Raw genomic sequence first — 72,089 nt, forward strand, 5'->3', positions numbered from 1 at the left:
AATGATTTTTTTAGTCTCAAAATGATTTCAACTAACTTTTTAAAACCACAATAAATGATTTTGTGATATGATTTTTAGTTTCAAAAACGTATAACACCTTTATCGATCCCCACCATTTTCCTATATCTCTTATTTTCACCATCACCATTGCCATCGTCACTTGATGTCCTTTACCACCGCAGCTTGATACGCCTGCCCATTGCCACCCCTCAACAACCTCCACCACCCTTACCACTGCCACCATTTTGCACCTCCATCTCCGCCACCTTTTTCCACTCTTTGTCGTCACGTGATACACATCACCACTGCCTTGTACTACATCTCTTTTGTCATGCTACACCTTCCACCACTTTATCACCTTCAGAGATCCTTCATCACTGCCACTACTTGGTGCTGACTACCATCATTTTCGGTACCCTCTGTTACTTCCTTTGGCACCATCCACCACCATTTCCATCCCCATCACTGCCAACTTTATCCTCACCATTTCAAACCTAAGACCCTCAACCATAGCCTCTACCTTTCACCCTCCATCACCACAATTGCGTGCACCATCCATCACCACAATTGGCACTCTTCATCACCGACCTTCCAAATAACATCATCCACCTCTCACTACCACTACCATCACTTGACACTCACCCACCCACCGCTGCTGCTCTTCCACGATTCAACACCCTTCATTACCACTATGGATTGGTTTAGCCCTTCGAAGCTAGGGCTCGCCTAGAAGAGTGCTGGTATCGAGTGAGTCATGTCAAAATGGCCTTGAATAGTTGTGGTGAGTGACGACACCTAATCGAGATAGGAGATACGCATCATCCTTAGTAGTTAGGAATCGCTCTCCATGTCGACGATTCAACTCATGTTGGGCGAGCGACACACCTTTTTAGAGGGGACTCAGTTTATTCCTCAGATGCTCGACTCAATTTGGGCAGAGCACACCGTCCATCACCGCATTTGACACTCTTCGTCACCGACCTTCCACATAACATCATCCACCTCTCACTACCACCACTTGACACTCACCCACCCACCATTGTTGCTCTTCCATGATTCAACACCCTTCATTACCACTATGGACTGGTCGAGCCCCTCAGAGCTAGGACTCGCCTAGAAGAGGGCTGGTATCAAGTGAGTCATGTCAAAATGGCCTTGCATGGTGGTGGTGAGTGAGGACACCTAATCGAACCTAGGACGACCACTCGAAGGTGTTAGGCTAGAGACATATTTCCTTAGTAGTTAGTAATCGCTCTCCGTGCGGACGACTCAACTCATGTTGGGCGAGCGACACACCTTTTTAGAGGGGACCCGGTTTATTCCTGGGATGCTCGACTCAATTTGGGCTGAGGCATTTGTTTAACAATTTTAAAACTGAAAACTAAACCATTCCAAACAGGGGGTATAAGTTATCAATATATTTGAGTAAATAACTTAATTAAACACTTATCTCAATAAGCTCTTATTATATAAACACTTATTCACAAACTTATTTTAAAACTTGTTGAAATAATTTCAAAAGAACTTATAAATTTCTTCACTTTAAGAAAGAAATCGAAATTTTTTGAAGGGTAAAATAAACTCATAACATAATAATACAATAAGCACTTGTTATATAAAAATATGTGGGCATTTGAATTTATGTTAAACTCAACATGTATCCATCTTGAAGTTAATGTGTCAAAATCCAGCTTTTCCGATCCACGTTAAATTCAACGTGGTAAATTCTAATTTCTCTATTGGTGCCTTGACAAGAGTGTGGTAATGAATAGAAGTCTCATAAAAAATGACACTCCTGATAATTGAACTTTCAATTTTTGAGTTTAAACAACTACTTTTAACTACTATGACCGGTTGGGTAAATAACTATAACATTGTCTAAACTTTCTTTGTTGTTTTTAAATACTTTGTGCATGAAAATATTAAAAATATTATAATTCACTTCCTATAAACAAATATTTGAAAATAAGACAAAATTAATAAGTCAACTATTGTTAGATAAACATTAATAAAATCAAACAATATTTCCTGAAAACAACCGCCAGTCCCTAATTAACTAATTGGTCCCTTAAAAAGACTTGGGATTGCCATAGTGATTGCCAACTCGGGATCTTAACATTGGTGCTAAAATAATCTATAGCTTGAATTATTGAATTGAGCCATTCATCTTAAATATATTATTTTGAAGAAGAAATTATGGGAGAAGCTATTATGAATAACTTACAACGGAGAATTGATTTTGAATGGTTTAAAGCAGTTCCAAACAGAATGCAAATTGTGGATCCAAACATGTTATCAAAATTGAACTACTTTTATACATTTAGTGGGGTTGGTGTTAAACTAATTAGTTTCAACACTATGTACACCTTCACCAATAATTGATTATGGTTGAGTTGGGTGAGTGACTAGTGATCAGAACTAGAATCAGAGGCATTCTAGTCGCAAACTCACAAGCCATGGTACCAATTCCACAACTTCAACCACAATGTAATTGGAATAGAAAAAAAAGGACTATATATACTAATTAAACTAGCTAATTCCCCTGTAGCTACGCACCATGCCCTCCGGCTCGAGTGGTGCTATGGTCACAACTGTTTCTAGTAGCACCGGATCCAGAAGGTTTGGTGTGACCACAACAACAGAAAGTTGAGGTTGAGATGATGAGGTAGTAGCCCCAACAATCTTCTCACAAGTCTCAATAAGGCACTGTCTGCACTTGGGGCATGATGAGTGTGAGCTTAGCCACTTGTCAATGCATCTCACATGGAACCCGTGGTTACACTTAGGCAAAATCCTCACCTTTTCACCATTGGTGAACTCTGACAAACATATCACACACTCTGAGTCCAAACTTGGCAAATTCAGTTCAGCAGAGTAACTTACTACAGGGAAAGTCTTGAGAGCTTTCTTCTTGACTCCAGTGTTTGCTGCTCTAGTTGGAGAGTTGGTAACTGAGTCACCTATGACAACTAAATTGGAACATCTTAGTGCACACCTTATGATGGAGTTCAAACCCAGCGAGCAAATAAGAGCACACAACAGGACTGAGAGGACCATAATAACATTTGCATCAAAATTACCATCCCCAAGATATGCTTTTTCTGAATCATGGCTGATTGTTGAAGCTGGGGGGTTTGCTTGAAGGAGCAATCTTCTTGAGTGGAATCCTTCAAGAAGGTCATGTAAGAGTGGTGAAGTGAAGGAAGTAGAAGAATCCATGTTTTGTATTTTGTTTGAGGTTTGTTTGATGAGTTTGTTTTGGGGTTCTGTCTGAGGTTGCCTCTAGTGACTATTTATATTGAGGGAAAGTTCACATGTGGTGTGTGTGTTTGATTGCAATGTGGAATTGTTAATTTATTACAAATTGGTAACTGGTTGCTTGAAATATAGAATATTCATAATAAGGGTTGTGCTCATAATGAGGTATTTAACTATTTTACCTCTATGTTCTTGTTGATATAGATGGACTATTATATGGATACTCCAATGAAACTTTTGTAGTTGCCTTTCTAATCAAAATGGGGTCCACTCAATTTCAATCCCACCTTACACAATGCAAGATGTGCCGCGTGGCAGTTTAGTTTCATGTACTAAGTTTTTTTTAAGTACAAATTAATGTATCATTATTTATTTCATTTTGAAAGTAATCTAATCCCACAATGAAGAGTATATACTTGTTTTTCATGTATGTTATAGTGCTGTTCCCTCAAGGACCCACCAGCACATGAAGGAAAGCTTCCTAATGAAATATGTGCTTTTTGATTAATTTCAAGGCTCATTCATGTCCCATCTTTTGGGTCCCAAAAGGTTGAGCTCTAATATGAGCCAACTGGCCTTATCTATGCTTGCCCACTGGAAAGAGTTTTGCCCAAAGCAATTTCTTTTCCTTCACTTAGTCATGTTATGCAATGAATGAAGGTTCTAGGGTGGAACTCCACTCCTACAATATGGTCATGGGATTATTCACTGCTTCTAAAAAGGAAGTTCCTGGCTATATGATGTTGATTTGCAATTTGATCCTCCTGTCAACTCTAATCAAATTTAGTTGATTGTTTTAGTTTTATGGGAATCTTAGGTGACTCTATTATCTTTGTTTTGTCAAAACCTCATTATATGACAGGTCAAGTTGTGATTGTGATGAGGCAAGTGGCATTTACAATTTGTCCAAACATTTAGAATCAGAACGGCAGAACCCATCACTTAAAGAAATTTGGATGTTGTGGGAATTCTAAATTCACTTAAGTTAAGGGACCTCAATTGTTTTATTTTGATTGGAGGACCGTGGTTTAAATATGTTGATTTTAAATGTATAATAACCTCTATAAATCAGAGTATAAAAATCAGATAACCTTGAGCCTTGACTTCAGTGAATGCAGGAAACTATACTGGGAATTCAGTACTTCACTTATACGGCGTGTTTATATGTTGGCCTAAAATTCAAAACAATAACTCTAAAAGTTACACTTTATATCTTCTTACAAAACTGATTATGGAACTCCCAATCATATAATCAAACACGTTCAGTAGTTAAGTGTATCTGTATGTTAAATTTCATATACTAGTCTTAGTCTATGTGCACCTGTTGACCTCAACTTACATATATCCCATGTATGTATCATTATCAACCCTATTGTATTTGTGCATATTTGGTATATAATATATGATTGCAATATGTTAGTGGTCTATCAGATCAGAATACTATACTTTTATAATATCCAAATTAAAGTGTTGCTGTATATATTCCGTCGGCATATGTAAGACATAGTGTTGAGATTTTCACATCATGGGCAAGTGGTTAGATTCACAATCTCTTGGGATTTTGACTTGTGGCTCCTGAATAAAGCAGGATATGTAGTTTATGCATAAAATTTGATCAAATTGGCTAAATGTAAAAGCCAAATTTGATCTCAATCTGATTCTGTTTGTCTTCACTGAACTTTTTGGCTTTAAAATCGGTTATTCAAGGTGGAAATTAAGTACTTACGTTCTGAATTTGATTTGGATTAGATATTATAAAACTTATCAAGGTACGTGGAGACAAGTTGAGTAGGGGTTGCTTTTCCTTTGCTTTTCTTTTCATTTTTTAGCTGACTCGTCTAGTTTGAATTAAAGTATAACTTTGATGATCATGAAACTATACGAGGAGGAAGTGTATCACAGTCTATATTAATATGTTTAGATGAAAAATTAAAGGTGCTTGATTTGGTACCTTAAGTCAGATTAAGGTGCGGTACAAAAAATGAGTTAGTTCAATAATAAAAACTCATATATCGATTAAAATTTTGATTTTGTTATATCATAGTAATGTTGTGTTCCATTCTTAGGGACGTGAAATATGTGAGTTGCGTTTTCTGAGCTTTGTTCATCCATCAACGATGATCATTTTACGTGCATCTCCATCACCATCATTCGTTTCCACAACTCGTCTATTTTTCATTAAAAAATTAATTTCATGAGATAAAATTAATTGATAAGTGAAGTAAAATCTAAAGATGTAGTATTTACCTTGAATAACATTATAATAGTCTATTAAATTACTTAATACGGGTACCCCACCAAAAAAAAATTCAAGTTACCACATAATTTACTAAAAAAAATTAAAATGTCTTAATTTTAGTTTTACATTGTTCTGAATTGGTAGATATGTTTATGGTTTGATTCTTTAAAATTGTTTTATATTAGTTCATATGTACAAACAAAGTAACATGAGTTATATTTAAAATAATGATAGATTAATTAATCATCAGATAATTCGAATAAAAGACGAAATCCTAAGTAACATTTCTTATAGAAAATAGCTGGTCTGGTGGGTGGTTCATATGACACATCTCTCTAGTCCACTTAAGTAAAGTCCCAAGTTTGAATCACCTAATAAAAGCAATCCACCGAAAGAATTAGCCATGCCACGAAGTAGATGTTCCGGTTTGAATATGATTAACACTTATAGACTATACATGTGTTGTACCATATATATATATATACACCTACTTAATTGTTTTTATTTTCTTCAATTTGATTAGCAAATCAGACTCTTTTTCTCGGTCCCGTTATGTGGACATACGGTCCCCTCGTCATATGGTGACACACGTAAATTGTAATGGTCTTTGAAGAATAACTTAAATAGTAAGAGCTACAGGACATGCGGGTGCATAATTGACCGTGCAAAGGACAACCCTGGAAAAAAAAATTGAGTGATAAAAAATAACTTTAATTGTAACGGTTTTCTAGTTTGTGAAATCTATGTTGTATCATATAAATTGGAGTTCTCAATTTGGAGAGTGAAACTATAATGAAAAGTCTTAACACTTAACATAGACTAATCCATGAACCGAAAATAACATAGACTAATCGAAAAGCTGAATCTCAAGTTTATTGAGAGGACCGTACAACGGCACAAGTATGCTTTTACTATTTTGCTCTTTTTGTTATCCGATTATTGCAACTTGTTACCTGGATGCATATCTATATTATGGTGTGTTGGATCTCACTATGGTCATTGTTGTTGTGGACCCCTGGCCTGCATATTCATGAAAGAGAGAAAGATAAGGGTAAGAGCAAAATTAAAAGATCAGTGGGAAAACAATAATTATATATCTATGTATGAAGATTTAGAGATGAATGGATTATCTCCTTTTGCTGATTTTGTTGTTTGTGAATTGTGATCAATTATAAACAAATGTGATGCACGTGCTTTGTCTTCAATAATCTGGATATGTATCAACACACTTTTTTGCCACACTTGAAAAATATGTTGATCTATGTCGGCTATTTCTCATGATCTGGTTGGTGAGATATACCAATTCTTATTTATGGGGAAATAAGTGTAAAGGTTATGAACGATATCAGAGATAAAAGGACAACTACTGTATAAGATTTTGTGAGAAAAGAGTAGAATCAGAGTGTGAAATTCTGCAGTAATTGACTGTGCTACACGCACATATTTATAGAAGAGGTTTATATGTCATATTTTAAAAGATTCAATGAGTGTGTTTTTGGATATCAGTTGAATGCGTTTTGGATGAACTTTTATCTTAATTTATAAGAAGAATTTCGTTCATTTTTTATTTCGAAGTAAATACTAACGTTTATCCGAATTGATGTCAACAAGTATCTAAACATAGCCTAATTCAATAACAAAAAGAAACAAACTGGATTCGATTAAAGTTAACAGTCAAGTGTTGGTGAATTAACTGATAAATACTTGAACATCTTCCTATATTTGAACTTTGAACTTAAATTTTGGTTATGAACACTGTAGACTTAATTAGAACTGGAATTTGCCTTGAGTCTAGCAATTTGACATGTTGCTGGAATGTGATGAATGTACAATTACTTAGCTATTACCTTTTCCTAAACATAGAACAAGTCAAGCTTAAAATTATTAATTCTATTATGGAGGAGAAGATATGCTCAAAGGAGCATTTATTATGATTATCTTATCACAATAGATGGCCAGAGTACACTGAAATTTTTGTTAAGAGGAAAGTTATCCAATTGCTTTCTTCTACTATCACAATTCACAACTATGCACCTATATTCTACTTCTATGCTTGATTTTCTATGTTCTAACTAACAACTAGTTACTTTTTGGAGGACCAGACAACAAGATTTAACTATTACAGCAGTAACTGAATTAATTGATTGAATACAATCATGTGACACTAATACTATGCTTCTCTTTCTTTTTGGTCAAAATACTATGCTTCTCTTATGATGATTAATCACACAGCAAAAACAAATAACAACCACACTATTTTGTATACCAGGTGACAAAATGATTTTTCTCTCTGAACAATTTTTTTTTGATCCTTACTAATACTTTGAACTTCTCATGTTCTTTTAGATTAATTATTTTTTCTGATGGGGTATTCAACAATAACTTTCCAAGCTTACAAAAGCGAATGCATCTAGGATCAGAAGATAAAATAACATCAAATTAGATACAATAACTACTTGTGCAATTGTGCATGAAAAGGCAGTGACTAGGGTCTCAAAACTCAGTGACAATGCTTTTGAACTATGAACGTTATGCAGATCTTTCATGTTGGGATGCCCAAGTGTAACCATAAGCATTTCATGTATTTTATCCAAGTGTGATGTGCCCCAGAAGGCTTATTATCATTTAGATCAAAACTTAAACAACAAAAAGTAATTTATTCACATGTATTTACAAAAGGAAGAACAGATTCCTGAGGTGGTGACCCAATTTGTCAAATGGAAAAGCTGTACAAGTTTTACTGCTATAACATCTGCATATGCATGTTACACAGCAGAAGCAGTGCACTATATCTGTTGCTTACTGCCGCGCATAAGTAACAAGTTTTTCATCTCTCTGTAACTGTAGAACTCTTCCAATGCATCAGCTGTTGTTTTCCTATTCATTGTCGACATGATGCTCGCTTGATTTAGCCCATCTACAACCTGATTGGGCTCTTGAATGCTGTTATTGCTCAAGGTTTCGGGACGTGTGCCCGGTGACAAGTGTTCAGATGTCGAGAAGTCTTGATGCAGAGGTGCCGCTTTCTTCAACATATGTACAAGTGCACCAACTGCAGCATCTTGGGACTTTCTGATAGGAAGGAATTTTCCAGCTTCAAGCACCTCAGCTATTTGACCATGATCAAAAGATTCCGCTCTGATGCAAGTACAAGAAAGCATATTCAAAATTCTAAATAAAAGGCAAATGCTGGCACATTTTATGACACATATTTCAACAAAACTGAGAAAATATTGCCAGATTCTACAAACAAACTTTTTAAAATCCTGACTCAACTAAAAAGAGATGTAAAAGGATTTCAATTGTAGTCAGCACAAGTATCAAGTAATTAACAGAATGTTAACCCAGCTTGGCCAACCCAATCTTCTAGCATAAGATTACAAACTAATCAAAATAACTATCTTCCTATTTCTGTTTTTCTATTATTATGCAAAACTCAATTCTTAATGGTAGCATAGTAAAAACCAGCTGACAGATTTAAAATAGTCACTAAATTACATGAAATGTCTGAGAAGATACAACACACAATGCATTTTGTCAAGTAAAGTTCTTGTTGTCTTTGATATACCATACCAGCAAGGTAGCAACCAGATCTAAAAACTAATTCCTACTACAAAGTACAAATGAGAAGGCCATACAAATACAAGAGATATATAGCCAGGATCAGGATACTTTTTATATTCTCAACTATATTAAATTATATCTGATAAAGCAATTCCTTCTGGATTATAGAGCAAAACAGCCGATAGCAGCCAAGTGGAGCGGTGATGAAAGTGCCCCTTCTAAGTGACGTTATAATGAGGATTGAAGAATTCCCAGGAGAAAAGGAACCTGCTACTATCAATAAATAGATTATATAAAACATCATACATGACACTATTATTTCCCAGATTTCACACCCCCCCCCAAATAAAATGTGCTGCTAGAAAAGGATATGATGGACCTTCCAGCCAATGGGAGATTTCCTGCACATTAAAGTACTAAACTGAGCAAGAATTCACCACTGATCAGATAGGAATTAGGATGCTTCCTCGTAAGTGGTATTCCATTTGTCAGGGATTCCCTACTTTCAATGATGTGGATGAATGTCAAATTTGTAACCTCCAACCCTCACATAAAGTTAAAAAGTGGTAGTGAGCTCCCATGTCCAAAAGTTCCTATCTACTCCTTACCTGTTCTGGACGATGTTAATGGCCTCGCTCATGTGTTCTACTCATGATTGTTTCAAAGAAGTTTCCATTTCAAATATGCGGAGATACGGCAGCATTGCTGCACTAATTAGTATTTCATATAATTTTTCTTTTTCTTTTTATCTTTTTTCCCTATGCATTTGGAGGGTATTCTATCCTCCCATTAGCTGTACTTCTCCCTCATTTCTATCTAGTAAATTTTCTTATTCAATAAAAACAAATCCACCGTATAGATGGGATTGAAGCCTAACCACAAACAAAACCCATCCCCCCAAAACAACTATATCAACTGGACACTTTATTTTTTCTTGGTTTGAGAAGGTCAAGAGTTTTGAACCACAGACAATTTAAAGACGTTTCTTACTACCAAGAAACCATGTAGTGCCAAATATATAAAAAAATGTTCAAAATCTTCTATTGCTGTAGGAATCATTTAGTTACTCAAATGATGTGCCCTGTTTGACAATGTGGAATTCTGAATCAATGGCATGGCAAGACTGAGGTTGTCGAAAGGACCCCCCCCCCCTCCATCTACTTCAACATTAAATAGTGGACAAATGATGAACATTTTCTTCCTTTATTCAAATCAAATATGAATAAGGATAAACAGAATCATCATGGTGATTCTGTAACACTGTCTATTCAATCCTCTCTAACATCCTTTCTGAAAATAAGTGGCTTTATTACATACAATCAGCCAGAATAGATGAAAATTTTGTGAACCAAAGAATCAGTATAAGAGAGAACAGGATGAGCGCATTAGTACAATATATCTAAGTTGAACTTTTAAGCGATAGGATTACAGTAGTCCATTAAAAAAGAAAAGGGTGAAACCAGCAGACTCAAACTACAAATATACATCAATCTCTTACTTTGAAGAAAATAAATTGCCTTAAATACCAATAATACACTTCAGAGTTCAGAAGATGAGGCAAAATAAAGGATGGTAAGCATAGTGAATCCAGGCCATTTCAATATTATTGCCATCACTGTAAGTAAATCATAAAAATCATTCAGTTTCAAAAAGCAATTGTACAGACAGGTCATCTTTTGAAGAAAAATAATTATAAAAATACGAATAAAAGTCTTCGCTACTAGTTAGATAAAGCCAAATATTTTTGAAAATCAGAATATGGAAGTGTTAAGCAGTAGCTGAATTGGAAGTGAGAAACATAGAGTTGGATCCTCCAAGTGGAGGCAGTAAATCAGCATTCAGCCATAACAAATAAAGAACAACAATTTCCCTTATTTTTTATTTCACTTTGTTTTCTATCTGTTCATCAATTTCCCCTTGGTAAATACCCCCTTTTAAGTTCATAGCCTCACAGGAAAGCAATTAGTAGTTGAAAACAAAAAATTTAGTACTACAAGACAGCCCATACAGCATGAGCAGACCAGAAGGATGTCATGACCTCATCTCACAGTAGGATAGTAGCACTCGTGTTCAACCTGATTCGCCCTCACTGAAGACAATAACAAACAAATGCCTACTAATATATGGTAATTATCTAGCAGTTACATCATACTCATGAGGAATTCTAACAACACAATATGAAGCATCAGCTACTTTTGACAAAGCAGAGATCTAGCGTTCAAGATTAACATGTAATGAAGCATAAATCCCAATGAATTTCAGTTACAAAGTACCTGCTACCAGGATCTGTTATATCATCATCATCCACATCAAAAGGACAAGTAAAATCAGTATCATCAAAATCATCCTGATAAGACCTGCTAGAGCTCCTGGAAAATGAAATCTGCGGTAAGCTGTTAGCTACTATCTTGGCTCCAGAATACTTCTGAGACTCATCTTTTCCAAGAGAAAACAACTACACAAAGCAAAAAGGTACCGGTGAAATATCAATTACTTTGAGTAAAGAAAACATTCACCGCGATTAGTATATGATACAGCATACCTTCTCAGTTGTTGTGCATGTTTGTATCACATTCCTCAAACCTCTACGCGGAGAGGATGGAGGCAAATTACGCCTATCAGTGTATCCAGGGGAATCAGAATCTTTAGTATTAGGTATGCAGACGGGAGCACTTTCAGAGCGTAAAAGTGCTTTTGATGCTAATGATCCCAAATTGTATATGGGAGGTGATGGAGAGGGAGAGGGAGAGAAGCTTGGTGAGGGGTTATAATCGTCGAAATTTGTATTCTTCTTATGAAGCAAGGACATTCCACTAGGATGAGGAGGCAAACTGTTGGGTGGATAGCAATGAAAACTAGCAAGGGAAACAGATGTGTTTGATTCTGAATATGTGGGTGAAGGGGAACAATTATTCGAAGGAGATGATGCTCTACAATGGTCATAACTCCAACTATGCCGCCTTGAAGATGGCAATGACGACGGAGTGCCGGGCAATGGCACTCTTGCCACAGGAAGTGATGGATACCTCCTCAAAGGATCAGCCATTGGACTCCCAACATAATCAGTTATAACTTGCGGGGACATAGGAGTCGAAGGCTCAGAGCTCACATCCGAGACCGAGGGACAATACATAACTGAAAGGCATAGCCTTCCAGAAGAGGTATCCACAGGGGTGAACCCAAACTTGAGCATTTTCGCCTCTTCTTTACTAGTGAAGGGCTCAACAAAAGTGGAAACCCTGTGAGCAAGGGTGAAAGCACAAATCTTCCCATTGGAATTGAGCTCCCTAAAGATCTTATATGCAGGCAAAAGCCTAACAGTAGCATACAAAGACCTCAAAAGTAAAGTTGATTTTTTATACAAAGCATGTAAGGAAGTATTGCTTGACCTTCTACTACCAGAATTAGAATCCCTAGTGGGTTTTCTGCTCTCATACTGCACAACCCATCTCTCTACAACCCTCTCACTCTCTACCCCAACCCCTAATTCTTCCCTATCCATCATAGTGTTCCAGCAAAAGGGGTACCTTTCCTTTAAAGAAGAACTCCTGGGAAGAACCCTTCTGGGAGAAAAACTCAGGGTTTGATCCCTCTGAACCAGAACCACATCCACCACAATTGGGTCCATGTTCCCGTGCCGCCATAGCTCAGTGTTCTCCAGCGCGGCGGGGCAGTCCCTCAGCGCTAGATTGAACCATTTATCCCTCGGCCTCACGCTTGAAGATGATGATGAGGACGAAGAGGGAGATGAAACGGTGCTGAAATTGCGCGATGAAGCGGAGATTGCCCTTGATTCGAGGATTATGTGAAGGCTTTTGGCGAAGAACTCGGTGATGATTTGTTCCAGCTTCGCCGCTTCAGAGTGTGTGGATGACATGTTGCAGGAACAGAACAAGACCTGAATTCACAACAACAACAACATAAGACAGTGGAATGAAGCAACTATCACTGATACTACTAAGGTTGTTGTTGTTGTTTGATGAAAAACAAGAAAACAAAAGCAATGGTGTTGTGGATTATAGAGACAGTGGTGGTTTGAGATAAGAGTAGGAGAGGGTTACCCTGAAATTGTGAAGCAGAAGAGAAGAGAAGAGAGTGGTGATTGATTGAAAATTGTAATCAAATGAATGCAATGAAGAGTGAAGTTGTTAATGTTGGGAATAGTGGGACCAAATTGGAAGTGCCATTGTAGGCTGAAAGCAGGTGCATGTTATTGTTTAGGGGAAGCCGAAGCACCCCATGATCTTTTAGCCACGTAACAAATTTCAAGGGGTGATGAAAGTATGAAACTACTTCGAACATTTGATCGCGAGTTTTTTCGAGTTTAGATATATTCACACTTCATTCTTTTCATATTTTTTATCACATCATTTATTATATCACTTTTTATTTATATTATGCATATCTTATTTAGGGATAAGTGTAATTAATGTGTAGGTCGAATAAGTGATAATTAAATCTATATTTTTTAAAATATTTAATAATATAGTGTGGATATCTATTTTTGTTCAGGGTGAATTTTCTTAAATAAAGTAAAAGCGAAAAATACAAATAAGAAATTAATTTAGTTCACTATTTGTCTTCTTTCTAGTGAACTCTTAAAAAATGAAAAAATCAGGAAATAAAAAATATTTAATAAATACAAAAAATCCTAACAATAACAAAATATAAAAATAGATAAAAAGTTGAAAATACAAAAATAGTTGTAAGTTCCTAATGTGTCCACTAAAAATTGATATTTTGTTTTAAGCATAAATATAAAAAAAATTGATGCACCGAGGGTGTAAAGTTTTTTTACACCGTCAACCAATTAAATTTCTTGAATGTGGGAAATATGAATTTTTTATTTAATTAAAGTGAGCGACATGACAAATCTTTGAAGTAATCTAATTGGTTGATGATGTAAAAAAACTTTAAACCGCCAGTGCATCAAAATTGAACTAAAAAAAGTCAAATAAATGAAAGTAAATAAAAAAGGAAGGTGAGAATTGAATCCAATTGATTAATTGATTTAGATTTAAATAACCTTTTGGTACTTGAAATTATAAAGGGAATCAAATTGAGTCCCTAAAAAAATTCACATCAAATTGAATCCCTAAAATTCTTTTATAATCAAATTAAGTCTTTTTGCTCAATTTTGAACGGTCAACGGTCTAGTGCCAAGCCTAGTCAGCTGAGAATGAACACGTGTACTTTTTCACATCAATTTTAGTCTATTTTAATCAATTTTAGTCTTTGTTCTTCCACCTTCATCTTCTTCCTCTTCCACTTTCTTCCACTTCCTCCATAACTCAAATCCTTAAACCCAGAAATTCAAAATCCTAAAAAAAACTATAGGTGGTGCACTTGCAGGATGTGGTGGTGCATAAGTAGTCTCCTTATTACTACCATTCTCACTCTCCATTTTTGTGAACATATATATATTAAAAGTTTGGGGGAGCCCTAGCTCCTTCCTCTTATAACAAAGGTCCTCCACTGGGTGAAGGTGTTGAAGGGAGTAAATAGAGTGGAGAAAGGAACTGCTCTAGATAAATGAGTCCAAGAAGGGAATGGTGTTAATGAAGTTACAAGGTTGAGGAGTGCAAGGTGTAAAGTGAAAACTTGGGGAAAAATGATGGAAAGAAAAGTGAGGTGAAAATGAATTGTAAGAGATGGTAAAGTATGCACGTCTTACAACTCAATAATATATAATCAAAAGTGAAAGCTTAGGGAGGAAGTAATGCTTTTTGGTCCCCACTAAACATGTATTATGTGTGTGAAATCTTGGGGGGAAAGTAGGGATGACAACGGGTCGGGTCGGGCTCGGGTTTTGCCTATCCCAAACTCTCATATTAAACCCAAACTCAAAACCGTTGTAGCCTCAAATTCACGTCATAACATAATTTGATGTATAGATTTTTTTGCAAAATAAAATGCAACTTGTATTATTTTGTTGTGAAAAAACCTTTTACATCTTTTTGCCAAAATATATGATACCTTTGTTGTTACATGTTGTCATGCATTTTGTCAAAAACAACTGATTGTCGAAGCAGATGTCGTGGCATCTGATTTCGTGAAGCTAGGACATCAGTCCTTTGCTTAAGTTTGATTTTGTGGGCCCTTGAAGATCTCTTGAAGATTTGTTTTAGAGTTACTTGCGGTTCAAGTAGCTATTCCAGAAGGGTTTTATTTGTGGGTTGTTATTTGTTGAAACAATCTTTGTTAAAAGATTTGTTCCTATCTTTACTTTTGAAAAACAAAACAATATCTTGGAGATTCAGTTTTGATTTGTTTTGTTGTTGCAATCTGTTACTTCAACCCAAGCAAACCCTAGTGTCTTTGCTGCTGCTGCTAAAGTATATAAAAAGGGATGAAGACCTAAAGCTTGAAGATCACCGAAGCTAATAGAGAGAGATCAAGTGTTTTAGGGTTGTTCATTGTTCTTTGTCCTTGTTTCTTGTGAACAAACTTTGCTCCCTGATTCTATAAAGCAAAGTTGTGTTCTGTGTTCTTTGATTCTTCAAACTCTGATTGTTGATTGTTTGTTACCAATCACTGTGGCAGTGATTGAGGGAAAGTGAGAGGGGCTCTCATACTTAGGTTAAGATACTAAGTAGAAATACACTGGGTAGATTAGGAAGTGAACTATGAACTGTGGTGTTCATGAGTGTCTGTAATTCCTGAATCTTGAGATAGTGGATTTCCTTTCTTTGGGTGAAAACTCTCCAGACGTAGGTGAAGTTTCACCGAACTGGGTTAACAATTACTGTGTCCTGTTTACTTCTGTTTTTTAAAGTTTATGTTGTTACTGTTAGTCAATTGTCGAACCGGTTGTCCCAGCATCGCGTTCCACATCCGTCATGTGCGAGAACCGTAATTACAACCTTAATGTTCAAATATGATCAAATTGTTAACAAATTAAGTTGTCAATATGATATGTAAGAGTAGCTTTGCAATTTCATATATATTGTTCGGATTCGGGTGCGGGTTTCACCTATATGAAACTCAAACTCAATCATGTCATGGTTTACCTGTAAAATCGGGTTAGAGTTCGGGCATGCCCCCCATGTTCGGGCTCTATTGCCATCCCTAGGAAAAAGTAATGATTTTTGTTGCCCGCCATCTGAACATGTGTTATGTGTGTTACTGTTGAGTGAAATAGGGTTTGTGACTTTGTGTGTCTTGGTTTGGGTGAGTGTGTGTTGGGATTTGGCTTCGTTTTCTTTGTTTCTTTTTTGTGAAAGTGAATGTGTGGGTGCTGTGTGCTGAGAGCTTAAGTTAATTCCTGTTTTTTTGTGTGTTGTCTCTTCTCCCTCTAAGTTAGTTCAATATTATGAAGCCCTGACACGACACGACAATGACACCCTGACACATTTAATCTTCAAAAAGTATGACATTGGGACATCGCTTATATACATAAATGTGCGTGTGTGTGTGCTACGTGCGTGTTGCGTGCGTGTAGATAGATACAGTGGCGGATCCAAGACCCGGGGTCAAGGGGTTCAAATTTTTCAAATGAGCACATCGAATGAAAATCAAGGTCAAGATTGTGCTGTCCTAACAGCACTTACAGTCTTGATGACCTTGCTCTCTTTACTAAAAATTTGTCCATGACCTTCCTAGAATTAAAAACAGATCATAATCAGAATTCTTAATATATCTCATGGCCAATAGTCAACGTCAAGATTGTGCTGTCCTAACAACACTTACATAGCACATAAACAGTTTACTTCAAGCTTATACCAAGGGAGAAAAAAGCAAGTTTTTGAAATCCTAAGTCAAAAAGCAAGGGGATGTCAAATAAGCTCCCAACAGATTTAGTGCCTTTGCCTTCCCAATACCAAGTCCAAGTGGTGTGTTAACAATTCAAGAAATCTCAATACCAATTCCATCAACAATTCAGCATATCTCTTGTACAATACACTTTCTTTTTTTGAAAATTCAAAGATAATTTTATTCCAAAGGTCAAAGACCACCTAATAAGTAAACAAGGAAGAAGTTCCCACAATTGAAACACAGACATTTGAAATTGACCCCCCTTACACAAAATGCCTAGGCAAAAGACAGAACAGGAGAGCATCAATAAATCAATGTTTTGTGTTTTCTTAAATTTGGTAACATGTATCATTGTTCTGTGTTTTCTTAAAATCAATAAATCATACAGACATCTTCATGTAGTTTTTTTTTTAAGGCAAAGAATATGTATTAAAGAGAAGCACTAGGAGTGCAACAATCCAATATAAATAGAACAGCAAAAGAAAGCGATAGAAAATAAGGACAGACAAGAAAAGAAACTAGCTTATAACTCCTACAATTAGAGCAAAACGTTAACCCAATAAATGCTAAATTAGCAATAAGTATTTGCTTTCCAAGCACTCTAGTGTTGATCCCCTACTTAACACTTTCAAAATATGTTAGAGTATACTCCCTCCGTTCCCTATTATAAGTGACATTTTTTGAAAAAAATTTGTTACAAAATATAAGTCACTTTCTAATATCTAGGAAGCATTAAATATTTTTTTCCAAGTTCACCCTCATATTTAATATGAAAGAGATGATAAACTTTAGAAGTATTAACTTGGAGAGAGAAAATCATAGGAAAGTAAATAAGAGTAATCTAGGAAAGTAAATCATTTTTTTTACAAATTTATTACTAGTAACTACTTTTCTTAATTTAAGAGAATTAGTTATTTGTGACTTATATATAGGAACAGAGGGAGTAGTTGGTAACTTCAATATTTTTACAGAGCTAGGGTCCCGGACCAATTCAAAAGGAAATGAGCAAGGAAAACAAGTAACTCAAATGGAATGGACAGATGTCTGAGAGACTGGTGTAATCAGAATATGAACCTTGCAACTTTTCCTATGCACTTAGAACAAAGCAGCCTATGAACTCTGTACATGCTCACAAAAGAAAATTGCACTTCTATATGTTCCTACTTAACACTTTCCAAATCTGCATAATTCATCAGCGCATTGGCAAAAAGCTATGAAACACTGACACAGTGACACGACACTAACAACCTGACATATCTAATCTTCAAAAGGTAGGACATTGGAACACCGCTTATATACATAAATGTGTGTGCGCGCGTGTTACGTGCGTGTAGATAGATATATTGACATTCTCGAAGTCAATATAAGTTAGTCTCTTTACAAAGAAAACATGAAATCAATTTTTGAGCTTCATAAAAATACTTAGATGAACCATTTTACAAGGTTCTTTGACTAAAACAAAAAAGAGCTAATCTATCTAATAGTTTTCACCTCGTTCTTGATCACTAGTGAAAAGTGTAACCTTCAGCTATAGTTCATCAAGTGAAAAATGTGATTTCTTTCATGGTTTGACTTCTAATGTTTTTTTTTTTTTTGAAACTATAAGTGTACAGGTGTTCGAGCTAAGAAGAGGTGTTGGCTCAAGTGTCCGGGCTGCAAAAAAATAATATTTTATTTGAATACTGCAAAGAAGTGTCTGGCACATATCGTGTCGGTGTCATACGAGTGTCAGTATCGTATCGGTGTCCGACACTGGGACACTTCATATCTCATAAGTGTATGTGCTTCATAGATTCAATATAAGCTATATCAAAAATACAAATAAATATTTTGTCAAAAAACCATCGAAAAAAATCATGTTTCAAAAAAAAATCACAAAATTGGCTTCTTCAAACATTAAAAGATATTTTTTTTCAAGCAAATCATGTGAAAACGCAAGAATTGTGTAATCTTAGATGTCTCATCATGAAAAACACGGAGGTCGAGAATTGATTCCGGACTCACTAAATAAAGACCTTCTTTAAGGTTCTGGTTAATCAAGATACAAAATCCTAAAAAAAATACACAAACTATCAAGCCTCCTTTAACGTTTGCTTGATTTAATTTCAATAATTATCCTTCAATGAAAGGAATCATGTTCAAGTCAGAAACATTCAATTAGGGTGAGATTAACTTCCAACCTGACTATTTTTCATTCATAATACACAAATATAAACATAATCTAAGAAGAATTAGACATATGCCACCTGAACAAAACACATGTTGGAAAATGTGACAATTTAATTTGTTAGAAACTTAAATTTCTTGAAATTTTAAAACTGTTCATTCAAACTTAATGTTGACGAGGACATTGTTTTGTTTTAAAAAAATATAAAAAAAACATGAAACATATCTAACTGATTCCTTAGGTTGATAATGTGGGAACATAGCTTTGGTCTTAAAAGATTTAGTTTTAAAACAGAAGGAAAGGCTTGGATTTCCATTTCAGTGTTATGAACCACATAGCATTCAGACAGTCAGACTCGAGCACTATGATTTGTAAAAATCATTTACACATTCCAGTTGTTAGCTCCTTATGTCTAGTAATCTAAGCAAATGGAAACTTTGAAGACCATTTCAGTATTTATCTATCTGATAAATAAGTAACATTTTCAAACTTAAGTCAGTAATCCACCATTCTTGTCATCTTTCTAATTGGGGGGCTTAAGTGACACGGATAGATTCCACTTCCTACAAAATTCAAGCTGTTACTAACAGGAAAAGATAGCAAACCTGCAATTTCATAAAAAGAAAAAGAAAGCCCCTAAGGCTGCTCAAATCACATGGTAAACATAACCAATGTCCCTCAGATTATCGTCACAGTTTCTGAAAGTATGACCTAATGAAAAAATTGGTGCATCTATCTCCTACCGCAACTACTTTTCAAAATCCTTTAGAAATTCAGAGGTTGAAGCATCCCCTATCAATGAACACATGAAAATTTTGCTTTCCTGTCGGATGTTCGTTGAATATGTAATATACTTAACATCTGATGGCAAGTCCAAACACAGCCATCCATGAATTTAGCTACTCTGCATTACCAATTTGCCCATAATCAGATTATAGCCATTAATAAATCTCCAGAAAGATAGAGTAAAGCTACCTAAATATAGATGCTGGAAATCTAAATTCAGCTAGAAGTATGAAAAATATTTGAATTCAGATAAGAATACAATCCTAAAAGGCCTCATTTCTGAGTTATCATTCAGATAGAGCCAATACCATAAAATATTACGAGCACAAGACCAAAGGTTGGTTTCAATGTTTCAACAGATAAATGAGCATAGGACAAATACAATAGTGTTTTTATACCCGAGCCTGTAAGGTGCACAACATCCAATTGTGGCATGCACTATGGGATATTACGCCATTGACCTATACTTATAAATAATATTATACTTCACAGTGTACCTAGAAAACACATAGTTTACACTTTCTATAAAAGGATAAAGAACCTTCTCAAGCCTAAAGACAACAAAGAAATAGAAAATGTATCTACATTTATCTCCAACACTAACTATATATAAAAAGGGTAAAGTTAACCTCCTCTCCTTTACCCTTGTCCCCCACACTTATAGACCCAAAAATCTATCCTCTATAAGCGAATAAGAATATAAAATTAAGGAAGGAGATTAAAAAATAAGGTAGACATGGATTCCCCACGGGTTTCCCCAAATCGATGAAGATGGGAGTTGGGTATCATAGAACGAAGTGGCGAAGCGTGCCCAATTCCTAGATCCTACACACATACACAACCTTAATTAGAGGTTTTAATATATCAATACCCCTTAGAAGACCCACCTTGCACTCGAGGAGGAAGAAGGGAATGATTCCTTAATCTGAGATGCCAGCTCCCAAATGTTCTCCCAATCCAGTAGCTTTTGCCATTTGAAAAGAACTTCATTCTCTCCTTTGATCAGGCAGTTGTATCATGTAAGCAACTTTCCCCACCCTTTATACCACCCGATAGGATCCATAAAAAAAGAAGACTCAAGTTTTATTAGGCTTTCCATTGCAATTTAAAAAAGACCCCATCTCCACATGACTTTAAATCCTCCAGCAGTTCTGCTGCTATGAAATTAAGGGAAGGCTCCCCACAACCTTCTTAATCTTACCCTTTATAGTCCCCCAGGCCCAAACCTTCAATTTGTGGAGGAATCCACAATGCTATGCATAGGAAGTTGCTCAGCTATTGTATCTTCCTCGATTATTCTGCATCCTCCAACCTTAGTTCCTTCTTCTCTGAAAGCATCAATGCTCCTCTAACTCAGAAGAAACTCTCCAACTTCTGAACACACCTAAAAGCATCCTCCCTACTTCAAATATGGAAAATTCAAGTGTTCTCTAGAGTCCAAACAGTGACCCGTTCTCCCTCTGATTAGAGTCTGTCTTCTGCTGTGACTGAATTCCTTCTCGCAGGTTTTCTCACACTGCGACCATGCAAGTGGGTTTTTCCATCATAAGCCTCTCGAATCTTGCATCATGGGTTACCTGATCAGCCCCCATAGTGCTCTCAATAGCTTAAAACCTCCTCCTCCCCCCCCCACCATCTTCTTGCTGACCACATCAGTATCCTTCATGTATCCACAGCTCCTGCTAAGAAGCTCTGATACCAGTTGATAGAACTGGACCACACAAGAATACTAAAACTGGCATTAGTAAGGAATCCCTAAATTCACATAACTGCAGTAGCAGATCTGGCCATGGTAGAAGAATGCTACAGATACTGGTTTTTGAGAGGCCAGTGCTCCCCCCAAAAGTCACAATTACAAATGTAATACCATCCTATTATCCCTCTTCCCCTCTTTTATTCTGTTACAAATCACATCCTTACTAACTACAGCTGTCACTTAGACAGTTATGAGGAAGTTACTATACACTTAGTTATACTATTTCAGAAGCTTTGATCCTCTGCGGCCTTCTTATTCCTGTGTGCATACACCTTAATTGGAGGTCTTAATCTGTCAATCAGATAGATTTCGTTGATGTTCCTCTAAAGAGATTGCTATTTCAGATTTGAAAAGAGTGAGCAGCCTTCATCACTCTTGAATTGTTTTCTTGTTCCTTGTATTTATTTTTTGCTGTTTTGGAGGACATCCTATCCTACCCGTGCTGCAACTTTCTCTTTCTCTCTAATCCTATATGAAAAAAAGATAGAAATATAGATGGGTATATAAAGAATTCTTCTCTATTTGAAATATTTTTTCTATCATGGTAGAGAGAATCCTATTGCGAGGTAGGAAGGGTGTCACAGGAAGTATAAAGGACTGGAAGCAGGCATTTGTAAAACATGAACACAGCTCCTTTATTTACATGTTGACGCTTTTAAATCTCCAACATTTATGAAAGCAAAAGATATATTGTCAAACACTTAATGCAGCAACTGAGTCACCAAACAGGACATCTTCATCATAATCATCAAATTTCTATTCATTTCTTATATAATTCTTTAACTAAAAAATAGATAAATTACCTGTGAACACAGTTTGCATTACAAAACAAAATTCCAATACCAAGTTCAAGATTCCTCTCTGATTTTATGCCTTTTAGATTTTTTTAATTTTTGGACACTTTCCAAGGTTAAAGATTCTCCATCCACAGCATCTTGCTCAAGCATTATTGGTTGTTCCTCACTTCCCCTCTTCTTTGCACTCCTGTACAGATTTTTTAAGACAGCTAATGAAAAACATAGATATTTTTTAAAAACATAGACCTAAAAATACACTTGAAGAGAAAAACCTGTCCGTATGCGAATCATCTTCCAAGTTCTTATCCAACCAATGCATGCTGCCTGTGTTATCAGGAATCAGAGATCCATAAACATGAAGTATCTCTTCATCAAAGCTGCAAAAATTAATAATGTGATCAAATGTTCAGCTCATAACTCTTATAAGTTTAAATTTTATCCAGGATCATTGTAAAACTCTGTATAACAAGAAAGTGCCAAGTCAACGTAATAATCAAAAAATTTAAACTGGCTTGAAGGCTAACAAGCAGCAGAACATGTAAAGCTCTTCACAATTAAATTCCATGAATAAATAAATACTGCTATTACTATAAATGCACATCCCTTTAGAAACATGCTAACTACCAACAGAAAAAAAAATGCTGCTCCAACTGTAAATGTATCAAATAAATAAGCTTCATGAGGTCATGTTTGACACATTAATGTATTATTCTCTTCACAACAAAATGTATCTTTTGGCATGGTACATTATGACACAGGATGAAAAACGCACGCAAGATGCCATTTTAAGGGGGAAGCAATCTCTAACATGAAAATACTGAGTGTGCTTTTTGTACACATGAATCATAATTTTTATAAATAATAAATTCGGTTAAAATCACCCTTGCCCGTGCACGGGTACCTAACTAGTTTCTTCAAAAACAAACATATCGAGAGGCCTAACATGATATCAAAACAGATTCTTATGCAGCAAAATAATTATATCATGGCTCTAATTAGAAGCAATTTATGAGCATGTCACCCACCTCTTGACTGAAAAGCGAATCATGGCTCCAACCTTGATCACATGTCGCTTGTTCAACTTGCTCACAAACGTATCTTTCCCGCGCTTCTACAAGAAATAACACAGGCTACATCAGCAGTCAGCACTACTAAACAGGTCACATTTCATATAGTCTAAAATCCTAAACATGCTGCACTTACCTTCCTGTATATGAACTCATCCCTAATTTCTTTATCAGTTATAACCACAGAAGAAAAGCCAAGCACAACAGCATGAATAGACTCTGGTGTAACTTTCAGAACCTTTCCTTCTGAAATTGAAAAAACACAAACCCTATTAATTGATTCACATGTTCTGATTACAACAACAACAACAGAATGAGAGATAAGAATAGTACCTAAGAACGTGTCTGGTTTGGGTGAGAAAAGCAACAGATCAACCTTCAATTTAACACCGAAATAGGGGGTAATGCCGGGAATGATCTTGGAGCACGGGTCGAGTGATTTCACATTGTAAGCCAATACGACGCCGTCGAAGGTGTCGCTGAACCTGCAACAACGACACAGTGTAATCACAGTGACGTTGATGATGATGATGAATTGAGAGAGATGAGAGTGAGAGCGAGAGCGTACGTGAAAAGCATGGAGCTGAGTTCGCGGAGAACGGATTCGGAGACTTGTTTGGATTTGGAAGGATGAAGGTATACTGTTAACTTCGATTTCGACACCTTCAACCCTTCCATGATGGCCGCGACGGAGTAGCGGCGCGGCGCGGCGGCGACAAGGTTACCGTTTGGCAGAGACGGAGGCGGAACTAGGTTTTGGTTTTCTACCTTCAGCCTCAACACATCTCACACTTACACATTTGTGCTAATAGTAAGAAAAAAAATTAAAATTAAAATAAAAGTTTTCAATTTTTTTATGTGTAGGTGTGAAATGAAATACAGACAATAAACGGAAACTTTTCTAATTTGAATCAAAGCAAATTTTGTGCATCAAATCAAAGTTTGTAATAACCAATTTTTTGAAAATTTGATTTGATTTTTTAGAATTACAGTGTTTTTTTTCTCATCCATTGCACGGAGAATATGTTTATTGTATTTGATACAACAATTAATCATGAATGTGATTATGCGTATTCGTTTAAATCTTAGATAATTAGAGTAAATTTTTTAAAATTCGGTTTCAATATTTGTTTTAGAATTAGGAAGCACGTGTCAACAGTAGAGAAGTTATCTAATTCTTTTCTTTTATATATATATATATATATATATATATATATAATCATCTTTATATGAATGGAGTGAGGAACCTCTTATTTGCATGATGGGGGTTAAGGTCTATATTGTCTTTACTGGGTTTTTCTGAGTGCCTAAAAGGGAGATGATGTTGTCATATATCTCTGAAGCATGTTACTGATTTTGTATCTTTTATTAGCTAGAACTCTTGGTTGCTAATTTCGTGATCTTTACTTGTTGGTTGCCTGTGCTTAGTTCTATTTAAGCTTGAGGCCATGAAAATTGTAATCATTTGTTTGCACACCTTGTGCTGTTTTTAATGAAATTTTGGCTTTTTCAAAAAAAATCTCAGCACTACATATTTTATTACACTTCTGAATGCGGCTGAGAGAACACCATAAGTTGTTAAGACAACACCATACTCTCATATCAACTCAGCACTATCGTAACAGATCGACAACAGGAGAAAAGATGATTTAGGATGAGGGTTTGATGGGTATGTATTCTTTTTTAATAACAACGCAAGTAGGGATATATTTTCCTTAGTCATAGCTATAAGAATAGAAAATCATTCTAACAAATATATCAAAAGATGATGAGGAAAATAATCTAATTACTCAACAACATTTATGTCAAACACTTACACAATTATTAGGACCACATGAAGCAAGTTGCATACTCGAGTTATCTTCCTCATAATCGGTTTCAATATTTGTTATGGAAATAAATTTTAGGTGAAGAAAGAGTTTATTTATTTTTATTGAATTTTTCGAATTTGAAGAAAAAATTATTTTTAGAGTATTAATCTATATATATTAGAAAAGAACAACGTCTAGCATGACGTGTCGCTCTCATAGGCCAAGTTAGTGACGTGTCGCTCCCAGATTAATTCTCACCTAATATTTTACATGTAAGCTCTTTCTCCTTGGCCCCACGTGCCACATGTGCCCTGATTTTTCCTTACCTTATTTCTCCTTAATAAAAAAAATACATTTTTAAATTTTAGATTTGATTATGATTTAGGTTTTTTATTTCTTGATTTTATCTTAATTTATTTTTTATTTATTTTTAGAGTATTAATTAATTTTTATGGTATTTTTATTGAATTTTTGGATTTTTAATTAATTCCGGATTTTATGAGTTTTTATTGTGATTTGCTAGATTTTAATAGTTTTTATCTATTTTTATTTAGTACATTTTTAAATTTTAGATTTGATTAGGATTTATGTTGTTTATTTCTGTATTTTATCTTAATTTATATTATTATTTATTTTTAGAGTATTAATTATTTTTTATGGTATTTTTATTGAATTTTCGGATTTTTAATTAATTCCGGATTTTATGAGTTTTTATTGTGATTTGCTAGATTTTGATATTTTTTATCTATATTTATTTAGTACATTTTTAAATTTTAGATTTGATTAGGATTTATGTTGTTTATTTCATGATTTTATCTTAATATAAAATCTGTGATAAGTGATTTAAATCAATAATACATCCCATCAGTAAAAACCCTCTTAAAACCCGGCCTACCTCCACTATCTCCTCCATGGAATTCATCTCCTCCAAGCAATTTTCATCTCATCTCTCCACTGAACGGAACCACCCCCACAAAATCGTCTCATCTCTCAACGGAACCACTTTGCCATCGACTTGCAATCGCATCCCTCCGATTTGCTGCCTTGGACTGATTGGGAAGGTTGCAGATGGAGGTTTCAAATTATTTTCTTCCTTTGCTTGCATAATATGTTATGGTTTTTTTCAATTTTATTTTACTTTACCTTTAACTTTCATTCACTCATATTTGACTTCAAGGTCAATTTCGTTCATCACTTGCCATGCTAATTTCAAATTCTTTTCTTCAGGTTTTTTTTTATAGATATTCCACCAAAAGAGATTCTTTGGAAGCCATGGATGGTGAGTCCATTTTATATTCTATATGGAATTTTGCAATAGTTTGATTTGTTTTTTATGTTTTCTGATTCTCCTTTGTATGTGATTCTATTTTATTCGTTTTTCTTAATTTGCATCTAAAATTTGTGTCCTATCACTCCTATGTTATAGGAGGTGAAACATTGATCTGTGTATGTTTTGATTAACCTAATCATTGTCAGTGAAGTGGATTGAGGGAGTGAAAGAATTGAGGGGAGAGGAAGAAGAAGTTGTAGATTTTTTTGTGTACTTTTTTACATGGTCTCCTTTTATTTCTATTCCTATGGAAAAATGACTTTCTAATGCTTGGTTTGTCAAGTTAAATCTGCATAATTATAAAAGGAATGGGAGAATGGAATGAAGGATAAAGTATTAGTGGTTTTTTCAACAATTATATACTATTTTATTTATTACATTAAGTCAAGTCATTGTTTGATGAAAAACTCATGTAAGAATGATTTCTATATAATCTATTTAGTGTAAGGTGTGGAAAAATCAACTTTTGGGCAAACATCACTATTTTCAGTATTTGCATGAAAACTTTTGGGCAAACATCACTATTTTCAGTATTTTGTACTTTTTTGAATTATTTTATATTGTAATAAAAATTATAGAGAATATTAATTTTAAAATTTTAATTATTTTTTAATTAAAATTTGAATTACTTAAAATATAAAAAAGATTCCAAGCATGACATATAATACATATTTCGTATTTTATATATTTTTGAATTTTTTTATATAGTTATAAAAATTATAGGGAAAATTTCAATCATTTTTTAATTAAATCTGAGGTATGCCTAAATTCATTATATGATGGAGGACTATTGTATGAAAGCTCTATATTGAAGTAGAATTTGGTAAACATATAGAAAAAAAAGTTTTAAAAGAAGCAATTAAGATAAAATTAATAAATAAACAACCTAAATCCTAATCAAATCTAAAATTTAAAAAGGTACTAATTAAAGATAGATAAAAGCTACCAAAATCTAGCAAATCACAATAAAAACTCATAAAATCCTGAATTAAATAAAATTCAAAAATTCAATAAAAATACCATAAAAATTAATTAATACTCTAAAAATAATTCAAAAATAAAATAAAAGACTCACAACAGAACATAAGCTATCTAACGAATTGACACGTGGATTTTTTTTAAATCAAAAAATAAACAACATAAATCATAATCAAATCTAAAATTTAAAAATGTACTAATTAAAGATAAATAAAAGCTACAAAAATCTAGCAAATCACAATAAAAACTTTTAAAATCCTGAATTAAATAAAAATACAAAAATTCAATAAAAATACTATAAAATTAATTAATACTCTAAAAATAATTCAAAAATAAAATAAAAGACCCACAATATAGAAGATAAGTTATCTAACGAATTGACACGTGAAATTTTTTTATGAGAATAAACCTGAGAGTGACACGTGGAATTTTCTATCTAACGAATTGACACGTGATTTTTTTTTTAAATCAAGAAATAAACAACCTAAATCCTAATCAAATCTAAAATTTAAAAGAGTACTAATTAAAGATAGATAAAAACTACCAAAATCTAGCAAATCACAATAAAAACTCATAAAATCCTGAATTAAATAAAAATACGAAAATTCAATAAAAATTAATTAATACTCTTAAAATAATTCAAAAATAAAATAAGAAACTCACAATAGAAGTTATCTAACGAGGAACTAAATGTGCCTTTGGTTAGTGTTGTATAGCTAGGGAGTTTGATATTTTTTTTTGATAGAGTTGTTGCTATTTTCTTTTCCAATCTTTTTTTTTAAAGAACCTGCTATCAATTAAATAGGGGGCATATATGCCAAAAGGTTTGCGGTTACAAAACATCGACTTAAGGCGGTACCTCCTCAATCCACACCAAACCGGCGTATGAGGCAACATTCCTGGCCAAAAAGTCCTGACAGCATTGCCTGAACGGCGAACAAAAGCAACAGACACAAAATCTAAAGAACGAGACAACTGAAAGCAATCACTAAAAATAGTAGCTAAGAAGTTCCTCCCGTCCGGAGGCTTCTTCCACATCTGAAAGAGAGTGAGACAATCTGTCTCAAAGCAAACCCGTATGAACCCAAGGTTAATAGCCAATCCAATCGTCCACCGGAAGGCTAAAGCCTCAGCCTCCACCATTGTGGAGGGCCGCTCCACAACCTCCGCCGGAACAGCAAGGATCAAACCGTCATGGTTCCTAGCCACCATCCCCATGCCAGAAACCGCATATGCTTTCCATCAAAATTAACCTTGAAGACTCCTCACGGTGGTCTCCTCCAAATCGTTTCACGCACCGGGCCATGAGGATCACGAACCACCATCGAAGCATCCACTGATCCACATGCGGCACCGAAGCTACCCGCTGGATTGCAGCCTCACAATGGAAGGGAACCTCCTGGAAAATGGCAAGGTTTACTCTTAAAGTCTTCGGCAGGAGGAAGATACAAGAGATCGGCCTTGAAGCAAGCAAGGTATGGTGGGTGTCATCATCTTCATCGATATTACCCACCAGATAGACTTGAGAAAAGACTTTCAGGCATCCTGAGAGTAAGGAGAAGCTGGATCTAAATATATTAGAAAGAGCCTAAAAGCTTTTATATATAGGAAGAATATTTTACATGAAAATACTTCTACATAAAAATAAATGTTAATAAGATTTCATCGGAATTTTTTTTTGTTACAAGAAAAACATAATATAATATAGTTTGATGTTAATTTTTTACTACAGAATAATATAGTCCACTTTAATTTTTTTGTACAAATTATTATAGGAGTTAAATTCTCCTACGGGAAGAAATATATTTTAACAAGAAAGTACCTTCATTAAGTATTAATTAATGTATCAAATACAATAACAAATTTCGCGGTACATTCTTTTTTTTCTAAGATTAAAATGTGTTCTGAATGCTTTATTGGTGATTCTTCATATCTATAATTTGTGTTATTGTCTTTAGGCTCATGAAGAATGTGAAATGACTTCATGTTGATATGGGTCAAACTTAGTTTATTTTATTGTGTAAAAAATGAACTCGCATAATCACGTACATAAAGAATCTTTTCTCTTTTCTTCATTGTAGATTAAAGCAGCTATTGTTTATTAGCCATCATTAAACCACATCCCCTAATATGTTTTGCATAATTTGAGATTTGGTTAACCAATTTTTTTATTAGTTATTCAATTGTACGAAGTTCAATCTATGCAACAAGGGTTTTAATTTAAGACTTTTTGTCCACTTTGTTCATCATTTCATACTCTTCTATTTCATCAGTTGTTTATTATATTTTTAATGATCAAGGTATTAATTGACCTATCAAATATAATAGATGTATTCCCCGTGCAACGCGCGGGTAAAAAACACTAGTTAAATAAATTTTATGATATTTTTATTGAATTTTCAGACTTTTATTTAATTCGAATTTTATGAGTTTTTATTGTGATTTGGTAGATTTTGATAGTTTTTATTAATTAATTTTTATGGTATTTTTTGGTTTTTATTTAATCTAGGTAAATCTTAGATAATTAGGGCAAATCTTTTAAAATTTTGTGCTTTTTTTTAAATTGAATATGTAACAGAATCACGGTTGTTATCTAATGGATTGACACGTGGAATTTTTCGTTTGAGAATTAACTAGGAGTTGACACGTGAGATTTTTCGTTTGAGAATTAACTAGGAGTTGCCACCTCACCAAATCAACCTCATGGAAGTTCTTCTTTTCTAATATATATTGATATTGATATTGATGTGATGATCATTAGAGTTATTGTGTGCATTGTGTTATAATTCATCAATTATAGTTAGTCAAATTCACGGTTGATATTATTGTCTATTAGTCGATATTATTCACCTCGTCAAGCTTCAACTATGAATCTTTTGAGACTTCTTTGTCAATTCTAGTCTCGAAACATTGGGGGGTTGAAGACGGTTATGATATCATGCGTTCGTCTTGGTCAGTCAAGTTCATGGTTGATATAGTCATTCATCGCGTCGTGATTCACTTCATCATTCACTCTAATAAACATGACGTGAGATTTGTGAATCACATATAAACATTAAACACCATTTAAATACTAATAAATTCTCGATACTTAAAGAGGTTCTGGTTATATAAGGAGCACCCTAATTATGCAATAAATATGTACACTATAGGGTTTGGAAGGCGGAGTAAAACATGCAACTAACTAAACTTCATCCTGTAAAAAAAACCTTGCATAGAAATATGCTACTGACGTAAGTAAAGCTAATGTAATAGTAGTATCTATATCATTTGTGGGTGCAACTAACTCCCCATGAGATAACTGTATGATTTTCCAAGGCAAAAGAGCTCCTGGCCAATTCGAAACAAAAATAAATAAAAATAGAGTCCCGATAAATGAAACTCAATGACCATGTTCTTCTCTAATTTGAGTTATAAAAAAATGTGAATTGTAATATAATATTTTTCTTGATTATGTGAACCCCTTGAATCAATACATTACTTGATTCAAAGGGTTCTTGACGATTTATTTATGAGAAGTTTAAAAGATTTCATTTAGTTTCTTTATGCCTCTACTACAACTAGTTATTTTGGTTTTTTCTAGTTGTTTTAACTATAACCTCTAGTCTATTATCAGTATGAGGAAATTAAAACTTTTTGTGGACAATAATTTGTGTAGAAGTTGAATAAAAGTGAATGCTCTTCTAAAGAAATAACATTTGAGATACTTTTACATTTTCTATATGTGTTTGATTATTTTCAAATTAATTTCAATTTGAACATGAATCTACCTCAACATTCCGATTTCCTAAGCACAAAAGTGAACGAAGCTTCCTTGTTGAGTTGAGTTAAAAATACTTTTACGTTAGACCTAACAACAATACAAACACACATCAACATCATGATTGTAGGATGAATGAAACCTTTTCACACAAATATATCTTCTATGGGCCCGTTTGGTACATCATATTAGGCCTGATAGTATAATCTTAAACAATATATGGTTAAGCATCATATTGGTACTTGTCTTTGTGTCGCCGTCTGATCTAAGTCCCTCGTCGAAAAATTTATTGCAAATGGTCCTTGTCTTTGTAATATTTTTTGGGCGGATCCTCGCCGGAGCTCCGCCCTCCGGCGAGCGCTGATTTGGATCGCTGAATAGGATACAATTACACATCATCAAAAAATTAAAGGAAATTAATAAAATTAAAAATCTAAATTACCAAAATTAATTAAGGGTGAGTTTAACCCTATTAATAGGAAAAAAATAAAAAATCTTCATCATCAATCATCATCATCCATTTCCTCATCCTCTTCAACCCCAAATCATCATCATCATCATCATCCATTTCCCCACCCCAACCTGCATCATCATCAAACCCCCACCCCACCCGACCTCACCTTCACCCCCAACCCCACCCCACCCGACCCGCAACCTCAACCCCCCACCCCACCTGCAACCTCAACTCGACCCCTACCCCCAACCTCAACCCCGCCACCACCATACCCACCCGAATCCTTAACTCTTAATTCATTCGGAGACGCACCACCATCAATACCAACAAGGAGCAGAACTAGAAGTAGAAGAAGAGAGGTGGTCGTCGATGCTCGACCCTTCCTTCCACGAAACCCTTTGACTCCGGCGGTTACCGCTTCCTGACCGTCTCCGTTGTCGTCGCCGACACGATAACCGCAACGATGTTGTAACAACCTCGCCGACACGATAACCACCATCATCTTTCTCTCTCTGCTCTTCGATCTTCCTCTTGCAATTTCGATTCACAGATCTGGTTGGGGTTGGGGTTTTGGTTTTGGTTCCGATTGCAGGTGGGTGGATGGGGTTAGGGTGGTTTCGATTGCAGGTGGGGGTGGGGTGAGGTTGCAGGTGGGTGGGTGTTGGGGTTGAGGGGGTGCGGGTGAGGGTGAGAATATTATGGTGATTTGGGGTTTGGGGGTGAGGAAGCCTTCAATTAATTCGAGGCTGAGAAGGCTGCAACCCAAACGCCTTCAAAAGTTACAGATTTGGGAAGGGGTTGTGGTGTTGGAGGCTGAGAAGGGGATTCTGGTCTTGATTTTGGGTTGCATGTAGGTAGAAGGGGTTGCAGTGTTGGAGTTGGATGGAGGATTCCATGGTGGGGATTGGGGTTTTTAGTTTTCTGGAAATTGATTATGTGTTATGATGTTGAAGATGAGATGATGGATTTTTTTTTTGTTATGATGTTGAAGATGAGGCATTTTTTTTGTTATAATGTACTTATCTGGATTTCTATTATGACTTATGATGTTGACGATGAGAGATTTTTTTAATTTAATTTTTTTAATTTCATTTAATTTTTGGTAATTTCATTTAATATTATGATGTGTAATTTTTTATTTTTTTATTTTTTTTTTAAATCCACTTATGATGTTGACGATCCAAATCAGTGCTCGCCGGAGCTCCGCCCTCCGGCGAGGATCCGACCCAAAAATATTTCAAAGACAAGGACCATTTGTAATAAATTTTTCGGCGAGGGACTTAGATCAGACGGCGACACAAAGGCAGAGACCAATATGATGCTTAACCCAACAATATATTATGGACTTATACATTGTTTGATGCTAACATTCTATTATATAAGCTTATACATCAATCTCCTCTTAAATATCAAAATGATTGATTATTTAATCCACCTTATATGTGATGGATAAGACATGATAAGAGTGTGATGTATAACCTACATCAAAATATTTAATTAACAGCCACTCTGACCACCCTTCACCATCACCACCACCATGCTCTACCACGACCACCTTCCACCGCCGCTACCACTACCCTCCTCCACCCACCACCACCACCACCACTGCCTCCACCACCACCATTGTTGTCATCGTCATCATTATCGCCACTGCCAGCTCTACCTCTGCCACCGTCGTCGCCACCTCCACCACCACTAATGCTGCCATCGTTATTGCCACTGCCATCATCCACCACCAATACATATCACCACGACCCTCCACCACCACGACTGCCACAAACACCTCCCTCCACCGCCACCACCACCACCATCATGACCATCTTCCAACACCAACACCACCACCCTAAAACATTGCCACCACCATAATACTCTCCACCACACCCTCCACCGCCATCGTCATACGGTGTATGATCAAAATATAAAGTTATACGGTGTATGACCAAATATTGTATAATATTAAATTTTTATCAAGCATAATACTATAAAGCATCTATAATCTATCTATCTATCTATCTATCTATAATCTATAATCTATCTATCTATATCTATCTATCTATCTATCTATAATATATATAAAAGCAAAGTTTTTGCAGCCTTAAGGGCAATTTAGTAACTCAGTTATTCATTGCACATGAGTGATAATTTAAGCATGGGTAATTAAGTAAATTTGATTTAATTAATCATGATGAAATCTTGGCCATTGGATGCTGGCCTTCTGTATCCTTATGGGGCGTTTCAAATGTTTGCAGTTTCATCTACATTGTGCGTTAAGTTTTGGCCTTCTGGATTCTTTCAAACTAGCGGTTTCATCTTAGTGGAGAGGTAGCCAATTATTTATAACAATCTCCCACACAGACACCGACACGCATTGAAATTTAGATGGTGAATCAAGGCAAGATTTTCCCCTTTATAGGGGGGTTTCTAAATCCCCAGGTTCATCACACTTCCGTTATTCCGTTTCATTCCATACGTTTTGCCGATTCATTCCTCTTTGCATCTGTGGCCGCTCAGATTAGGTCTCTCTTCAGTTAAAACCCCAATTTGTTGTTCCTCACGCTGAGGTCACAGAGGACCTCTACATCTCCTCCCTGGCTCTGCCGTTAGCATCCGGATAACTCAAATGAAGGGCTCGATGCGCAACTTTAGTTGGTTGTTCTTTCTCTCTTAACATGGTTTTCCTCATGCCTTTGATTATATTATTTTCTTCAACATTTGGTTTTGTTGGTCTTTCTTTCATTTATATTTCTGGGTATGTTTATCAATGCTTGGATTTATTACTTTTTTGTTAACTTCAATTGGCATCGTCCATGAATTCTGCAGCAGACCAACCCACGCTGGAGAGGAGCATTCACGCGGCACCGACCTTACTATGTAATTGAGGGTCTAATCTTCTCTTTCAATTTTGGGTTTCCTACAGTTCTGCTTTGTAGATACCGAATTTGAAGGACTTCCATTCATCTGAATTGCCGCCCATGCTCGCATTTTTGGGGTTAGAATTGAATGAATGTTTCATGCATTTGTGTTTTTCTTTTTTCCATGCGGGTTTCTTCTAGGCAATTTGATATCTTACCATCATGTTGTCTTTTTCCTTTGAATTCTTAACAATTTTGTTAGGAGGACATGCCTATTGCAGATGAAATATTTGGTCCTGTGATGGCACTGATGAAATTTAAGTAAGTTAATACTTTTATAATTAGTTTTTTCATGTCATCCTACCATTCTTTCTCTATCAGATAAATATGCAGCTGTTAATGGATACTAAATTTGAGTGTGATATATATATGTGTGTGTGTGTGAACAACATGACCATTCAAGGAGCAATTAAAAGTGCTAATAACACCAAATATGGCTTAACAACATGCATTGTGACCAAGAGCCTAGACATAGCAAACACTGTCAAGTCGATTCACGCGGGCATTATTTGGATCAATTGTTATTTTGCCTTTGGGAGGGATTTTGGAATGGAAGCTCTCTACAAGTACTTGCAAGTTAAATCTGTTGTAAGTTGTAATACTTATTTACAATCCTTCTTGGCTTTAAATCAACATCTTCTGTGTTGTTGGTGTATCTGGCTCCATCATAGTGCGATCTTATAACGATTTGAGGGTAATAATATGGATTTTTCATTGGTTTCCATTGTTAGCACATGTTTATTTGATAACCTTAGTTTGTTCTTAACAGGCACCTTCTGACTCCTTTTCTCACTTAGGCATTTGTGGAGACCATTCTTGCTCCAAATCTGCTACTCAACATTGTGTTATTCCGAAAGGTCCGCATCTTTCTCTGTTGTTGATTTTCTTTGGTTAATATCCCTGTGCATCACCTTTGAGTTACATAGGAGCTAATGTGTTTTTGTTGTGCTTTTCTCTATAAATTTACAGGCCTGCCAGTTGCAATGAGGTTATTAGTCAAAAGTTTTTTGTCCCATTGGCTTAAGGTATCTGTATAAATTGGTTGTCCTTGAGCTTCAATGATAAAGAAACATTTAATGGTATCTTGAGTTGAAATCCTTTTTGTTTACCTTATTGAGATTCTTTTTTCTACACTATGAATCAATTTTATACAACTTGGTGCTCAAAATTCCCAGATGAGGATGACTGCTGTAATTCATGGTTATACTTGGAAGTCATTGACCCTAGGAATGCTTCGGGTGTTTTTAGAGCCTCATAATTACGTGTATCTTAAAGAATTAAGAAAATCAGCTTTTGTTTCTCTTTTTCCGTTAAAATTTGTATTGTTATTTAATCGTTGTGGCTACTGTTTTGACACTCTATTTAACCACTTAAATGGGTGTTACTATTAGAAATAAAATTGCTTTTAATTAGAAAATAAAGGTTTCACAGTTACAAAATGAATGGGCATGAGTTATTATACATTGAAGAGCATTAGTTATGTAACCACTAATCATTAGCTTTATGTCTATTAAATATTTTTAATTGAGGTGTTAAGTATTGATTATGAATTCCATGGGAAAGAGGTTGGTGGCTGACGTAGCAGTTGGTAAGAAAGGTGCTGCTTGGCTATTAGATGGCTTGGAGTAACATTCTTACATATGACAATATTTTTCCTTTGGCAAAGTAGCATCATCACTCTTTTCAGTTTTTTAAACCTCTTCATAATTTAGATGTGATTAAAAAGAGGGGCCTTTTTTTATTTTTACCAATCTTGAGTGAGGATTCTCTTCACTCACATAATGTTCTTGCAGATTCCGACACCCAAAAGAGGTGAGATTGTAAGCCAGCTTGGTGATGCATTAAGGGTCAAATTGGATCCGTTCATTGAACTTACTTTAATGTTGTATTTGCAGGCAATGGAATTTCTCAAGTCCCTTGAGGTATGAGTCACTTTAATGTTTTAATCAGACTCACAAAGATATCTAATAAATAATAAATAAGTTATATTAAAGGAGATGATTGTCTTCTAAAAAATATAGACATTAGTCACAGTATAACAAACTCAATTTTGATTTGGTTAGTACTGATATCAAACTCATCTTTTTGTTATTTTGATTTCCATTCTATTGTTTTCATGCTAATTCTTTGTTTTGGTTATGTATCTCGGGATCCAGATGGTGTTCTATTGAAGGTTGAGATTTAATTTCCGGTCCCTGACACATTGATTTGATATTATCTGAAAAGGAAGAGCCTTTCAAAAAGGAGGTATTAGATTCATCGATTTTGATTTTGATTTCCATTTTATATTATTGTTTTAATGCTAATTATTTGTTTTGGTTATGAAGCCCAAGACCCAGGTCACATCCAACAAGAAGAAGCCCCAAACGCGGTGAATGAATGTATTTTAATATGAGATTTCGCTTGGTGAAACTTTTAACTTTTAGTATAATTTTGTGTAGAAGCCTCTTAGTAAAAGTGAAGCAGTTGTTGCTTCTAATGTGCTGGATAATAGTTTTGCTTTTGATCCAACCCTCAATAAGATTGCCAAAAATGAAGAGGGCCTATATGGAGAATCAGAAAATCCTGCAACTGGGAATCAACAAAAAGACATCATGGGATCTTTTGACCAAGATTCACCACCAACCCAGAGAAAACTAAGCTGGAGGAAGCAGTAACACATGCAGATACCGCTTTCAAAGTTCACTTGGTAGGTGTTTATTCTTTTGAAGGGGTTTACTTGATTAAATAGTTAATTGTTATCACATCTGAGGGGGGAATATACATGTTTATGAGAGGAGAAATAGAAATGGTGCAAATTGTAAGAAGAGAATGGTAGTGGATGGTGTAACAGAATGTTATCATGACAGCAAGGTATTGGAGAAGGCAATTGTGCAATAAGTATAGTAGCAAAACATAATTCTGGGAGTAAATTGGTGGCTTAGGATAAGAGGGGAATGTGTGTGTGTCAGCTGTGATGGTTTTCTCTTATTTCTGCATTATTTTTATTCAGTAAAAAGGAGAGGGAAAACTATAAAGATGAGGAGAACGACAAGGGGAAAGATAAAAATAGAGAGAAGGAGAGGGAGATAGATCGAGATAAAGAAAGGTCAAGAGATAAAGTAAGTAGAAAGACCCATGAGGAAGATCATGAATTGAGTAATGTTGATGATAAAGTTGACTGCCCTGAAAAGAGAGATGAGGAGGTTAGGTATGACGGAGTTGTTGCTTTAGCTTGGCTCATTAATTTTTTTGCAATGTGCGATATGGTTTTGTTTCTATGTAATTAGTAGTATTTGCTCAAATTCAGGTGTTGGTTTAGTTGAATTATAGGGATAGGCATAAGGAAAAGGAAAGAGAGAAAGAGAAGCATACAGATAGAGAAAATGAGACGGAAAGCTATAGAGATGGGGAGAAGGCCAAGGGGAAAGATAAAACTAGAGAGAAGGAAAGGGAGATAAATCGATTAAAAGAAAGGTCAAGAGATAGAGTAAGTAGATAGACCCATGAGAAAGATCATAAATTGAGTAATGTTGATAAGTAGACTACCACTTTACCGTACCATTTTATGTTATAATTCCTTTGCTCTTTTTGAATGGTTTCTTTTTCTCTTAGGCTTATACCACATAGTACTGTTATGCCATAACTTAATTTTAACAAGAAAATGTATCTATCCGCTTAGTCGCTTACAGTCTTTTACTAGAATTTGATATTCATACGCTTTTTATTTCTCGATATTGATCTTCTTTTGTTTGTCGACTTAAATTATAGAAGTTAGGTTGTTAAATGGGGCTTTCGTGCAGTGGAAGGACAAATAAGAATGCTTTTACTTTGCTCACTACTTTCTATTTTGATATAATGTTTCAGCTTATCCCCCTCCTGAGACTTTCTCTAAGGCATACAAGCTGTGAAAGAATCTCTCATTGAGCATATCCCCCTCTTGATTCCCTAAGATTAGGGATGGCAATTTTACCCAAACCCATGGGTACCCGCCCGAACCCGATCCGATTTGACGGACAAAACCCGAATTGACTGGATTTGGGTTTGGGTTTGGGTTTTGCCTGTTACTGTAGCAGTTTATGGGTTTGGGTTTGGTATTAGTTAAATCCGTGCCCAAACCCGCCCGAACCCAAACCCAAACCCATAGGTACCCAAAACATAAAATTACAAAAAAATACCTCATACATATATATTTATTAACTTTGTTCTTAGTATTTGATGATTAATTGCACTTCTGTATGTTTGAGAAAGTAAACTCTAAACTATTTTTGTCTCACTTTGGTGATGGATGAGGGTGATGAATAGTATTTTTTTTTCCTTTCTATGAATTTCACCTTTTTTTTTATAAAGTAGGTTCTGGATCAAGTTATGGGATGAGTTGTTATTTCACGTAAGCAATGGGTTTGGGTTTGGGTTTCGGGTAAATCCGAAACCCAATGGGTTTGGGCATGGATTTTATTTTATCGCCCATAAGGATTTGTGTATGGGTTTGAGTTCTGGGATTTGGGTTTGGGTTTGGTAATTGTAAAACCCGTGCCCGATCCTACCCGTTGCCATCCCTACCTAAGATATATCAGCTGTGAAAGAATCTCTCCCCTGGAATTTGAGCATGTCTCTGGAAACATCTCTCATTTTACTTTTGTGTGCTTGTAGAAGTTGTCAGTGATTGAATTGTGAAACTGTATTACTCCATGTGACCAAGTAAACTGCTTTATTTCTAATGCAGCCATCTTCTTTATGGTTGAAGCCTCTTAATTTATGCAAATAAATGATGAGGTTTTTCATTATTCCAGGTGTTGGTTTATCTAGCTTTACACATTGACATTTGAATTTTAGATAGGTCACTTGAGATTTATGGAGCCTTCTATCAACAACTTCGATTTGAAAAAAATGCATATCGAATTAAAATTCACCTCATACCATGGGGAAGACAAGTTTCATCCTTGCCTTTATCTGCTTAGCTTCTTTGTTCTTAAATTTTGCAATTATCTTCGCTGGATACAAGATGAATGGTCAGGGCAGAGAAAAAGAAAAGTAGTTTGCAAAGTACAGTAGAAACTCTTTAAATTAATAATGTCAGGACCGGAGAAATTTATTAATTTAGAGAGTTATTAATTTATCGATAAATTAATAATTATTAATTTAAAGAGTTTTTAAGTAATTATATTATACATACCAAACAAAAAGGCAACTTTATGATACAATACAAAAAATACAACACCTGAGCTATTGGATGCAATAAGAAAAGTTAGAAATGAGTTCCAAATAGACTTGAACTTAAAGGAAAACAAACAACTATTACAATAGAGTGTAATATATTTTTTTCAATTTCTATGAATTATTAATTTATGATTTTCTTGGGACCGGAAATTATAAAGGATTCAAGCTGAAGAAGTCCAACAGGTTCTAATATTATAATATTAGAAGTAAGGTTGTTGATTCTATTAAAATGTAACTCTTTTCAAGCTGTGACTACTGTTTTCCCTTGGTAACCTAAAGTTACTAATTGGCCTTTAGATGGCGTAGCTATGGATGATGTACTTTGTGAAAGCTCGAGGCATGCTAATGGCCATGCTAATAGTGATCCTGGAATGGCTTATCATTCTATTGATGATAACTTGGAATTGCATCAACGGTTATCATTTTGGTGTCATTTTTGATGCTTATTCAATTTTTGTTGTCATCTTTCTATTAAGAATTATACTAAATCATGTGCAAATTTGGATTGCCTTTGGAATGAGCATCTACAAGCTTCCCAAATGAATCTATAGGATACTCCTCCATTTTTCAAGGAGCTACGAACTCGAGCACTGCTATGTGTTCACCTGTTCTTCCAGCTCCAAGGTCATATTCTGAATTATTTAATATTAACAAATTTATTTTTTGGTCTCCCTTGAATTTTAATCGTTATTCAGACGCAGTCTGAGGTAGCAGATTGGAGAGACTTGCGGGTCATGCGAATTTAATACAAAACATGCTTTGTAAGTTGTTTGATACTTGGATATTATATATTAGTAATTTTGGCTTTTTTTTTTTTAAATTTGGCCATTTTCAAGTCTCATGTTGATAATTACATATTCTTTCAACTCTCTTATATGTGAAGGGTGAGTTATTAAATGACTGAGGCATCCAGGAATGTTTTTTTTTTTAATTTGGCCATTTTCAAGTCTCATGTTGATAATTACATATTCTTTTAACTCTCTTATATGTGGAGGGTGAGTTATTAAATGACTGAGGCATCCAGGAATGAAAAAAATTACTTTGGCAATGACATGATATTCATCATTATATTAATCATGATTCTTGATCCTATTTTTTCATGATGTTGTGGTTGAATGTAAGGTGGAAAAAGAGAGGATTAATGTGAGGGAGATTAAAGCTTGCGTCATTTGTGATGTTGAGTGATTATGATAATTAGGTGTATTTGGTTTCTCTAAAAATAAGTTCTAAATCATTTATAAGAATAGTTGGAGTTAGTAATTTACGTATGTGTGAATTAATTGAAGTTTATATTTAGTTCTATAATTATTAATTATCTTTAGACCTCATGGTTATCTGTTGTTGGATACAACAAATAATCTCTCTATCTTTGGTGTCATTGAGATAAAAAAGATGTTACCTTATGGAAATGTTTTTTTTTTACTCATTCTAAGGAAAACATTTAACAAATTTTTGTGAGGTTAAAGTAATTATTTAATAAATAAATATGGTAAGTATTTTAATAAAAAGGTGATATAGAAAATATCTTAAGAAGAAAAATTAAATTTAAAAGGAATGTATAATATTAAAAATGCTTATTTGTGACAAACAAATAAGGAAAAACATAATTCCCAATTTTAATCTCAACTGGCAATGGGAAAAAATATATATGATAATATACTCAATGACTTTTATAAGCTTATATATGTTACTTTAAGTCTTCAACTTCTAAATAAACTATTAATATTTTATATTAAAAAATTAAAGAATGAAAACATTTAGACAAACAAATAAACTAAAATAAGAAGAGCTAGGGGACATATGAGTTGGGGTGGGGAGGTCCAGAGATCAATTCTTGGCGGGTGCAATTTATCTTTTCGATGTACAAAAAAAAACTCAAATAAATATAATTATTGTACTTCTAAAAAAATCAAACACATTCATCAGCAAAAAAAAAAAACTTTCAAGTTTATGTTTTTTTATATCTAAAATTAATTTTATTCTTTTTATTTTAAACTTTCTTTTAATAAGTATAAAAAATAACATTTTAAAAAATTACAGGCTGCCAACAAAAAATAATCCTGTTGCAAGGGTCAATAATGATGAAAACCACAAATAAATTAATAATTTTGCTTCTACAAGACAAAAACAAACACATTCATCGCCAAAAAGACTTTAGAACAATGTACCATTTATAAACATTTCAAAAAAAAAAATGTACCATTTATAAAAACAAACACATTTATCACAAAATAAAACTTAAAAATTTATGATATAATAAACATTTATTCTTTTAATACCAATAATATTTTTTAAAAAATAACACACAAATCTTAAAAATACACATAATAAACAAAAATGAATATCCCCCGTGCATCGCACGGGTAAAAAATACTAGTAATACTATAAACCAAACGAGCCAAAAAGTTAATTGCTTAGACATGTTTACTTGAATTAGTTTTTATTTTAATTACTCTCAAATAATATATACTCTTTTTTTTAAATTAATAATATATACTCTAATTCATCCAATCTTCGTTTTCTCTTAAAACAGTCATTGGAGCCAAATAATTCAGTTATCAGTTATTCTGTTAACTCAACACAAGCACCAAAATGCGGTTAAGTCAAAATGTTGGAAAAAAGTCAACAAAGAAACAAGTATTTAAATAGATTCCATTGGAGCCAAATAAATCAGTTATGAGTTAGTTATTCTGTTAACTCCAACTCCTTCAATCTTGAGTCTTGACTGCAATCACTCACTTTCCACATGTCGCTGCCACCCCAAGAGCCACCGCGAGGGCCACCGCCTCTCAATGTCAGCCATCAATCCCACAAGGTCAAGAAGCAGCAGCCGCCGCGCCCTTCCGCCGTCGCCTCCCAATCCCACCACCCCCCTGCTCCTCCGCCGTTGGAAGATTATCTGGCTTCGTTGGAACAGCAACTGATGAATGAATTGATACCGCCGGTGGCAAACACTCAGTCGGCGGCGCCTATGAATGAATTTCCGAGAGCCAGAGTCGGCAACATGTCGCTGGTAGAGTTGCAGAGGCGGGAAACATCTTTGGTTACTTTCCTGGAACAGCGTCGGACTCGGAGGAGGAGGAGTAAAGAACAAGAGCAAATGCAGCAGCCAGATGCCTGGATAGATCCTTTCTTGGAACTGATGTCGGAGGAATTGCCTCCACTTCCCGATAACTTGTTAACGCCACCGCCGGGGCTAGAGCTAGATTCCGCGATGTCAGACACGGATCGACTGCTTGAATTTCTGAGAGCAGGAACCGACGAGGAAGAGTTGCAGATAGAGGCTTTCTGGGAAGAGATGTTGAAAGAAGAAGAGAAAATGCAGCAGCAGCCGAATCCTCCTCCTCCTCCTCCTCCTCCGCCAGTTTACCCGCTGCCGCCGCGAGTAGCTTCTTGCCGAATCCTCCTCCTCCTCCTCCGAGAATGTTTCCCGTCACAGCAAGTCGCTCCTCACCGGGTCCATCGGAATCTTTTCCCACCGCCGCGAGAGGCTCCATACCGGGCCCTTCGAGGAGTAGCACCGGCTTGAGAGGTTATCATCCCACCACTTCAGCAAGTCGCTCCTCACCGAGTCCACCGGAAAATTACAGCGCCGCGCCGGTCGATCCTCTCCCTGTAGTATGGCGCAGCATCCCTATCTTGCCGGCTCCTCCGGGTTATTTCCCTGACAAATCGGGCAGCTTCTTGCCGAGGCGGCCGATCATTCCTCCCGCTGCAGGGACGAGTTTCTTGCCGCAGGACATTTCTGGCGCCGCGGCAGCGAGGAGCATCTGTCCGAGTCCGGCGGGCTGTTCTACCTCTGCACCGTGTGCGTCGTCGGAATATTCCTCTGTAGCGAGCTTGCCGCCGGAATCTTCTCCCGAAGGTAGCTGTTCGCCGCTCACTGTAGATTCTACGCCACCGCCGTTGCCGCCACCGCCACCGGACCCCTCCGCCTAAGTTGTTCTCTTGACATATTCATTTTTCTCGTCTCTAATTTGGTCATGATTCAATTCAATGGCTCTTTAGTGTCACAGATTTTTTGTCAGTAAAAGAATGCACAGACTTTGAATTTTTTGGTGTACATTTTCACAGTTAGGCTAATTCAATTACTATGTTGTTCACTTTCATTCATTGTATAGTGTTGTATACTTGCTCAAAGATGAAACTTCTGTAACAATTTTCTATAATGTTTCAGCATATCTCTCTCATGTTTGATTGTCAATGGAGAATTGGAAATATCATATGATGTGTCTATTTGCAAGCTCACTTTTAAATCATCTTGGTTATGTAATATTGAAGTGAAATGAATGACTCACTCCTCTGTAGAATGCTAATGGGCAAGAATGAAGTTTTGAGAGGCATAATGGACTAAATAATTATTTATTCACACCTCAAAATGAGGTGGAATGAGGTGGAGGAAGAGAGAGATAGGAAGAAAAGAAAAAGTAAGAGTGAGAAAGTATAAGATGTGATAGATGATAAGAGGAGAGAGATAGAAATAAAAATAGGTGGAAATGAAGTGTATAAAAAAAGAGGTGTGTATATATCATTACCCATAATGGACTACCCAATAAAGGGGAGGAGGAAAACAGAAAGGTGCTTGCTGTGATACCTTAAGACAGATTAGGGTGTGGTACCCAAAATGAGTTGGTTCAATAATAAAGACACATGTATCGATTAAAATTTTGATTTTGTTATATCATAGTAATGCAGTGTTCCATTCTTAGGGACATGAGATATGCGAGTTGTGTTTTCTGAGAGTTGTTCATCCATTAACCATGATCATTTTACGCGCATCTCCAACATCATCATTTGTTTCCACCATTCGTCCATTTTTCATTAAAAAATGAATTTCATGAGATATAGTCAATTGTCAAGTGAAGTAAAATCTAAAAATGTAATATTTACCTTGAATAATATGATAATAATCTATTAAATTACCCAATCCGGGCACCACACCCAAAAAAAATTCAGGGTACCACAGCGTTTACCAAACAAAAAAGACTATGTGGTAAAAGCAATCAATGAGTTGAGGAGCCATTGCATTGATCTTAATTCATTGTATTAATTCACATTTAAAATTTCTTCTTTTGAAGCCACATTAGTTATGGATGTATTTTTAAGTTTTTGTGGAAGTATATTTCAATTCTTTTAAATCATTTCTGATGTACAAGATGTTACTCCTAAATGTTGAATCTATATATATATATGTAAAGGAGGCTTGAGTTTTTGCATGTATTAAATGCATTAAACCATAAAAGCTCTCATACCTTTATATTAAATACACTAAAAACTAAAAAATAAATATTAAATAAATTAAAAACTGAAAAAATTTGTATTATAAAAAACTATTCAACTACTTATATTAAATAACAACATTCATAAACTTAAAATTGATTTGAGCTTTGCATTTGAAAAATATTAAAAATTAAAATTAATAATAAAATATTATTTATTACTAAATAATTTAGATATAATAATTTAAAAAAAAATTATATCCATCTATATACATATGTAAAACAAACTTGAAAAAAATAGCATTAAACACATAAAGAAATAATAAATTTCTTTTGTATTAAAAACATTAAATAAAATAATTGAAAAATAAAATAAAAACTACATCCACTTTATTATTCATTAAATATTAATTATTAATTGTTAAACTTTTCAATTTCTCATATTTTAAAGTAAATATCAAAATTTAAACCTTTTCAATTTCTCTTATTTAAAATTAAATAATAAAATTATTTAAATTTTAATTATTCAATACAACTTGAGGTGAATTTTTAAAAATTAATAATAATTGAATTGCTGTTGTTGCTGATTAATTAAATTGTTGTTGTTGATGTATGCTGGAGCTTGACCTACTGTTGTGTTTCCTGCTGGGGCTGCTGTTTTTAAGTTGCATTTTTGGAGGGCTGATTTTAGTTATAAAAGGGTATTGTGATACTGTATCAGGGTTGTGAAATTAGTTATCTTAAGAATGTGGGACTCTTTTTCCTTACAAAGTTTTTTCCCACTAGATTTTTCTTAGCAAGGTTTTAATGAGGCTCATTCTTAAGATTACGCTTTTAGCCATTTCACGAAGAAGTCATTTGGGAGGTGTTTAGTTTCCTTGGGAGGTGTGGTCTTTTGTACTATGTTTTGTCATGAGAACTTTTTGCTCATGTTTGATTCATTATTAATAATATTACTTTCATTTTCAAAAAATAATAATAATAATTGAAATTGACTACCTTTAGTACGAGCAAGTTAATACACTAAAACTATTATTTTTATGTCTCAACACATTTTTTTACAATAAAAAACTATTTTTGATATTTGGTAATTTAATTACACTATAATAATTTTTATACTATATTATAAAAATAGTGTAAATAAACCCATGCAACGCACGGGTATTATTTCTAGTTTACTAGTATATAAACCCGTGCTTTGCACGGGGATTATATCATCAAAAATTATTTACTGCAACCAATTTCATACACCAAATATATTAGGCAATACAAATGAGCTAATTAGAAACTGTCTAAATCCCTTTCCGATGAAGAAAAAAAAAAAAAAAAGAAACTGTCTAAATCAGTGAGGTCTAAATAAAAACACATAGTCTGTCCACCACCAATACAAACATAGGCCAAACAGGAAATTAGTAGATTTTCTTCGTAAAAATTATTTTTGTGAACAAACTGTAGCCAATCACATGTTATATAGCCTTCAGATTCCCTTATATTGTGCCAGTACATATCACAAAAATACCTTCAGCTAAGCTCGTCTCTTAGAACACTATGAGATGGCCTAAGTGGAATAATAACATCTCTTACCATCGCAGCAGACATGCACCGCAAGTACATAATAACTAAGAGATGCACATTATTGCCCTGAAATACATTAGAAAAGGGGAAGCAGATAGAGAAAAAAGATGAGAGACCTATCTTCAAACGAAAACCCTGTGTATCAAATTGGGTGTGGTTGATACGAAGGCATTCAAGTTTATTTATAGCATGAAAAATCACAGGTCGGGAGAAACACAGGTATCGCTGATGGATTTGAAATTTGAAATCTAATTCAAAAGTGGGACAAACTTCAGAATTACCTAAAAGTGGGAGGAACTTCAGATCCGGTGCTAGAGGGAAGTGCGAATTATCGTGGAAAAAGAATTTGAAAAATCAAAAAGGGATGGAAACGCGTTAGCTAAGGGACTCTTTGGAAGAGGCCTGACAACGGATGTCAAATACACAAGAAAATGACACTAATTGATTTAAGGTCATTTTGGCAACTACCAAAGGGTATATAGGGTATGCGAAAAAACTCTATCAACGGATACTGAGAAATTGACACCTGGAGGCAGGGGCGGATCTAGACCTTATATATCAGTGAGGCTAAATATAAAAGAAATTATAGACTAAAATATATTGAATTTTTTTTTTAAAGTTATCTTGGTTATGTTAAAGTTAATATGACCCTCAAAAAAAAAAAAAAGTTAATATTGATATAAGAGTTTTTTTTGGTTACAAGATGACAAATGTTTGAAATTTTGTAAACTCCTCTGGAGAATGCTAATGGGACAGAATGAGGATTTGAGAGGCATAATGGACTACCCAATAAAGGGAAAAACACTGTGTGGTAAAAGCAACCCAAGACTTTGAGGAGCCATTAACTGTGTATTTAGCAATTTTAACTTCAATTGGTCTTAATTAATTGTATTCATTCACATATAAAATTTCTTCCTTTAAACTATGGATGTAGTTTTGAAGTTTTTGTGGAAGTATATTTCAATTCTTTTAAAACCTTTCTGATGTACAAGATGTTACTCCTAAAACATTTTTAAAATGTTGAATTTATTTACTGTAAGCATATGATACAGGGTACCATACCACTTAATACTTGTTATGCTAATTATTTTAATTTTATATCTTTAACAATTTTTGATGCATGTTGTTCAATTTTATTCACTGTATACTTGCTCAAAGATAAAGGTACTGCCACAATTTTATTTTAATATTTGAGTATGTCTCTCTCATGTCACATTATCAATGGAGAATTTAAAATTTTATATTATGTGTATATCTATTTGAACTATTGCAAAATTTACCTTTAAATTATCTTGATTTTGTAAATACTAATATTGATAGCATGAGCTCAAAATGAAGTAATCTATGGTTGATTAGTAGTTAAATGAATGCCTCAAGTCTTTGCTCCTCTGTAGAATGCTAATGGGCCAAAATGTAAAGTTTTGTGAGGCATAATGGACTACCCAAGAACAAAAACAGGAAGAAAAGCAACACAGTGGTACTAAATAGTAGTAGTACTTAAAAAAACGAACGCAGAATCAAAAAGCTTGTTGATTCTCGATTTCTCATTGATCAGAGATTCAGAATGCTTACATACACACTGATGTTGGTAACAGAATTACATACTTCACTGTTTACAAGCAACTGTTCATTTAGACACTAACTAACATTACTAACCACTAACAATTAGCATTACAATTAAGAGAAACTGAAAATGTATCTAGTAAGTGGTGATACAATAGTCCTCTAATAATAGCACTCATAGCAACCTCTTGGGAGCTGACACCAAGTGTTTTCATCTCATCTTGTAGCTTCATGGCTCCTTTTACGTTTCCCACCCTACACATGCCATTAATTAAAGTAATATATTGTTTACATGTAGGAACATAACCCCTTTCCACCAAGGCTTGCAAAACACAATGGGCTTCCTCAAAAGCACAAGTTCTAATGCGTCCATTAAAAAGGGAGTTGTATGTATCTACCTTAGGAATAACTCCTAACAGATTCATTTGTTTTACCAGATCAATGGCCATTTTTATCTCATTCCGTTCACATAACTCGGTAATCAGCATGTTAAATGTAGAACAATCAGCTACAGAACCTTCAAGTGTTATCCATCTTAAAATTTTGACAGCAACATCAAATGATCCCGACTTACAAAATCCAAGAATAAGAGCATGCCATGTTAACCTGTCTGGTGCAAAACCATGCCTGATCATGTCCTTGTACAACATAGAACATCTTTCCACATTCAGCCTCTTTGAATATCCATGCAGGAGAATATTGTAAGTAGCCAAGTTGAAGCACAGACTTCTATTCCTCATTGCTAATAGGATATCATTTACCTTCGACATTTTCCCTTTTCTTGAGTATTGATTCATAAGCACATTGAATGTTATAGTATCAGGGCCAACACCTTTGTTCAGCATATCTTCAAAAATATACAAAGCAGCTTTTGAATGACCTTCCTTAAGGACAGCATCAACTAAACTAGTGTACATGGCAGGATTTGGAGATAATAATCCTTTCTCCATTGCATTTCCTGACAAAAGGAGTGCAGCAACCACTTTACCCTTCTTGCATAGCATTCCAATAAGATTAGTGTACGTATAACTGTCAGGCACAAAATTCTTCATGACCATTTCATTAATAAGGGAAACCGCATCCGATATGTTTCCTGATCTGCATGTCCAAGTAAGTATTGTGCTGTAGATAACACTATCAATGGCATAGGGAATGCAACTAAGTAAGTCTATCCAAAAATGTTTTGGCTTCCTTAATATACCCACCAGAGAAAAGACCTTTCAATAGACCCCCATATGTGAACTGACTTGGGAAATGACAGACACTTTTCATTTGATCAAACACAGAAAAAATGCTTTTAATGCATCACCAGAATTTCCATAACTATTTATAATGCAATCAAATGCGGAAGTGCTAGGATCAAGACCCATCCTGCTCATGTGATCCATAAAATACTCAGCCTCTTTAAGTCTCCCGCTTCTACAGAAAGTGGCAACCAAGACATTACAAGTAAAGTGATCTGAAACATGACCACTGTGGTTCATAACTGCGTAAGTATTCAACGCTTCTTTTAGGTTTCGCATCTTGCAGTAGTTGTAGATTAATGTTGAGTACAAAATGTTGTTAAGTACAAGTACAGTCTTATACATTTTACACATTATCTCCTTTGCATTATTTATCTTCCCAGCCCTGAGAAATCCATTTATGAGCACAGAAAACGTAACAACATCAGGATTGATAGAAGCTTTTAACATATCATCCAGCAAGTGCACAGCTTCTTCAAGCAAGCGATTCTTACACAACCCATCAATCATTGCTGTATAACTAATATGACCGACTCTCACCCCATTCATCCTCATTCTCTCAAGAGTACTGGAAACCAATCCAAATTTAGAATGCTTGGACAGCCCATTTAAAAGAGCCCCATATGTTACTTCATTGGGTTTCAAACCATGCGATACCATTTCATCCAAAAGTCTGAAAGCTTCCTCTATGTTGCCCTTACTACAGTGCCCGTCAATCAAAGTATTGTAAGTGATACAGTTTGGTAACAAATTAAAGGACAACATCTCATTCAAAAACTTTAGCAGCAACTCCAATTTTCCCCTCCTTAACAAATCCATTGATAAGAGTATTATACGTTATCTCATTAGGATACACCATATTCTTTCTCATCCTTCTCAATATTAAATAAGCTTTTGCACTCCTGCTTTCCCTGCACAAATTATCTACCAACACATTATATGTACAAATATCTGCCGCAATACCCTTAGATGTCATGCAATCAATCAGCTCAGATGCAGCCTTAAACCTCCCTTTCTTGCAATACCAATTAAGCAAAGTATTATAAGTGACTGCAGTTGGAAAATGACCACTTTCTTCCATTTTCCTCAGGAGAAAGCCAGCACTTTTAAACCGCCCTCGTTCGCATAAAGCATTTAACAATATGTTGAATGTAGCAACATAAGGATTAACTCTCTTGGCAAGCATTCCTTTGAAAAAGGACCAAAACAGCTCACTCTTCCGATCCTTTACCAAGGAACCTAGCACCATGTTACAAGTATACACCGAGGGGCTTAAACCCTCGAAAACCCATCAAGTAAAAAATCTGCACAGCATCTCCAACCATTATTTCCCTCAAACAAACTCTAATCAGGAGGTCAAAAACAGCAGGGTTTGAGTTGCAAATGGGGTATGTTTCCAGCAAAGCACCAAAAACAGAGTTCAAACCAATTGGCATATGTAACAAATGTGTCAAGGCTGTTTTGGCAAAGTTGTACATTCTAGCTCTAACAAGTACATGAGTGGTAGTAGAAATTATATGGGTCACATGATTGAGCTCCAAATTGGGTTGCTTCATGAACCATTTAAGAAACTTGAGAGCTAACCTTCCATGGACAGGCCTGAGGGAACCTAGTCTATAATTCATGCAATTCAGGGACTCCCAACGGTGTACAGTGAGAAACATATATATGCTTTTTTCCATATCCAAAACCATTGACTGATTCCAAAGGTGCCAACTTTATACTGAAAATCAAAAACAAAAAGAGAAAAAACAGAAACAAAAAAGTGGGTTTAGTGAGGAAGTGTGTTTCAATTCAACCGGGAAGTGTGAGGAAGGTAAAAGGCATAAAGGCTTACCTTGAAGGAGAATAGAGGCAAGTGCTGAACAGCTGAAAAATGATTCATGTATCTGAGAATGAACTCACCCTTTCCAACAAATGTACTCTCATGGCTGCAGTGAAATTTTTGTGTCAGAATATCTTTAAGGTTTAAATACTCTAGAGGTCCCTGAAATTGTCTGTCGTACGAAAATAAGTCCCTGAATTTTTTTTTTCCGATTTCGAATCCCTAAATTTTTTTTAATCAGAATAAGTCCCTACTCGTGTTTCCTATCTATGTGACTCAATTTTTGCTGAGACATTTATTCCACGTGGCTTTTCTATTTTTTTTAAATACACATGGATTAAAAAATAAAATTAAACATTTAAAATTAAAATTAAAATCTTATTAACATAATTAACCATAAATCTAATTAACCCTAAATCCCTAAAAAGATTTTTATTTTTATTTTTTATTTTTAAATTTTAAATTTAAAACTAAAATCTTATTAACCTAATTAACCCTAAATCTAATTAACCCTAAATTCCTAAAAAGATTTAAATTTTAAATTTAAATGTATAAATTTAAAATTAAAATCTTATTAAGCTAATTAACCCTAAATCTAATTAACCCTAAATCCCTAAAAAGATTTTAATTTTAAATTTAAATGTTTAATTTTTTTAATCCATGTGTATTTAAAAAAAATATAATTGCCATGTGGAATAAATGACTCAGCAAAAATTGTGCCACATAGGCTGGAAACACAAGTAGGGACTTATTCTGATTAAAAAACATTTTCCAGGGATTCGGAATCGGAAAAAAAATTTCAGGGCCTTATTTTCATACGGCAGACAATTCCAGGGACCTACAGAGTATTTAAGCCAAATCTTTAATAGTGTATTGGGCTTAATTGCAATTTGACTACCAAATATTTAAAACAAGCAATTAAAATTGAGTTTAGCCGTCTCAATTCTTCATTTAAACAACTTTTGAAAGTGTCCATTAGCACTGTGAAACTGCGACCAAAACGCATTTTGAAAGTGCGTAATGAACGCACCTTAAATGTGGGTGATGGGCGCACTTACAAAATGTGTTTTGGTCGCACATTCAAAGTGTGAGCGAAAAATCAAATGGGTTGGTGTAGTGGTTCAACACTTCATCCTTTAAGCAGGTGGTTGGGGGTTCGAACCCCAACTCTTGCGAATAGAAAAACTCCTTGGCCAGCCCCTACCGCTTAGTGCGCTGACCGTGGGGCAAGGGATTAGTCTCACGGCTGTATGCTGTGGGGATACCTTATTCAAGACCAAAAAAAAGTGAGCGAAAAAAATTTATAAAAGGTATTTTAGGATTTTACGAATTTAACAAGGTCCAAATAGCTGTCGGGGGTTCGAATTAGAGTACTCATGTGTAAAATAGAAAATAAAAGGATGCTATTGAATGATTGTGTAAAACCATTTACACTATTCGTGCATAGAAATTAATCTCAATTGTTTTTACCACAAATTAAAAATAAATGTCTGACTGATTGATTTTCACCTACGTGTCTGTTAAAGAGAGACAACAGAACATTCGAGTGATAGAAACAGGGGAAACACAAACACCAAAGAAGGGAGACAATGATCATGGTCATGGTAGTTGAAAATGCGCTATTAGATTGAACAGTAATGGAATGTTTTTGTGAAGAAGGCCAAGGAAAATTGACGAGGTTGGTAACAGTGGGAGCTGGAGAAGAAGATTACTACATTTTGAAGTCCAAAATCGGAGAGGGTTCTTCCTCTGCAGTGTGGAGAGCAGAGCAACGACCAAGCGGTGAAGAGGTGGCGGTGAAGCAGGTCCTCCTCTCTAAACTCAATCCTCGCCTCAAAGCTTGCTTGGACTGTGAGATCAATTTTTTGTCCTCTGTTAACCACCCCAACATTATTCGCCTTCTCAACTTCTTTCAGGTCCTCCTCTGTTTCCTTTCATGATTTTCTGTTTTATCTTCCTACCCATTTTGTTAATTTTGATCCTGAAATGGAACATGTTGAAAAGGTGTAATTTTCTTTTGTTGGGGTTAGTTTGAAGCTTGTTATTTTTGTTTGGTGGTTAGGCTGATGGATGTGTTTATCTGGTCCTGGAGTTTTGTGCTGGTGGGAATTTGGCTTCTTATATTCGATGTCATGGGAGAGTTCAACAACAAACTGCCAGAAATTTCATGCAGCAGCTTGGTAACTTTTATCTGGGTTTGTCTATGTTATTGTGAAATGTTGCTTTAGGTACTGGTGCATACTAGCATGGAAGTTAACTTAACATGAGTTATGTGATACAGGGTCTGGTCTAAAAGTGTTACACTCACACGGCATCATTCACAGAGACTTGAAACCTGAGGTAAAATTCAACTACTGCTTTTCCTGACTTTGAATAGAGCATAGTGCAGTTTTAAGAATGGAAAACTTGAATGTTTTATGTAGTGCATTATTCACTTGAAGGGTTTGGCAGTTGAATGATGCAAGTTGAGAGTGTGTGAGATGTACAATTAACTTTTTTCTAGATGCACACTTATCTCTATTGGAATAAGTAGCACTGTGTGTCACAGTGTTTAAAGATTTAGATTTAGGATTGGGAGACTGGTTTTAGATTCCGATCTGAGCAGCTTTGACATCTTTGGCAACATTGTTTTTTATGCAACAATGAGTTTTGAGGTTGCTTCGTAATTCACCAGTATTAGTAATACTGGTTTGAGGGTGCTATTGATGTGCAATTGTATTGGTTTCAGTTAGTTAATTTATGGTTTCTTTATGTCCCTTATCCATTACAATTTGAATGAAATTTAGGAATGTCTAATCGGTTCTGTCATCTCACAAAAGTAGGTGTCAAATTGGAGGGGTTTTGCTAAGCAATTAGATTATTTGATGCAGTTTACCCCTAACCAATTTGAACCCCATTGTAATTCCCATTTTGTCCGCGGCCTTTGTTGCTTGCAAAAACACCTCCTTGGCCTCTTTCCAGCAGGTTTGAATGGTCCCAAACATAATGGGGTTCTATCTTTGTTATGGATGAATGATGATTGAAGAGGAGTATGCGAAGTAACCTATAGCTGGCTGAGTTCAGCATCAAGTCAAATACCAACAAAGCAATATTGGCCTGTAAAAGGTCAAGTAGTCTTTGGTTAGTAGGCAAATTGAAGATCGCTCTCTTCCTCTAGGTTTAGATGCTCAGGTCTTTTCTTGGTGTGGTACAAAAGACTAGATTCTGAAAAAATTGGGAGGGAGTCTTGCTTGCATGGAAAAATGAATCAAGAGTTAGCAATGCCATGGGGCAATATATTACAGTGATTTTCAGTTACAAAGCTCACATAACATCTAAATTTTAATTTTGCATCTATAAGCACCAAGATGTATCGGTTTAATTTTGCAACTTGCAAATAATGCAAAAGAGAGAAAAAAAAGGTGTTATTTTTCATTTACTCATTTTGCTTGCAAAAATTTCCATTTTCTCTACCCAATAAGGATTTGGTTATGACTTATGAGGCATTTGTAACAGTTTTGTATATAAGCATTCGTTCCTAATAATATTTCTGTAAGTCATTTAGGTTAAACAGACATCAAAGTGATTTCAGATTGTCTATTGAGGGGCAAAACTTTGGGAAAACAAGAGAAAGGAAAATTGCTGTTTTTCTTTTTACAACAGAATGGTCTAGTCATAAGAATAATTGCTCTGTTACTGATAATATATTTGTAGTTACTATCATATTAAGATCAGAAACAAATTTGTTTGCATTGGTGTTATTTTTGAACCAGAACATTTTGCTATCAAGCCATCAGGCTGATGCGGTGCTAAAGATAGCTGATTTTGGTCTATCAAGGTAGTATCAGTTAAGGGGAATGCATATGAAGGGGAAGACTATTTGCAGATTTATTTACATTTTTTTATGTTATTACTCTTACTATCTTCTTAACTTTTTCCCCTTGAATACAATAAGGAAAATCACACGCCCAGGTGAGTTTGTTGAGACTGTTTGTGGTTCTCCGTTATACATGGCTCCAGAAGTTCTTCAGTTTCAGAGATATGATAACAAGGTACCAACTCCTCTTACTTTCAACATTAATCCACCTGGTTTACTGAAATTTACTTAATGATGCAGGTAGATATGTGGAGTGTTGGAGCCATTCTTTTTGAGCTTCTAAATGGCTATCCACCTTTTAATGGCAGAAACAATGTTCAGGTAACTCCATAACTTCGAGCAACAAAATGAAAAATATTCAGAATTGTTCGTCGGCGATCACTGCTAATATAAAGTAAATTTATTGATTGCAGCTGTTGAATAACATTAGATCCTGTACCAGCCTTCCATTTTCTCCGCTGATTCTCTCAGGACTGGATCCTGACTGTCTTGATATTTGTTCAAGACTACTATGCTTAAATCCAGGTTATGCCTATTTCATATTTCACACATTTTTTTATTCACTCAATTTGGAAATCTAAGTATTTCAGAAGTATTCGAACCCTGTTGCAGCGGAGCGCCTTTCTTTTGATGAATTTTACTGGCATAGCTTTCTGCGAAGAAAATTGATGAGAACTTGACAGCATTCCTGGATTTCAAGTGTTCATGATGTTGATCTTTTCCTAGCAGGTCTTCTTCAAAACTATCAAAATCATCAATTAATATTTTTCCATCTTTGATTTCTCCCCTATGAACATTGGATCAGTGTCTCGAATCACTTATGGGGATCATCTCTTGCTATTTTCTTTGATCACTTATGTACCCGAAGATATTCACTGTTTTGCAAAAGCCTTTTCTTGTGCTGCAGATTTTAATATTTTCAAGTTGTATTACAGAGAGAAATACAAAATAAATCATATTCATTAAATTTGGGCAGATTAGACCATGATGAAACAGTAATAACTGTTTCATTATTTGCTGACACAAATCTTATTTTATCAGTTTAATTTGAGTATTTCCTTTCACTGCTGGCTTCAACTGAACTGCTGTTGGGTTTGCTTGTTTTGTATTATTAAGCAAGAATGTGATTAAATTCTTCCTTGTTGAATTGCAAGTTCTTCAACCTGATCAAGGAGCTTTGTTATTGAAACAAATTTATTATAATGGCATGTAAAGCATACATGGAAGGTGTTCAAGTTGGATGTGTGGTCAAAGGTGGGGTTCAGGATATTGAGGAGGGTAATGGAAGCTGCTCATAGGAGTTTAAAAACTCTTTAGCTGGGATATATGAAGAACTTTGTCAAAGCTTTTGCAAATGTGGAGCTAAGGACTGTGAGAAATTCCTATTTACTGGGGAGGCTAAAAAGTAAAAGCTCATTCTTCTCTTGGAAAATGCAATTGAGACTTGATAACCATACACGCAGGTTTCTGTTTTATGTTAAACAGATAAACTTTCATAATCATCGAACAAAGCCTGCACATAATCTATATATCTACTAGTGTTTTTACCCCGTGCGTTGCACGGCGAATATTAATCTTATTACTTAGGCACGTAATAATGAATCGACGATCTCGAAAAAATGAGTATTCAACCAAGCAAAATCACAATGAGTATCACACAATTTGCAAAATTTATCAAAAACTTCGTATATATATATTTAATCCTAAATATTTTGTGAAAAACATTTTTAAAATTGTGAGGCATCAATTTGGAGGCATCGATTTTGGCTAGATCGTCGATTCTTGAAGCCATCAGACGAAATGATAATTTCAAATATACCAAGTGCTGGAAAATTGATGAAAATGTTGGAGGAGAAATGTAACTTAAGGGGGTTTATATAGTTGAAATTAGGGTTAATGATGACTAAAGTTGTCAAGAATATTTCATTCCCAAATATAATATGTATTTTTAATTCAAAAACAGTTTTATTTGGCACCCAAAAAATCAAAGTGTATCGTACATACATCCGTATTTCTATTTAATGATTATACAAACATATAATCAGCTTTATAAAGTAACAACACACGCATATTATGTTTAAATATTTTAACTTTTTCGAAACTTAATGACTTTGTAATTAGGGGAATAAAACTTACTTGGATTAATTTTTTTACAATCATTAATCACCTTAATTATTGTTTTAAAATTGGAAACCATTAATTATAAATAAAGTTAATAACGTAATTTTGGCTCATAATTAATTGCATGACTATTTGAAATTTGGCCTAATATTGATGTGTAGTAAAATACTTTCAATTCAATTTTAATTTATGTTAAATAAGGAAATCAATGTTTTCTCTTTTGTAAATATTAAATATTAATTAGTATTAAATATTGTATTATGCTTTTTTAAAAATGTTTTCAAATTAAATGTTGAAATTTGTCAATGATACAAAATTAAATTAAGTGATGGTAATCAACAGTTATAATTAAACTGTTTAGAATTAATCAATGAGATTCGAAAAATAATTTCCTTAAATAAATTGTCATTGCATTATAATGTAGTAAATTATTTCAAATGGGTTTAAAATAGACCGGCTTCTATCTACACAATGACCTTGCTTAGCCTATTTTTCATGTTTTTGCTGGTTTTTTAAATATTAAATCGAATATACCATTAAGTGAGGTTTTCCTTAAATAGAAAGCTAATTAATTTAATAAGTAATGTATTATTTAAAACGTTTTTTTCTTCATTTTAAAAAAGGAAATTATTTCAATACATATTTGCACTTATTTACGTCATTAATGAGTTTATATAAGGAAATTGAAGGAATTAATGAATTATTTTCGAATAATATTTCCTAAAATAAATAATCAATGCATTAAAAACTTATTAATTATTTTACATGGGTTTTAAAAAAAAACGTATATTATAAAAAACCGTAATTTATTAATAAACCTTGAATATAAAAAACCTTGAATACTATTAAAATAAACATTGAACCGTAATATAATAACCTTGTATATTATACTGAAGTTCTCTATATTAACTTAAAATATTACGTTATTAACAATTCAAACATTACATATTTAACTCTATTTATAATTTCTTCATTTAATGAGGGACAAACAAACAAAATTATAGGGAATTCTGTGCAAATAATTAATTTGTGTGAGTTGCTCTGACTGTGACACTTGTCAGCCAGAGAGGGGATGTGTTGAAATGGATTCTTGGAATGTCATGTGTAAAATTGTTTTGGATAACGATTTTCTTTTTAATAGTACCAAGAGTCTGAATATCAAAGTTGATCTTGAATGGATGCTCGGTTGGGCGAAAATCACGTCCGCTTTCGCCAACACCAAAGTAGGAAATCTGGTATACTTTTTCTTCAGTTAGCAAAGACCGAAATCGATAAATCAAAGTCTTCCTAACAGTAGCTTAAATCTTGCAGCCCTGAAATTTTAAAAATATTCAAACTAAGCAATTTATGAATGCATTGAAAAAATTACGTTAAAATTTTTTGAATCCAAAACAAAAAATGGTATACCTTGTCACCCATAAGTATCATGTCCATTGAAAAGGTTAGCTTTGAGCCATATAAGCTCGGACTTAGCCATAGATGATTGACTTTCGCAACAATAATCCAGGTTTCTTTGGAGGCATCCACTTTGGCCAGATCGTCGATTCTTGAAGCCATTAGCATGAAGGTTAATTTGAAATATGCAAGGAATGATGGAAAATGCTGGGAATGGTGGAGGAGAAATGTCACATAAGGGGGTATATATAGTCTGAAATTAGGGTTCACTATCTGATTCTTTTCCCTATGATTGATCAGTAATAAAAGCAGCGGTCAACGTTTTCCTCATTTAATACCCCGTGCGTGAAATCAGCGTTTTCAAATTAACAGGAAATCAGCTTTTTGTATTGGAAAGAATGAGACTTTCTTGAAAATTAATTCCATATTTATTTTGCAAAGCCATTAAAAGTCAAATATTTAATTCCCATTGACTAATATGTCTGTCTGCGAAATCGGTGGTACGTTCTAAATCCATTGACTAATAACTCTTAACAATTTTTCTGTTTCTTTTGCAACTGTGGCCCAATATAATTGTTTCATTTTTATGGATCCATATTTCCTTTATAATGGGATGTGCATGAATGCTATTTTGGAGGGGCCATTTAATAGGGGACAAAGAATCAAAATTATAGAGAAATTGATTTATATAATTAATGTGTGAAAGTCTCTCTGGTTGTGACACTTGTCAGCCAGAGAGAGGGGTGTTAGGAAAATGATTATGGGAATGTCATTTGTTAATTTTTTGTGGATAAGGATTTTATTTTATAAAGTATATAGATATGTAAAGGAGACTTGAGGTTTTGCATGTATTAAATGCATTAAACCATAAAGCTCCCATACATTTATATTAAATATATTAAAAAATAAAAAATATTGAATATATTAAAAACTGAAAAAATTTTATATAATAAAAAACTATTCAACTACTAAAATTAAATAACAACATTCATAAACTTAAAATTTACTTGGGCTTTGCATTTGACAAATATTAAAAATTAAAATTAATAATTAAATATTTACTAATAAATAATTTAGATAAAATACTTTTAAAATAAAAAAATTCTATCTATCAATATCTATCTATCTATATCTATATATATATGTAAAGCACACTTGTGTTTTTGCATGCAATTAATGTATTAAACCATAAAAGCTCACATACCTTTATATTAAATACATTAAAAAATAAAAATTTAATAAATTAAAAACTGAAAAAAAAATTATTATAAAAAACTATTCAACTAATTATATTAAACAACAACATTCATAGACTTAAAATTGACTTGAGCTTTGCATTTGACAAATTTAAAAAATTAAAATAAAAAACAAAATAATATTTATTAATAAATAATTTAGATAAAATACTTTTAAAATAAAAAGTTTTCTATCAATATGTATCTATCTATATTGTAAATATATTTTCTATCTATGATATATTAGTAAATATTACTCGAGGAAGCATAATAGTGAAAAATAATAATGGTCAAAGTTGAATAAATGTTTGTTGTGAGAGGTCTGGTCTATTCACTTAGCATGATCGTAGAGCCTCAAGGGATTAGTATCATGTATATTGGCTGTGAGAAAACATTCGTAAACCAAATAAGTTGAATAAAAATTAAATTCATAAGATAATATTTTAGGCTATTTTTTTTTTATCAAAAGGCTATTTAAGTTATCACTTCTTGGTCTTGACATGTCCGGGTAAATAATTTTCCAGGTAAAGAATATAAACTAATTATTATGAATAATCTAGACAGTCAATTTCAATTATTATTATTTTTTAAAAATTCACCTCAATTTGTAATGAATAATTAAAATTTAAATATTTCATTTTAAATAAGATAAATTAATTTTTTTTAATTTTAATATTTACTTTTAAATATGTGAAACTGAAAAGTTTAAAAATTAATAATAAATATAATGAATAATAAAGTGGATGTATTCATTATATTAATTATTAATATAATGTTTTTATTCCACTTTATTATTCATTATATTAATTATTAATTTTTAAACTTTTCAGTTTCATATATTTAAAAGTAAATATTAAAATTAAAAAAAAATTAATTTATCTTATTTAAAATGAAATATTTAAATTTTAATTATTCATTACAAATTGAGGTGAATTTTTAAAAAATAATAATAATTGAAATTGACTATCTAGATTGTTCATAATAATTAGTTTATATTCTTTACTAATTCTTGATAATAATTATAAATCTTATTATTTATTGATCATAAGTTGATAAATTTAAAACAAGATTAACAAATAAAATTTATTACTATTTTTTAATTATAAAAAAATATTTATTGATAAATAATGTCGTAGAAATAGTTGAAAATTAAAAAAAAATGTCTCTATAAGATATAATTATCACTATATCGAATGTATATATTATTTGAAAAAAAATCTTTAAATACAATTTTTGATCTATTATATAGAAGTAAAAATAACTTGAGGAAGCATGACAGAGAAAAATAATGACAACAAAAGTTGAATAAACTTAAATTTACTAAATAATATTTTACGATACTAAACGTATAACTTATTATAATTTTTAAGTTAAAATTATTTCATTGTTGATAAAAGTGTATAAAAAAATGTTATTATAACTTATAGTAAAACCATATTGCTTGATTTGAAGATTAGTTATGATTGAAAAAATAAATTCGTTTTTAAAAATTAGTTATGATTGAAAAATAGAATAAAACATGGGGACAATATTTCCCCTAATTGAGTATCAATGTTTACAACCAGATATATATGATTAATCAGCCCCTCTACAATTGAAACCATAATAATAAACCTAAAAACACAGAACACAAATCAATAGAATAGGTTAAAACCAAAGTTTTTAAAATTAATTCAATGCTAATACAAAAAAAATTAATTACACTATAATAATTTTTATATTATATCAAAAATAGTGTAAATAAACCCGTGCAACGCACGGGTATTATTTCTAGTCTTTATGTATTTGTGACTTTGTTTAAAGTGATTGTATGACTACTAAAAAAATTGCTTATTGCAAAAGAAATGTTTAGCATTAAATAAGTTATGTGATATAAATAACAATAAATTATGTGATATAAGATCATAGTCATGCTCATTTAAATACAATAAACTAATACTCTTGGTTTCCTGTAACCACCATTTTAAAATAATCAATTTCTAAAAGGAATTTTGTAATTTTATAAATTTAATTTCTTTAAGAATAAATTTAAAAATGAAAAACTTCCATTCTGCATTATCCGTTAATGAATGACTCATTCTTAGAGGTGAGTCTTTAATTTTCTTCTTCCACTACTCTATGGCCATTGAGAATGCAGTTGGAATTTCATATAATTGAAACTCCGCTTATCAAAAAAAAAAAAAAATTTAATACGGAGTAATAATAATTGAAACTCCAACCAATCCTTTCGTCTTAAAAAATTCTTATTATTCTCACTCTCATGCTATTTAAGCTAATTATATCAATTGCCAATTCTTCATGTTTCTATTCATCCCCTTCTCAACTTGCGTTGTCAATTATTTGTATAATATTCAAGCTTTTTTTCATACACGGTTTGTCTACCCTTTACTAAATTCACCATTTTAATTTTAGGATAAAGACGAATCACTTACACAGTGTAACACATGGTACCAGTTGCCCCCTCTGTCCTCTTATCAATTTGCCGGCCATTTTAATTTCAGGAGAAAGAAGAAGCAATAGCAGGTTCAATGACCATCTCTCTTGAATGCTCAAAGCATGGATCATACTGGAAACACCAAGAAGAATTAAATTAAAGCTCTACTGCTAATTAATTAGTATAGAAAAGAAATTCTTCTATCTTGATTTCGTCCCTTAAATAGTTTGAATTTTTTTTACTGCATTCAACCCTCAAATATGGCTTCTAATCATAAGTTTTTTTTCACTTTTAGAATTATGTTATTGCCAAATTTAGGTTTCGTGAGGAGTGATATAGATTGGTTGATGAAATTGAGCCTGATTAGTTTCAGCGGACAATAAGACCATTGATGACCCTATTTTAGTAGTGTTTTTAGGGTCATTTCTTTGTTTGTTTTAAGTCTTTTTGATGAGTCTCATGTAGTGTTTCATGCATTCTCATGCATTTTTATCTTTCTTTGAGTCTTTGCTTTGTTTTGGTAATTTTGTAGTTTTATAGGGACTTTTCTTGCATTTTAAGTAAGTTTAGGACTTGCATGATTTTCTTATGTTATTCGAGGGTCCTCTTTGCTAACAAAGCTCTTTGAGCTTCTGGATATTTTCCTTGGCTTGTTGGTTAAGTTTTCAGATCAGAAACTGAAGGAGAAGGAATGCCAAGAAGCATGGAATTGAAGGAGGACTTAAAGATGCTTGAAGAGGAGTTACAAAGAAGCTAAAAAGTCTTTCCAGCGAGCTTTGAGCGCCTAGGCGCTGGGAATTGGCGCCTAGGCGCTAGTTACATTTTCTGAGCCTCCTGGAATTGGCGCCCTAGCGCTGGGAATTGGCGCCTAGGCGCCAATTGCCTTCCAGAGGCATGTTTTTGCCATGGAATTGGCGCTCAGGCGCTCTGAATTGGCGCCTGAGCGCCCAGACTCGTGTTTTATATTTATAAATAAGGTTTTAGGCAATTTCTTTGAGAACTTAGTCATTTTTACTCATTTTGGATCAAGTTTTAGAGCTGAGGAGAACCTTGGGGCTTTAGAGAGGCTTCCAACTTGTATTTTTCTCAGGTTCTTTTAACATTTCTTGTATGGATTCTCTAGCCATGAGTGGCTAGTTTCCTTTTATGCTTTGGGTTTAAGAGATTCTATGAAGCTTTAGTTTTCTAAATCCTATCTCTATGCAAGAGTTCTTGATTAACCTTGTATTTCAATTCCATTATGCATGTTTAGCTTTGGTGCATCCTTGCTATAGACTAGACTATAATCAAATGGAAGTTTGTTATGATTTAGGGACATGAATTGGAATAGATCCTTCTATGCTTGCTTCTAGGAATAGAGTGAGGGTAGGATTTTGTTGGCCTGAATATGTAAGCTATAAAACCTCTTATGAATGATTAAGTACACAAGGAATTGGGCTTAACTTTCAATTTGGGAGAATTACTTTTGTGAGGAATCAATTAGTAAGTACATAGGCTAAAACAACAAGGAATGAATCAAGGTTTCACATGCATAGGATAGGTAGAATAGAGTGGATTAGATGATCAATAACCCAAGGCATTTCCATCAACTGTTATTTTCAACACTTTCAACATTGCTTTTTTGCAAAACCATTGTCACCAACAACCAAAACCAATTTCAAAATTTTATTGTTTTAGAAACTTGCAAACTTTAGGCTTAAATCAAAAATTCTCACTCACAATCCATGTGGTTCGATATTTTAAAACCCGGAGGTTTCTGTACACTTGCAGATTGACCAACAAGTTTTTGGCACCGTTGCCGGGGATTGTTTGTGGTTTTCGGTTTAAGTTGAAGAGTTTGTTTGTTTGTTTTACTAAGCATTGCATTGAATATGTGTTGCTAACCTTTTATCTATTTTTGTGATTTCAGTTTATGCAAGGTAGACTTGGCACAGATCCATTGTTGTTTGATCCGGAGCCTGAACGTACTCTCCATCGTCGTCGAGCTCAGCAAAGAGCTGCTGAGATAGCCGCCATGGCTGTCCATATGACGGAGGAGGAATTGCAAGCCCACATTGAAGAAAGAGTGCAAGAGGCTATTGCTCAAAGACTTCAAGAGCAAGAAGCAGAGAATGCCAATCGTTCTCTTAGAGACCTCACCTCGGCTGCCATGAGCTACGATTATCCGGGCAGCATAGTTTCCCCTGATGGCACGGGAAACTTTAAGCTGAGGTCGGCATTCATCAACTTGGTGAGTCAAAATCAGTATGGTGGAGGTGCTCTTGAAGATCCTCATGCACACATGGAGCGGTTCATCCGCAATTGCAACACTTATCGAGTTCAGAATGTTTCAGCGGACACCATCCGCTTGAGTTTGTTCCCTTTCTCTTTGAGGGACACTGCTGAAGAGTGGTTGAATTCACAACCCCAAGGTAGCATCACATCTTGGGAAGACTTGGCTGAGAAATTCACTACAAGGTTTGTTCCAAGAGCCCTCTTGAGAAAGCTCTAGAACGACATCATGACTTTTGCTCAATCCACCGATGAAAATCTCTATGAAGCTTGGAAGAGGTTCAAAAAGCTCTTGAGGAGGTGTCCTCAACACAACCTCACCCAAGCTGAACAAGTGGCGAAGTTCTATGATGGTCTCCAATATTCTTCGAGGTTTGACTTGGATGCGGCCTCAAATGGAGAGTTCGATGCCCTACTTCCACAAGTGGGGTACGAGTTGATTGAAAAAATGGCTATAAGAGCCATGGACTCTAGTAATGAGCGCCAATCCCGAAGAGGAGTCCTTGAGGTTGAAGCTTATGATCAACTTATGGCCTCCAACAAGCAACTCTCCAAGCAAATGAATGAAATTCAAAGTCAAATGAAGACGACCAAGGTAATTGGTGGTCGAGTTGCCAACGTGGAGTGTGTGACTTGTGGAGGGCCACATGACAGTGTAGAATGCACCGAGACTAGACCGGAGGAGGAAGTGAAAGCCATGGGTCAAGCTCGGAATGACCCATTTTCAAATACTTACAATCCAGGATGGAGGAACCACCCTAATTTCTCTTGGAGGCAAGGTAATAATGGGCAAGGAAGTGGCTTTCAAAGGCAATTTCCTAGTCAAGGATTCCAAGGCCAAAGCTCAAGGCAACCTCAAGAGCGAGGAGAAGTTGAAGGTGGTGGTAGCAAGAAAAGCTTAGAGGAGTTGGTTGAGACTTTCATCAACCGAACGGAGAATAATTACAAGAATCAAGAGGCAGCTATCAAGAATCTTGAGAATCAATTTGGCCAGCTGGCCAAGCAAATAGCCGAGAGACCTCAAGGTAAGTTTCCTCCCGACACTATCCCCAATTCTAAGCAAGAAAATACCTCTGTTGTGACCACTAGAAGTGGGAGAGTGATGAATGAATTGAAGGAAAAAACAGAGGGAGAAAAGAGAGAGGAGATAGTTGAGGGAGAGGTAGTTGTGCCTATCAAGGCGAGAGAAATAATTGATCTTGTTCCTGAAACTAGCAAGGTTCCGTTTCCTAAAGCATTGACTAAGAAGAGCTTAGATAAAAAGTTTTCAAAATTTGTTGATGTTTTCAAAAAGCTCCACATTAGTATTCCTTTTGCCGATGCTTTAGAACAAATGCCTATATATGCTAAGTTTATGAAGGATATTCTGCATAAGAGAAGAAGGTTGAAGGGAGTAGATGAGACGGTGTTGATGACGGAGGAATGTAGTGCCATTTTGCAGCGGAAAATGCCTAAGAAAAGAAGAGACCCCGGAAGTTTCACTATTCCGGTGGAAATTGAAGGCATGGCGGATGTGGAAGCCTTGTGTGACCTAGGAGCGAGCATCAATTTGATGCCGCTCACCATGTTTGAGAGGCTGAACCTAGGAGAGGTTACTCCAACCATGCTCTCCTTGCAAATGGCGGATCGATCCCTCAAGACTCCATATGGGATTGTGGAGGATGTCATGGTGAGGGTGGACAAGTATGTGTTCCCCGTGGATTTTGTTGTGCTTGATATGGAGGAGGATGAGAAGATTCCTCTCATTCTTGGTCGACCTTTCTTAGCTACTGGTAGAGCTAAGATTGACGTTGACAAGGGTCACCTCATTCTCCGTGTTGGTAAGGAAAATGTATGATTCTCTGTTTTTAATCCTATGATTGAGACTAACCATGATAACGATTTTGTTTGTGATGTGATTAGAAGCAAATCGAAAGTTTCGGAAGAGACCCCCAAGACTAATGAAAAAGTTGATGAGTTCCATCCGGCTCTCATCAAGCTTGTTAGTGGAAACAAGTATGGGGGGGTATAAATACGAGAACTTGCATGCTCACATGGTCAAGTTTACCCAAGCTAGCTCCCTTGCTAAGATTGAGGGTGTTTCAAGTGATGAAGTGAAGATTAAACTCTTCCCCCATTCTTTGACAAGGGAAGCTAGGGCTTGGTTTGATGAGCAAAAGGACATTGCCTCATGGGAGGATTTACTTCAGAGGTTTTGTGCAAGGTAAGGAATTTCCTTCCTAACACCATAGGAAGGAGAGTCCACCTAGGACTATAACCTAGGGCTAAATGGGAGACAACCCATTCTTTTTCTTTTTCTCTTTTCCTCTTTTATTAGTGTAGCATTTTAGGTGTTTAAATTCAAAAAAAAAGGAAAAAATTTTGAAAAAAACTGGGCTGAGCGCCTAGGCACCAATTCACCAGCGCCTAGGCGCCTATTAGTTACAGAGGCACTGCCTCTGGAACTGGCACGAGCGCCTGAGCGCTCCCCTCGAGCGCTTTTGGTGCGTGTTTGAGCCATATTTTGGGTTTTAAAACCCCAACTTTTCATTTTCCCACTCTTAACTCTCATTTCTTCATAAAAAACGCACCCCACACTCTCCATACCCCATTTCTACTCTTCATTTCTCACTTGCACACAATTTGGCTCTTCCTATTGTTTCCAAGTTTTGCATTGCATCAAGCTCATTCCACTTGCACTCACTCACTCTCAAGTCAAGGTAAGTTCCATCTTCCACTTCCCTTCATCATAGTTCATGGGTTTTTAATGCATGCTTCTTTTGGGTTAGGGTGAGTGATTTCTTGTTAATGCAAGTTGGGTGTGGGTTGTTTATGTTCATAGTAGGTTGAATTTGTGCTTAATTAGAAAGGGGTTGTGAATTTGTGAGAGTTAGGTAGTTAGGATTTTGTGGTTTAGTATAGAGTAGTTTTTTCCTATTAGGTGTTTGTTAGAATGCCTCAATGAGTCCTTTTAGTCGATTTTTGGCAAATGCTTGTGTGGTTGTATATTTTCTCTTTGCCAAAATCACTATAGGGCTTGTTGGGTGCTCTTAGGTAGCTTTGTTTTTATTTTTGTAAAAAGTTTCTCATCTAATTTCTTTTTATTTTTGAACTAACATTTCTAACGTTTGTGGCTTGTGTATGTGCTAAAAATTGTGCAGATGCCTGCAAAAAGAGCAAGGACCAACACAAGAGCTACAACTTCTTCCTCCACCTCCCGGAGCTTTGATCGCTCCCGCTTCCTATCATTGAAAAAGGAGGAGTTTTACCGATCTCACATAGCAAACAAGGAGTGTGTGAAGGACCGGGGAGTTCTTTATAGGGAGGGGAGGAGAGACCTCTTGGGCATGCAAGAAGCCATGGAAATAAGGAGGTGGAAGAATTGGGTCAACCCCATTCCCTTTGTAAGATCAAGTTTTGATCATGTAGTACAACTCTATGTTTTGATGATTACAAGTTAACATTTAAGTATGAACAATTATGGTACTCTAACGTGTTTTCTGAGTGTTTTCATGACAGGCTCTGACCCTGATCTAATCTCACATAAATCAGAAGCACTTTGCTTAAAGAGTAACCCAAGCAACGCTTTTGCAATCTTTATGTTCAATCTGAACAGTAGAAAAGCTTCAGAAGATCTAAAGATAGTTAAGCTCTGATGAGGATTCAGATCACTTGAGGTTCTGAAGATCCAGACGTTCTGAAGACTCAGACGCTCTGAAGGTCCAGAAGCTCTGAAGGTTCAGAAGCTCTGAAGGTCCAGAGGCTTTGACGGTCCAGAAGCTCTGAAGATTCAGAAGCTGAAAAGTGAAGACTCTGAAGTCCAAGAGTAAGCTGGCTCTGAAGACCAAGTACTTCTCCTCTGAGTTCAGAATCAGAAGTTACAAAGGTCAGAGGATCCATGCTTCCCTTTGACTCTGATCAACAAGCTTCACAAGTTCCAACACGAAGCGTCGCTCTGATCAGAAGTCAACAAGGTTAAAGGTCACGTCACTATCCAAAGTACAAAAGAAGTGTACTATCTTGATGACCTTGCCTAACATGCTCAGCCACAACAGAACCTGGAAATCTCAGATCTGCCCTCCAACGGTAGCATTTCCATGCAACGTTCAAACCCTAATCCTTGGAGTATATAAAGAGGCTGAAGATTGAAAGATGCGGCCTAAGAAACTTGTACACGCGAAGCAAAAAAATTCAAATATCTTCTTAGCAATCTTTCTTCAAATAGAACTAAGTGTGTTTACCATTAGCTTTTTAAGAAGCATTTATTTGTAAACCCAAAACCTTCAAACAATTGTTTGATTTACCTTTATGAGATCAAGGTTGATCGGATCCTAGAGAAGACTAAGAGAGTGAATCTTAGTGATAGCCAAGTCAGTGTATTGTTAGTAACTTTGCAGGTAGCAAGTGCAGTTGTAACAAAACTCTGATTAGTGGATTGCCTTCATTCTAAGAAGGAAGATATCACCTTAACGGGTGGACTGGATTAGCTTGAGGGATTTATCAAGTGAACCAGGATAAAATCATTTGTGTGCTTTCCTTATCTCTTATCTCTGCACTTTTATCCTTGGTGATCGAAGAGATTTATTTAAATCTCAAGTGGGTTAAGCTTTAAGTTTTAAAACGCTATTCAAAAACCCTTTCTATCGTTTTTCATACCTTCACCCTTTGCTTGCGAGGTCATGGTGAGGGAGTTCTATGCGAACACCTACTCTGACAATCAAGAGGACAGGTCCAGGCCCCCGGTGAATTCATCAGGGTTTAGGGGTGTTGGTAAATCCGCAAGTGTACGGAATCCACCCGGTTTTAAATATCGAACCACAGGGATTGTGAGTGAATAGATTCGGTTCAAGCTTTGAGTTTGAAGGTTTGTTTTATTGAGGCAAACATATGACGAAGTAGTAATAAGGAAAAAGGAAATATAAATTCAGAAATGAAACAGAGAATGAAAAGAAAGAGTGATTTACTTTGGGTTCTTGCTCAACTAATCAATTCAAGCACATCATCATTCTAAGCACATGTTCTCATGAATCTCTCCTTGATGTTATAGCCTAAGCAACTACCTATCGATGCCTCGCATAGATAATTCTTTCAAACCAAAAGATAAGCCCAATTCCTTGTGTACTTAAACATTTGTTTGAAGCATAAAGATTATAAAGTTCAGGCCAACAAACCCCAACCCTTCCTCTATTCCTAGTAGCAAGTATAGAAGAGGTAATCCCATAACAAGTCCCTAATATATAACAAACTTCCGTTCTATTATAGAAAAGCATAAAGCTAGCACATGTTCTAACTTGAAACATAAAGCATGGATATGGGATTCAAGGAAAGAAGAAGAACATGTGGGAAAGAACTTAAGATTATAACTTAAAAGGAAAAGTCTTACAAGAAATCCAAAGTAAAAGAAGAGAGATTAGCCAAGCATGGCAAGAGCCATGCTTGGCTAAGAACCTTGAACACAAGCTTGGAAGCCTTCTCTCACTCTCCTAGATGATTCTCTACCTCTGAATTTTACAAAGTATGAAAAAATTACAAAAGAAAATGACTAAAATCCTATTTATAGGCAAAATAAACGAGGCTGGGCTGTTCTGGGCGCTCAGGCGCCAATTCAGAGCGCCTGAGCGCCAATTCCATCTTGAAAACATGCTCTCTGGAGCTAATTGGCGCCTACCCAGCGCCTGCCAACGCCTAGGCGCTCCAGCTCGCTTGGAAAAGACTCTTTGGCTTCTGTAACTCCTCTTTCAATCCTCTTTAAGTCCTCTTTCAATTCCATGCTTCTTGGCCTTCTATTACCTTCAGTTTCTGCTCTCCAAACCTAACCAAAAAGTCAAGGAAGAATCTAGAAGCTCCAAGAGCTCATTAGCACAAGAGGTCCTTCATAAAACAAAAGAAAATCATGCAAGTCCTAAACTTAACTTAAAATGCAAGAAAACTCCCTATAAAACTACAAAATTACCAAAACAAAACAAAGACTCAAGAAAAGATAAAAATGCATGAGAATGCATGAAACACTACATGAGACACAAGAAAAAGACTCAAAACCTACAAGGAAAAACCATAAAAACATCATATAAACCCGGGTCATCACACCACTATACTCAACGACAGCTCGCCCTCGAGCGTCACTTAGATTAGCTTGCCCTCAAGCACAAAGAATTGCTCCCAACACACATGCCGAAAGAAGGATACATTTTTAGAAAACCGGGGGATCAAGTAAATGCAGTTAGTTCCAAGACAAAGATTCAACAATCAACTTCATGCTACTCTTAGATAAAGAAGAATTAGAGTCCACTCTGAGAAGCATTTAGAGCTAACATCCTAGCATGAGACAATGTTTAGTGCACTGAGCACACAAGCAAGTTCATAGGTTCTGAGAATCATTCACTCAAGAGCAACTAAAGTTGACAATGCATTATTCAATGAGACATCAAAAGGGTTGTAATGTGTGGCTAGGTAAAGCACAAGGTAGGTGGTCCCTAAGGAAGACTAAGGCTGCATAAATTTTGAGTGTGGTCCTTCATGAAAACCGGAGCTCAAATCAATTGATACTTAGCACACAAGTCTCTCAACCCCCTTTTGTTTCAGAATTTTTTCTTTTTTTTTGGAACTCCACCCATTCCATGGAGTTAATTTTTTTCTTTTGACTTTTTTTTTATAACTCCATCCGACCATGGAGTTCATCTTTTGAATTTTTTTCTTTGGGGCAAGAGACAATTGCATTTTCTATAAACTAGCTCCATTGAGAGTTAAGAACCACAACTCCCCATTTTTCCAACCAAACAACCAGCCCAAATAACAAAGGTAACAAGGAAATCTCCATAAGGCTCAAAAGGGTCAACTAGGGACAAAGATGTTATAAAACAATTTCTGTGGCACAAGAAAACCTACCAGTCTCAAGAATGCAAGTCTCCTAATGCTACACTCAAGGACGCATGAAATGAAACACAGAACCAAGAAGTGCAAGTGAGTCAGGATCCTCCAGGGAAATTATATAGTGAAGGGTCAAAGATGGACCCTTGTGGACTCACATCAACTCTATCCTCAAGACAACACTTAGAAGACCGAAGTCTCTCCCTCTCTTTCCCAAATATACAATCACTCCCCAAAAAAAAGCACAAAGTATCCACTTAAAAACATTTTCAAAACCAGCATCATGTGAGTGAGCAAGACTTGGGAACATGTCATTTGAGTAAAGGGCATAAAGACCAAGGTATAAAAGACTCTATATAACAATGCATGATAAAAAAGATAAACAAAATCTATGAAAGAAAAATATGCAAAAATGCATGGACTAAAACTCAGGGTAAGAAAAGAACCTCCTTCCAAGTGATTGAGTGCCTCCAAGTGTTCTCCACTTTGGCTTTTATTTCCTGAAAAACAAAATAGAAGACAAAACGTAAAACAGAAAAAAAAAACATGGGTTGTCTCCCATTCAGCCCTAAGTTATAGTCTTAGGTAGACTAAACTTCAATCTCATAACTCAAACCAAAAAATCACAAACAATCCCCGGCAACGGCGCCAAAAACTTGTTGGTAAATCCGC

General features: G+C 34.9%; 5 protein-coding genes and 1 long non-coding RNA gene across 9 annotated transcripts; 2 read left to right on the forward strand and 4 right to left on the reverse strand.

The window, feature by feature from the left end:
* Positions 1 to 2,275: 2,275 nt before the first annotated feature.
* LOC130712137 (RING-H2 finger protein ATL78-like) lies at positions 2,276 to 3,279 on the reverse strand. Its single transcript, XM_057561979.1, has one exon. The coding sequence runs from the start codon at positions 3,217 to 3,219 to the stop codon at positions 2,530 to 2,532; it is 690 nt and encodes a 229-aa protein (XP_057417962.1). The 5' UTR covers positions 3,220 to 3,279; the 3' UTR covers positions 2,276 to 2,529.
* A 4,779-nt stretch (positions 3,280 to 8,058) lies between these two features.
* LOC130712147 (autophagy-related protein 13b-like) lies at positions 8,059 to 13,286 on the reverse strand. Of its 2 annotated transcripts, none has more exons than XM_057561988.1 (4): positions 13,123 to 13,274; positions 11,604 to 12,959; positions 11,335 to 11,516; positions 8,059 to 8,635 (listed from the first exon to the last, which is right to left on the reverse strand). In XM_057561988.1, exons 2-4 carry the CDS (start codon positions 12,936 to 12,938, stop codon positions 8,284 to 8,286), a joined length of 1,869 nt encoding a protein of 622 aa, XP_057417971.1. In that variant the 5' UTR covers positions 12,939 to 12,959; positions 13,123 to 13,274; the 3' UTR covers positions 8,059 to 8,283. The 2 variants fall into 2 exon arrangements, with proteins under 2 accessions (XP_057417971.1, XP_057417976.1); XM_057561993.1 differs by lacking the exon at positions 8,059 to 8,635 and adding an exon at positions 8,642 to 10,676 and having other exon boundaries at positions 13,123 to 13,286.
* A 6,128-nt stretch (positions 13,287 to 19,414) lies between these two features.
* LOC130712159 (uncharacterized) lies at positions 19,415 to 24,192 on the reverse strand. Its single transcript, XM_057562000.1, has 7 exons — positions 23,958 to 24,192; positions 23,723 to 23,874; positions 23,526 to 23,635; positions 23,348 to 23,433; positions 22,595 to 22,699; positions 22,329 to 22,509; positions 19,415 to 19,887 (listed from the first exon to the last, which is right to left on the reverse strand). The coding sequence occupies exons 1-6, from the start codon at positions 24,065 to 24,067 to the stop codon at positions 22,374 to 22,376; spliced, it is 699 nt and encodes a 232-aa protein (XP_057417983.1). The 5' UTR covers positions 24,068 to 24,192; the 3' UTR covers positions 19,415 to 19,887; positions 22,329 to 22,373.
* Positions 24,193 to 36,527: 12,335 nt separating this feature from the next.
* LOC130732059 (uncharacterized) lies at positions 36,528 to 37,137 on the forward strand. The gene is made up of 3 exons (XR_009016933.1): positions 36,528 to 36,556; positions 36,791 to 36,881; positions 36,962 to 37,137. It is a non-coding gene; the product is annotated as an uncharacterized LOC130732059 (long non-coding RNA).
* Positions 37,138 to 48,144: 11,007 nt separating this feature from the next.
* On the reverse strand, positions 48,145 to 51,445 carry LOC130712193 (pentatricopeptide repeat-containing protein At5g55840-like). The gene is given in 6 exon segments (XM_057562034.1): positions 48,145 to 49,353; positions 49,355 to 49,480; positions 49,483 to 50,202; positions 50,204 to 50,704; positions 50,706 to 51,157; positions 51,272 to 51,445. Coding segments are annotated over 5 exon segments (2,838 nt in total). The 5' UTR covers positions 51,129 to 51,157; positions 51,272 to 51,445; the 3' UTR covers positions 48,145 to 48,285.
* Positions 51,446 to 52,793: 1,348 nt separating this feature from the next.
* On the forward strand, positions 52,794 to 56,737 carry LOC130712207 (serine/threonine-protein kinase ATG1t). Of its 3 annotated transcripts, none has more exons than XM_057562053.1 (9): positions 52,794 to 53,175; positions 53,322 to 53,439; positions 53,541 to 53,599; positions 55,012 to 55,076; positions 55,194 to 55,290; positions 55,356 to 55,436; positions 55,529 to 55,640; positions 55,728 to 55,844; positions 56,270 to 56,737. In XM_057562053.1, the coding sequence occupies exons 1-8, from the start codon at positions 52,897 to 52,899 to the stop codon at positions 55,793 to 55,795; spliced, it is 879 nt and encodes a 292-aa protein (XP_057418036.1). In that variant the 5' UTR covers positions 52,794 to 52,896; the 3' UTR covers positions 55,796 to 55,844; positions 56,270 to 56,737. The 3 variants fall into 3 exon arrangements, with proteins under 3 accessions (XP_057418036.1, XP_057418041.1, XP_057418030.1); XM_057562058.1 differs by having other exon boundaries at positions 56,331 to 56,737; XM_057562047.1 differs by lacking the exon at positions 56,270 to 56,737 and having other exon boundaries at positions 55,728 to 56,235.
* Positions 56,738 to 72,089: the final 15,352 nt, after the last annotated feature.

This window comes from Lotus japonicus, chromosome 1, assembly GCF_012489685.1.
Source record: "Lotus japonicus ecotype B-129 chromosome 1, LjGifu_v1.2".
NCBI classification, from domain to species: Eukaryota; Viridiplantae; Streptophyta; class Magnoliopsida; order Fabales; family Fabaceae; genus Lotus; species Lotus japonicus.

Coding starts and splice junctions, on each gene's coding strand:
- LOC130712147 (XM_057561988.1), bottom strand. CDS start 12,938: ATGTCATCCACACACTCTGAAGCGGCGAAGCTGGAACAAATCATCACC. Junction 11,517..11,603: donor CATGCACAACAACTGAGAAG/GTATGCTGTATC, acceptor TGCTTTGTGTAG/TTGTTTTCTCTTGGAAAAGA. Junction 8,636..11,334: donor ATAACAGATCCTGGTAGCAG/GTACTTTGTAAC, acceptor TACTTGCATCAG/AGCGGAATCTTTTGATCATG.
- LOC130712137 (XM_057561979.1), bottom strand. CDS start 3,219: ATGGATTCTTCTACTTCCTTCACTTCACCACTCTTACATGACCTTCTT.
- LOC130712207 (XM_057562053.1), top strand. CDS start 52,897: ATGGAATGTTTTTGTGAAGAAGGCCAAGGAAAATTGACGAGGTTGGTA. Junction 53,600..55,011: donor ACAGAGACTTGAAACCTGAG/GTAAAATTCAAC, acceptor TTTTTGAACCAG/AACATTTTGCTATCAAGCCA. Junction 55,291..55,355: donor TTCAGAGATATGATAACAAG/GTACCAACTCCT, acceptor TTAATGATGCAG/GTAGATATGTGGAGTGTTGG.
- LOC130712159 (XM_057562000.1), bottom strand. CDS start 24,067: ATGGAAGGGTTGAAGGTGTCGAAATCGAAGTTAACAGTATACCTTCAT. Junction 22,700..23,347: donor ATTCGCTTTTCAGTCAAGAG/GTGGGTGACATG, acceptor TAATTTTTGCAG/CTTTGATGAAGAGATACTTC. Junction 22,510..22,594: donor GATGATTCGCATACGGACAG/GTTTTTCTCTTC, acceptor AAATCTGTACAG/GAGTGCAAAGAAGAGGGGAA.